General features: G+C 44.3%; 1 protein-coding gene across 2 annotated transcripts; it reads right to left on the reverse strand.

Annotated features, from left to right (window-relative positions):
• Positions 1–2,598: 2,598 nt before the first annotated feature.
• Positions 2,599–45,538, reverse strand: NCOA5 (nuclear receptor coactivator 5). 2 transcript variants are annotated; one of them, XM_078651913.1, is made up of 10 exons: positions 45,306–45,538; positions 31,578–31,761; positions 30,499–30,606; positions 28,963–29,029; positions 25,676–25,984; positions 20,922–21,022; positions 18,253–18,382; positions 9,942–10,156; positions 5,091–5,402; positions 2,599–4,256 (listed from the first exon to the last, which is right to left on the reverse strand). In XM_078651913.1, exons 2-10 carry the CDS (start codon positions 31,735–31,737, stop codon positions 3,568–3,570), a joined length of 2,091 nt encoding a protein of 696 aa, XP_078508039.1. In that variant the 5' UTR covers positions 31,738–31,761; positions 45,306–45,538; the 3' UTR covers positions 2,599–3,567. The 2 variants fall into 2 exon arrangements, with proteins under 2 accessions (XP_078508039.1, XP_078508040.1); XM_078651914.1 differs by lacking the exons at positions 30,499–30,606; positions 31,578–31,761 and having other exon boundaries at positions 45,306–45,442.
• Positions 45,539–72,089: the final 26,551 nt, after the last annotated feature.

Here is a 72,089-nt window from a genome sequence, read left to right on the forward strand (position 1 = left end):
CATGGATCATGGAGGCATCCCTAGAACACAAATAAAAGTGCTTTCTATTTATATTTGCTGTTCTAAGTATTCACAGATAAGTGCAAAAAATACAGCTGGAGGTGACGGTTTATTTCTGGGCCATCAAAATAATGAGCTGGTAACCCTAATCATTAGACTGGAAGTTTGGTGCAGGATCAGCACATTATTTATTTCCTCCACCCTCGAAACCCTGATTAATGCCATTATAGCAATAGTTTAACTTATATCTGAAACCCTACGCTTCAAGTTTCTGGGAATGCACCCTGCTTTCAGACTACTCACTTCTCATTCTCGACTTCACGGCCACCCCGCACTCCCACAGTGATCACCCCGCACTCCCACAGTGATCACCCCGCACTCCCACAGTGATCACCCCGCACTCCCACAGTGATCACCCCGCACTCCCACAGTGATCACCCCGCACTAAAAATGTGCTTGCATTGTTCACTCTGTACTTCACCCTGCAGTCACATGAGCACACTTCTCACCCTGCACTCATGTGACACTTCACTCATCTGTCCCCCCCCTCCCCTTACTGCTCAATCTGTAGCTCACTCAAACAAGGCCATCACTAACCATGCACTAATTCGTCCCACTCTGCACTTATAGCCGAACCAAAATTCATATGATCACCTCACTCACCCTGCAGTCACTCCTTTTACCGTACTCTCACACTGTTGCATTGCTCACCGTGCAGTCACATGGGCACTCGTCACCCACACAGTGCAGAAGGTTAAAGCGCCTGGTACAAAGAAGCTGTACCATGCACATCACAGAACTGAGTGTGAGTAAACTATGAGTAGCGCTATAAAAAAATGAAATGTTTGTCAGACAGGTGCTTTAGAGATGAGGTGTATTGTTGGTGAGTGGTAGTGAGGTAATTCATGGAGAAGGTGGAAGGACTGTTGCACCGTGTGCGACCAGTGCTTGGACGAGCCCTGGCTGGGACTGTTACCACCCCCCCCCCCCCTCCCGAAGTTCGGGTCTAGTGGATCCCCTGCTTCTGCCTATTATTCACATTTGTAGTGCGCTACGGTTACCAAAAGGTGTCCTGGGACTAATAACCATCTGCCTGCAATGTGAGAGGGATCCGGGGTTGGGAGAGGAGAGAAGAAAGGGATGGAAGTAAGGGGGTGAGAGGAAAGGGGCATGGGTAAACTGCTTAACTCTGCACAAGACCGACACGGTTTGAATGCACCCTTGCTGCTCCCGGCCATGGCCAGGTGAGCTTCTAATGTGGCAGCGCGTATTCCGGCGGGTTGGGAGGCCCTTCACAGAGTTGACTAGACATCTTTCTGATGTTAATTGCTGTATTTTGGTTATAAACTGATACTGATGGGATGAAATCTTTCCTCAGTATTACGGTGTTTAAACAAATTCTAAATAATAAAGCAATGCTACCCCAAAATACGCAGCATCACAGAACATGATTTACATTTTCTACTCACACAATTTAGTCAAGCCTGTCGCATAATTTGGTCCTCACCTTCCTCATAACCTAGAGGTTTAGAAATTTGTCAGGAGGGGGTCCTTACGCTTGAAAATGTTGACAGATAGGGGGGTCTCGGCATCCAAAAGTTTGAAGACCTCTGGTCTATGGAAATATTTGCAAAGCACATATGTAATCATTTCCCATTTGCGTTCCGTTTAATAGGTCTGCAAAGTACTTGGCCAGCAGATGCCCCGCATAAGCCATTTATCACAAATAGCACAGTGGCTGACACCTGATGAGTAAGTATTCCCTTGTTCCTTAATATAATACAGAGCAGTCATGTTGACTGTCTTCTCCTGAAAGTTTGTTGAAATCCTAGTGCATAGTACCTTGCCTTTTTTTCCTTTCCTTGGAAAAAGCTTTCAAAATCTTTATATTTTTTTGATTAAAACGGCCATGAAACCATAAACATTTTCAAGTTCACAATCAATAAGGTGCATTTCTTCACAAAAAGCTATACTTTAAGTAGTTCTCCTCCTGGGGAAGAAACCGATCTCACATGTATCTGTATGGTCAACCAGTCAACCATCCACAATATTGCCTTCGTTTATTTATCAGATGGTTGTACAAAATGGGGAAAGCATTTTGATTAACAAAAAAGCGCTGTTTAACAGATTCCGGTTTAAAGGAGTACAAACCTAGACTTTGCCAAGAACATAGTCAGACACTACAGAGGTTCTCAAAACATAAACAAACAGTAGGTCCTCTTGCACATGTTGGGTGGAAGGGAGGGCCCTTATGGTGCACTATTTTCTACCCTTAGATGGGAAACATGGCTAAGTCTTTATTGAAGTGACCTGTTTTAGGTCATCCACAAAAAGGTAAATAGAACGGTTGTCTCAGCAAGCAGTACTGGTACAAGTTTGCAGCTGTCTTTAGAAACCACTTGAGAATCAATTGTTGGGACAGAAAAAGAGTAATCATCACAAATCCACACCATACCAAACTCATGTAGCAAAATTGATTCAGCTTGCATCTTAATTTCCTGACAGGATATCTGGTTAAAGATTTGGAGAGGCTGCTTGCCTTCAGGGTTAATCGAATACAAATGTCACAATTTTGTTACAAAAGTAAACACTACAAGCTTGACAGTTTGTTCTTTTTTTAATTAAAATTACTGTGCCTTCATGGTAACAATAGTATTTCCAGAATACAAAGCCCCACATTGGGAAACACTATACAACACAAATTTTGGAATCAAATCAAACAAATTTAAAAAATATAAAAAGGAGTTCTTTGCTTGGACAACTTGTAGTCTTGCTTTGAAGGCTTCATTCTAAGACCAGTCTGAAGACTCATGGAATCCACCTATGCATTCCAACAAGAATCGGTGGGCAGATAATGCCTCCCCCAGGTTATAAAGTAATCAGGGCAAGTGAGTTACCCCATAAATTAAATTAACTGTAGCCAAAAATGCCCTTTACAAAAGCAAAGATCTTATGTTTGCATCTCTTCATACCCCCAAATCCAAAAGGTAGTGGTGCAGGAAGAGAAGCTTATTTTAGTTACCACTTACAGCATGCAAACTCGCTAGTTCAAGCCCCTTTCCTATGAACAAATATTACACAGCTGATGCGCAACAGTTGCAAACATTCACAACTTTAACAGGTGGGTAACAATAGTGAGTTAAGAAAAGTCTAACTGCCAGCATGTATGGTGAACAGTCACAAAACAGAGGTGTTCCCAAATTTTTGATAGCAAAGCAATCACTGCAAGGTCACGGTTAGCTACTTGCATTGAAGCAAATGCTTATAGCCACATTTTTCAGTGGCAGGCTAGTTCTACATAAGAAGACTGGCAAATACCCAATAGTTTGGTCATGCAGAGATCATTAATCCAAAATTCAGTAGAATAACCCAATCGCTAGTAAACCCTCTTAAATATGAGCATGGGATCTGCTCATTGAATCAAAGTAGGGTATACACATGAATCAGGAAAACTGCTGCATAACAAAATTATTGGGCGGGGTGGATATTCAGTGAGGGTGGGTGGTTGGGTAGACAAAGACTATGTATTAACCAGTACTATGGGAAAGAGAAAAATGAAAAATTAAGTTAGAAGTTTCGCTGGTACCCACCCATCGACTGTTGACCCATAGGAGGCCCTGCACGTCCCACTTGTGTGGTTGTCTGGTTGACCAGGTGGGAGAGTGCAGGTCCGCTTTGGATAAGTGTGTCCAGTGCTTTCTGCACACTGGGGTTGTCAAAGTTGATACCGGAAGATGCAGACGACTGTTGATTACTGGAGGTGCGATTTTGTAGCTGCCCGTACTGTGGCGGATTCTGGGATGTTGACTGGGATGGAACTCCTGGTCTGGGTCCAGCACCCCTAAGACCTCCCTGACCCGCAAGACCCGAAAGTTGATTACTAGGAGCTTGCATTATCTGCTGGGCCTGTCCAAGGCCTGTTGCATTGATTGGGCCAGAGCGTGCCTGGTTTCCGCTACCATAATTTTGATTTTCGGTATTAACTGAGGAACCAGTTGCCAAGTTAGGCGTGCCTTTGGCAGCTGCAGACCCAGCCCCACTATTGAAAAGGCTGAGAATCTTTGCCTGAAGCTCCTGTTGTGGATTACTCTGAGGCGGATTAGCGGGAGGGGGATTAGCCAAAACTTGAGACATTGCATGAGCCATAGCTTGAGACATAGGCTGTGAGCTCTGGAGTGGCTGAGAGGATGCAAGACTAGACTGGCTGTCGAGGGGACGGATTGCAGGTGCTCCAAGAGATGGTCTAGAGAGTTGAGCTGTGGAGACAAAGTTGGGCTCTGTTATACATTGTTAAAGCGGAGAATGCAAGTAACCAACCTATTAGGTGGCCATGTCCATCAAATGCCAGTCTTAACAGTTTTGATTAAATTTGAATATAAACCAGAACATTGCAATACAATGCATGCATGCTCACGAACAATTATTCGAGTTACATTAAAGTACCTTCCTCCGACCCTCCGTACAAACCACCATAACCACATCATAACTGAAGGTTCGGACACCAACCCAAATACAGCCTAAACGTGATCGATATAAAGCATAAAAACATTTGAGTATGTAGGGTTATAAAAACTGTGCAGACAACCATTGACAAAATACTAGTGAAGCATAGCCGCAAAGCCTTACATTTTTGCTGCCAAAATGTGCTGCAGTGAGAACAAAACGAGCAGAAATGGCACTAAGTAAGAGAACAGGAATCAGACTAAGTAAGCATTAACAAAAAAGGGAGTTTACAAAAGTGGATGAAGGTGTAGTGTGTAATCCAGTAGGTTTAAGGGTTCAAAATACTGCAAGGTATAATACCATTAGCAACCATAACATACAGGAAAGAGGACGTAAAGCTGAATGGGAAACTATATACCTGAAAGTGAACAAGTCTCAACTCTCGTCTTGAAAGGCAGTTTTGACCCACCGTAACGTGCACAATGCCACCACATGAAATATACAGCCCCACCATCGACATGCCGCAATGAAAATCTCATATCCATCCCAAAATAAACAGGCCTATCCCATACAAAACACTCAACACTCCTAAATGCAACAGAAACGTTCAACTATGCATTCCAAGTCAAATTAACATTTAAACTTACACTGTAGGGGATCAGAGGGTCCGCGGATCCTTTCCTTCTTCTCCATCAAGTAATTTATAAGTTTATCAAGTTCATCAGTCGTCAGATACCGGTTTTCAACTAAAAGACTAATAAGAGACTGGATTCCTGGAGGATGGGAACCTCGCCCTGCATCAGCTAAGCGATCCCGCTCCTGAAGAATGATCTCATCAGCCATCTTCGCAGCTTGCCTGGCAATATCTTCTCGTTCCTTTTCTCTTATCTCCAATTTGCAACGCTCATAGCTTCTTGCCACCAGAACCACAGCATCTGCCAGAGGCATATTACGATGTTCTGCAACAAACAGAAGTAACATTACAATATTAGCTTTCACTGCAATGCTAAGCTTAGTCTGGCAATAATACTGAAAAACACAATGGATCTTCCACAATCATAAAGAGTAGAATATCTGCTGTATTTTTTTTAAACATTGGAGACTGGAAACTAAAGTTCATGGGACTTTGGATCCTACTGCACCCACAACCACTGCATCAGAGGGTCAGATCTATAGAAAGTGTGCAACATGGTTTCATTTCGGTCTGCGCAAGTCTCACTGGGAAGAACTTGATACTGCAGAACTCTCGTTTTACTTTGTTTAGAGAGTCGAGCACAATCCCATCAAACAACAACATTAGCAATAGAGCCTTTATGCTTTAAGAAAAAGAAAAGGTTTGGGGATGTACCTTGGCAGAAGTAGGCGTAAAGAATCTTTTGTTTTTTTATCATTACAAATTATTTTTACTGCCAGTCAATAGATATTTAGGAACAGGGCACTGACTGGACCTTGAATGTGCCTGTAAGCACTACATGCTGTGTCTGATACTTTCACCTGCCTACAATTAGGTTTAAACTTCGCCACACCTGGAGAGTGAAGTGTAAAGCGAACAACGATAAGTTACTTACTTGTAGTTCTAGTTCTCTTCCAGGGGTATACTGTAAGTTCTAAGCACTGACTAGTCCTGCCCACGTGCGGGGACCCCCGGAGCATATACAAAATACATACTAATATGTAGGTTTAAAAACGTTAAAGTACCCTACAACATGCATACAGGTGTTGTTGGCTGCTTATGGTCCGGATGGTAGTGGGACATGGACTGGTGATATTGTGAAGCCCAGTGAGGGGTGTCTCCCCCCCCTGGACCTGCTGGCTATGCTAGCCCTCTCTCTGAACCTTCGGACTCGGACCCTCACGCTCCCCCGCCATTATCTCTATAGGACGTGCCTCTTCTACCAACGTTTTTCGTCCACCATTTTAGTGACCTCTCACTGTCCTTCTGACTTTCCTACTGTCTCTCTTATTGCCTCTGACCAGTACAGGCCTAGAGTATATCCATTTGTATCTCCCCCTCTTGTGATTCTACCGCTTGTACATTTGCAATTTTTCTCTTTCTATCTGCACCTTTCGTATGGGCCTAGAGTATATCCATTTGTATCTCCTCCTCTTGTGATTCTATCTCTTGTACATTTGCAATTTTTTTCTTTTCCATCTGCACCTTTTGTAACGCGTGTGATCCTAGGTCAGCTGAAATTCCTGGAGCCTAGTCCCGACAGCTCGACGACTTTCGGAGGGCTGGATGAGGTCCCCCGCTACACGGCGGAGGAGGGCACTGGACATCGAATGCTGTCTTATGTCTCTTGTGATTCTATCTCTTGTACATTTGCAATTTTTTTCTTTTCCATCTGCACCTTTTGTAACGCGTGTGATCCTAGGTCAGCTGAAATTCCTGGAGCCTAGTCCCGACAGCTCGACGACTTTCGGAGGGCTGGATGAGGTCCCCCGCTACACGGCGGAGGAGGGCACTGGACATCGAATGCTGTCTTATGTAAACCGCTCTGATAACATAAACGGGTCAAGAGCCTGAAATGTGCAATGTAACTGATTCTATGTAAACTGCTGTGACAATATGTAACGGAACTGGTGCTATGTAAAGCGCTCTGATAACCTTATCGGTTCAAGTTCGCGCTATAGAAAACTCTAAAAATAAAATAAATAAATAAAATAACACCATCTGTGGATATTGGCGAGAGTAGTGGGGGCAGTGTCTGCACCTGAAGTTCTTTGTTTCTCCAGACCCACTGCCTTCAAGATGTTGAGCTCAGATTTCATCATAGGCATGTGTGCCCAACAGTGAGGTTCCACTTAAGGGCAGGTTCAGAATCCTGAGCATGTGCCGTAGCAACTAGAGCAGATACCATTTGAGTATCCATGGGCTGCTGGGCACGAAGCACGAGCTGTGGGCTGATCACCTGATTCTCCACTAATCCATCCTCATGGAGAACCTCCTTGAAATCATGCCCATCTTTCTTTGGCAGTTTTTCTAGACTCTGAGCACCTCAGTCTTGACGTCTGTGCCTGGTTGGCAGCGAGGCCCCCCCCAGCGTTGGCAGGGTTTGACGTCTACCGCACGGTAGCGAGGCATGAAGTGTAACGTCTGTTCAGACTCCGGTGGAGCGGCAGAGATGTTAGATGTCAGCTTACTTGGGACCATCTGCGATGACTATCTTTGGTCTTCAGTCCTTGACACTAGCATAAGCAGTTTAGACGTGGACTGGTGAGGTGCAGAATGACTCAGACGATTTTTCCTTAGATGTCGCCACATGCATTTGACGATCGTGACCCTGAAGGTGAGCAGTCGACAGGTGGGTAGGTGGGGGGGGGGGGGGGCAGAGCTGCATCTTTTTTCCTTTGTGTCCCTATTCTCAGACTGCACTTGAGGAGGGCTCTTTGAAAGGTTGCGGAGACCATTCAAGGCCACTTGCAGATCTCACCTTTCCTCTCTCCAGTATGGCACACAGCTTTATTCTTTCCCGGTTATGCAGGGGCCTTCAGAAAAATTGTTGACCGTAATAACACTGGTCTAGTTGGTAAACACAATGCACACAGTGTGTATCAGATTTTCCCCACATGAAGGACTTTTGTTGAAGGCTGGCATTTCTGACTGAAAAGTATAGCAAACTAGTCTGACAAGCATTGGCATAGCCAATAGGTCTCGCTTTTGGGACCTTATAAGTATTTAGCTATGCAGCACAATATCCTTGGGACCTTATAAGTATTTAGCTATGAAGCACACTATCCTTGGTGCAACAGCATCAACTGTTGCATGGCTAAACCCTTATAAGATCCAGAAGGCGAGACCTATTGACTATGTCAATGCTTGTTTAACCTAACGCTGGCACCTTTTATTTTTTACAATGTATATATGCAACTTGTTAACGTTGAATATATATATATATATATATATATATATATATATATATATATATATATATATATATATATATAAACTTGTTAGCGTATTTAGTCTATCTTGTGTAACTTTTGTAAGTTACCTGGTTCTTTAGTAAAGCACTGACACCTTTGGGTAAAGTTTGAGCTATATAAAACTGCATTAAATAAATACAAAATAAATAGAAATTGTGGGGGAAATCCTGGAGCTGCAAGTATGAGTGTTAGAGATGCTTCAGAAGCCCACACCACTTGACAACATTTCTGGGCACTTTTGTAGCAGAAAGAGGGAACTTTCTATTTACCCGCTAACTTACATTAGAAATAGTAAGGTTTAGAAGAGGTAAAGAGTCACATCTGATAACTTATGACAATTAAACGTGCTAGCCTTCTTCTCAAAGAAGGATACAGAGTATGCCGGAGGGGCGTGGGGTAGACTCATAAATGCAATGTTCAAGTGGGAGGGACTTGGATGAAAGGTTCACTTCCTTCACTGCTTCGGAACCCCGGTTATTAAGAGGCAAAGCTTAGTTCAAACCATCGCCACCACTCTTACCCCTGTTGCCCTGCCGCGGATGGGCTCAGCAAGGCACGCATGTCAGGCTATTGATGTGGAGGAAATGCTGTGGTCCGCAGTTCTCGGGCATTGGGAAAAAGACTGACCGGCACATGAGACTGCCCGCAACAGCAGCACCAAAAAGAATGTGGGGCGCTGGCTCAGGCGAGACATTTAGTGAGTGGGCTTGGACCACAGCTTTTTGGGTGGCATAGAGCGTGCGGTTAAGCGCACACTCACGAGCAGAGGTGCCATCTGGCTTTCCTCTCGTCATGGTGCGCGCACATCGCATAGCTCGCGGCACCCAAAAAAAGCTGTGGTCGGGCTTTTTAAAGCCCACTCACAGAGCGCGAACACTTTCGCGTCCGCTCACTTTCATTTTCTTCCCGCGGCCGGGTCACTTTCATTTTCTTCCCTACCTATTGCACTGGTTTTAAGTGTACTGATTTAGCTCCTCAAAGAATCATGGATTTTAACCTTTGATAAAAATGGGAGGGAAACATTCGGTGGCTGAATCACACAATCACAAAACCTGGGTTAAATTTTAATTCCCAGCTTGACAAAATTAGGTGATCCTGTGCAATTACCTCATTTCCCGGTGTCGCCTTTCCAAGTATTACCACATTTGAGGGCATCTTGAAATACTCATCCCTTTTTAATTAATGTCCGGCTCACAGCTCTATTATTTCACTAGAATATCTCTCCGTATGCTGAGAAATCTCAGAGAATGTGAATCAAACTAATCTTGCGTAGCTCAGCCCAAACAGGATTATTACAGGTTAGGAAAAACATTTGTTTACGCTACCTCCCAACAAACGAGGGCAGATCGTTCAGCCAAGTGAACCGTTGTCTTATAAAGAGCACATGCAAATGTTAATTTGGGAGCCTACAACTGGGTAGCAAATTTCAAAAACTACGTCTTGTCTGCAACTTGTGCTTTAGCACACTGAAGCTTTTGTAGCAACATTTTAATTCAATTTGGCTTGATTAGTGGTTTGATCAATGCAGTACAGCCCCAAACAAATCTTTTTTCAGATTCCTGCAAACTTACCTTGTGGTGTACCAAATAAGATGTTGACTGTACAGGAACGGTGAACTTCATGCTGCTGAGTTATTACAATGGCAAAGGGTGACCCTGCTCTGCTAACATCCTCTAAAGCCTGGGTCAATGATGCTTCAGTGTTCAAGAAGATCAGGTCCACCACCATTCCCAAGTCACGCACTTTCCGACCCACAACCTCTGCATATTCACGAACCACACCAGGACTAGGAAGAGTAAAAGTGGGTGGTAGGAGGGGAGAGAATGAAAGGATAAGGGAAAAACAATTAGGGTTACGGTTTCCATAAATGCAGATTAGTTTAATACAATCAATACATTAAATGCAGGGATATAGAGCACGTTTAATACAATCAATACATTAAATGCAGGGATATAGAGCACGTGGAATGAGTGCTGCATAAGAATCTGTTTATTAATATATTTAGCTGTTCCACAGATATGAAAAGTTGGAGTCATTTTGGTAATGTGCATAAAAAAGGCCCCTGCAAAGAGAATGAATATGCTACTTACCAGTATGCATCTGTTCTTGGCATGTAGGGCTGCTAACATTCATATCTTAGCATTAGATCGCCGCCTAGTGTTGGGCTCGGATGATTGCACATTGTTGTCCTGGAAGAGTCTTCGAAGTATCCTGAGATAGGTGGCTCCTCCCCTGGACTACAGTGCGCATGGGCATCGGCTCCATCCCCAGATTGTTTTTCGCCATTGTGGCAGGAGATGGAGTGAAAGTGTAAAGGATGTCCATGCTAATGAATAAATACAATAGTATATCTGCAGCTGCGACAGGCACCGGGGAGGAGGGCGGGCGATATGAATGTTAGCAGCCCTACATGCCAAGAACAGATGCATACTGGTAAGTAGCATATTCAGTTCGAGGCATGTGGGCTGCTAAATTCATATCTTAGCATAGAATACATAGCAGTCCCTCCATCAGCGGCGGTTGCCCGTGCCAGCTGCAGAAACCTGAAAAAGTGTCTTGAGAACAGCCTGTCCTACAGCTGCTTGCTGCTTGGAATGCACATCAACACAGTAGTGTTTTGTGAAGGTATGTGGTGTGACCCACGTGGCTGCTCTGCAAATATCCTCTAAAGGAATGTTCCCTAGGAAAGCCATGGATGCCCCCAGTTTGCGTGTGGAGTGCGCTCTGGGGGGTATTGTTAAAGTGCGCTTGGCTTTCTGATAACATATCTGGATGCACTTAACAATCCACCTGGCTATCCCTGCTTTAGAAATTGGGTTGCCTTTGTGTTGTGGTGCGAAGGCAACAAAGAGTTGTTTTGTCTTTCTAAAGGGTTGTGTTCTGTCTATGTAGTACATCAACGCCCTCCGTACATCTAAGGTATGGAGCATTCTTTCCGCCACCGTTTGCGGGTTTTGAAAGAATGCTGGCAAGTCAATAGTTTGATTAAGATGAAACTGTGACACCACCTTAGGAAGGAATTTAGGGTTAGTGCGTAGCACCACCCTATTTGGGTGAATTTGAATGAACGGCTCTTGTATGGTGAGCGCTTGCAGCTCACTGACACGCCTCAGAGACGTAATAGCTATCAGAAAGGCCACTTTCCACGTAAGGAATTGGAGCTCACACGAGTGCAGTGGCTCAAATGGTGGCCCCATCAGTCTGGTGAGAACGACGTTGAGGTTCCACACCGGAGCTGGTGGAGTTCTTGGGGGAATGACTCTCTTCAGACCTTCAAGGAAGGCTTTAATGGCGGGCACCCTGAAGACAGAGAGGTGCTGCCTGTTCTGAAGATAAGCCGCTATGGCTGAGAGATGTATCCTAATGGAAGTGTACGCCAGATTGCACTTGTAGAGATGTAACAGATAACAGATGATGTTGGGAATAGATGCATCTAGCGGGTTGATGTCATTGGACGTACAGTAGATGACAAAACGCTTCCACTTAGCAGCATAGCATGCTCTAGTAGTAGGTTTCCTCGCCTCCTTGATGATACTCATGCATTCTGGAGGTAGGTTAAGGTATCCAAACTCTAGGACTTCAGGAGCCAGATCGCCAGGTTGAGCTGTCGTGGATCTGGATGCTGAATGTCTCCATGGTTCTGCGTCAAAAGACTGGGTGTGAGGCGCAGTCTTTGATGCGGCACCACCGAGAGTTCGAGGAACGTGGTGTACCAAGCTTGGCGCGCCCACGTTGGAGCAACCAGGACGAGAGTCATGGAGTGCTGCCTTAGCTTTCGTGCGACCAGCGGTATTAGAGGGGCTGGCGGAAAAGCGTATGCAAATTTGCCTGACCAGTTCATCCATATCGCATTCCCCTGCGACTGTGGGTGAGGGAACCTGGCGGCAAAGAGTCGGCATTTTGCGTTCTCCTTTGTTGCGAACAGGTCTATCTCCGGATGACCCCACTTTTGGAAGAACGGGTTGTCCTTGCCCGGGAGGTGTTCTGCCATGAGGAAGATGTTCCTCTGAATGGCCCACTTCCACATGCTCTGAGCCAGATGAGACAGCTGTGGCGAGTGGGTGCCTCCCTGCTTTTGAATGTAGTACATCGCGGTCATGTTGTCCGTCCGGACTAGCACGACCTTGTTGCTCAGATGTACAATGAAGGACTTGAGCGCCATGAAGATTGCCATCAGTTCCAGATAGTTGATGTGCATCTTCTGTTGCTGCGTCGTCCATAGTCCCTGCACTGTGTAAGTGAGCACATGAGCTCCCCATCCCTGGAGAGATGCGTCCGTTGTCAGGATAATCTGCGGCACAGGCTCTTGGAACAGTCGGCCCTTGCAAAGGTTGTGTGGAGTCCACCAATGCAGAGAGTCGTATGCCCGACTGGTAACCAACACTAGGTCTGTCAATTGCCCACGAGCCTGTGTCCACTGATTCGCTAAGCACTCCTGGAGCGGGCGCATATGCAACCGTGCGTGAGGGACTATGAAGATGCAGGAGGCCATCATGCCTATCAACTGCATGAACACTCTCGCTGGCAGGGAGTGTTGTGGTCTGAATCGTTGGATCAGCGACTGAATGCTGTCGATTCTGACTTGGTTTGGCTGAGCCATGGCTGTCAGGGTGTTGATCGTAGCACCCAGGAACTGCCGGACATGTGCCGGCTGGAGATGCGATTTTGGGTAGTTCAGGGAGAAACCCAGATCGTGAAGCAGGCGAATTGTAGTCGACATGTCTGCGGCGCACTGTTGCTCCGACTTGGCTTGTACGAGCCAGTCGTCTAGGTAGGGGTAGACATGGATATTCTGCCTCCTGAGGTGCGCCGCCACTGTCGCTAGACACTTGGTGAACACCCTCGGGGCTGTTGTGACTCCGAAGGGTAGGACTTTGAACTGGTAGTGCCTGCCTTGAATAGTGAACCTGAGATATTTCCTGTGTGACGGGTGTAGTGGAATATGGAAATAAGCATCCTTGAGATCTAAGGTTGCTAAGAAGTCTCCCTGGTTTAGCAAGGGAAGAATCTGCTGCAGTGTAAGCATGTGGAAATGTTCCGATAGTATGTACAGGTTGAGGGGACGTAGATCGAGAATGGGCCTGAGAGAACCGTCCTTCTTTGGAATAAGGAAGTACAGGGAATATACCCCTGTGCCTTCTTCCCCCACCGGCACGAGCTCGATTGCGCCTTTTTGCAGCATCGCCACTACTTCCTGCTGCAATAAGTGCAAGTGCTCTGCGGACATAGGCCTTTGCCTTGGTGGGATGTTGGGTGGAGTGGACTTCAACTCTAGGCAATAACCATACTGAACTAATTGTCGCACCCACCTGTCTGTGGTGATGTTTCTCCAGACGGGCAGGAACTGCTGCAGTCTCCCCCCGACAGGTGTTAGGTGGTCGGGGGGCAGTGACAGAGAGTCACTGTTTGCTCGGAGTAGAGGTGCGGGAGCTGTTGTTTCCTCTGCCGCGACCTCTGTTGCTGTTGTTCCTATAACCTCCCTTGGTCTGCTTAGTGAACGAGGCTTGCGCCCCACCTTTGGAGAACTGGGATTGTTGACCCATCTGTCCTCTGGTGACTCCACGTGCACCTGAGCGACGAAAATTGCCGCCACGAAACTGTTGGGACTGCAGAGCCCCCATAGATTTAGCAGTTTCCGTGTCCTTCTTTATCTTCTCTAAGGTGGTGTCAACATCCGGACCAAACAGACTATCAGGATTGACCGGCTGATTCAGGATTGTCGTCTGAATATCCTGCTTGAACCCTGAGATGCGGAGCCAGGCTTGTCTTCTCAGCATAACGCTAGTGTTGATAGCCCTAGCAGCTGTGTCCGCAGCGTCAAGTGCACACTTGATGGCTGCGTTTGATATTAGTTTCCCTTCCTCAATAAGCATCTTGGTGCCTTCTTGGAACTGTGGGGGCAGGTGTTGTATAATTTGTTCTAGGGTGTCGTAGTGCGCCCTATCATAACGCGCCAGGAGCGCCTGTGTATTTGCGATGCGCCAAAAGTTTGCCGCCTGTGCAGCCACTCTTTTGCCTCCTGCCTCAAGCACTTTGGACTCCTTGTCCGGGGGAGGAGCTTCACCCGTTGTCTGGGAGTTGGCACGTTTCCTGGCATTGGCAACCACAAGAGAGTCCAGTGGCAACTGTCCCCGGATGTAGACGGGGTCCGCAGGAGCAGGCCTGTACTTCTTTTCAATGCGAGGGTTGACCACTCTAGCCCTCGTAGGCTCCTTAAAAATGTCTCCAGCATGTTTGAGAACACCTTTCAGCATAGGAAGTGTTTTTACTGTCCTCTCAGATATGGCAAAGGTGTCAAAAAGGAAGTCTTCCTCAACCGGGTCGGCATGCATGTCCACATCATGATTGGCCGCCGCCCGTTCAATTAGTGCATGAAATCCTGCTGAGTCCTCAGTCGGGGATGCACGTGCATTAAAGGTCTGCGGGTCTTGGCCCGCCCCCTGGGTGTTTTGGTCACCAGAGTCGTCGTATGAATCTGGTTGTACATCAGGGTCATCGATGGGGAAATTGTACTGTTCATCCTCATCATCTTCCTCACCCACAGAGTGTTCTGGGGAGGGAGTAGGGCTCCGTCTTGGAGGAGGCTGAATCGGCTCCGTGAGGCCTACGGCGTCAAGGGGCACCCTCTTCTTCTTCAACGGGATGACGTAGGGGTCCACCGGCTCCGAAGTGATCTTCCGTTTATAGAGGGTCAGCTTGCCGGTGGCAGCATCGATGAAATGCTCTGAATCGTCCACCGATTCGAGTACACGACGTGGAAGAGGGTCTGGCAGTGAGGAAACCTGCTTCGGAGCCGATTTCGTCGAAAACGCTTTCGGCGCCTCCTTAGGTGGCAAGAGAAAAAGGAGTTTCCCCGAAGGCTTAGCCGGAGCGTCCTTTTGCGGCTGCGGTGATGGCATCGGAGCCGATGGAGCAAGGGCCTTCTCCCTGATTCTCTGCAGTGACTCCGCAATAGGGGACGGTACACTGCCAGTTGGTTTTGTCGCCGACAAGGATGCTTTGAGCGGTCCCTCGGATCCGACGCCCTCGCGGGCCTTGTGCGGTTTGGGCGCGGAAACCTTCTTCGGGTCCTCCGAATCTTGAGGCCGGGGCGCAGACTTCTTGGGCGTAGCCTCTTTGGAGCCGACCTTGGCGGGCTTGGACGGCGCCGGAGCCGTTGATCCGAGCCGACTATCTTTCTTGGGGGCCCCTTCATCGGGCGTCGGCTTCGATTTCGGAGCGTCGGAATCGACCGACTTCCTCGGCTTCTGCGGACCGGAGGTCGACGGAGCCGACGGGGTGACGGGCACCGACTTCTTCACAGGCACGGCAGCCATCTTAGGAACACTCGAGTCCTTTGGTTTCAGTTTCGATTTCGGGTCGGCCATTTTAGGTGTTGACGACCCCGACGGTTTCAGTTTCGGTTTCGAAACATCGTGCCCAGCAAGTGAGTCCGAAGCCGGGCCTGAAGGCGGGGCTGTGGCTTGCGGCAACGGGTCCAGGGTAAGGCCGACAGGCGATCCCGTGTCCCGGTCGTCCTCGAAACTTTCGGGGCAGAGCTCGTCCGCAGAGCTGTCCGCCGCGGCCCCATAAATTTCATCGTCGTCTCCTACCTCTTCGACGTACTCGAGGACCGGACCCGCGACTCCGTCGTCGTCACCCGGATCCGCCTCGACCTCCGACTGTGAGGGGGAGATTTGTAGAAGGTGACCCTGGACCTCTTCTTCCGGGTCGCCGAAGATGTTCTCCGGATCCGGGGCCGCTTGCCTAGCTTCCAAGCGCACCGCGCGCCGAAGCTTGAGAGTTTTCTTGGAGCGGAACTGTGCACAGGCCTTGCACTTGCCGTCGTCGTGGTCCGGTGAAAGGCACTTGTTACACACAGGGTGTAGATCGATGTGTGGGTACTTAGACCCACAGAGCGGGCAGTACTTGAACGGGCTCCGCTCCATGTCCGTAAAGGCTTGCTGTCGTGTCGCGATGAGAAGGCCTCAAAGTTTAGAAAGCGAAGAAAACTCCGCTTATTCCGGCTTCAAGAGACGGAAGACTCGAGACCGAGCGCAGACAATACCGACGCAAGAAAATCGAGGCCTTTTGGCCGGTAAAAGATAGTTTTACTTGGTTCCGACAGTAAGACGTCGAAACCACATCCGAACCCAATGGCGGAAAAAAACAATCTGGGGATGGAGCCGATGCCCATGCGCACTGTAGTCCAGGGGAGGAGCCACCTATCTCAGGATACTTCGAAGACTCTTCCAGGACAACAATGTGCAATCATCCGAGCCCAACACTAGGCGGCGATCTAATGCTAAGATATGAATTTAGCAGCCCACATGCCTCGAACCTAGGAGCTTTATGATCACCGATCAGCCCTTTGGAAGGTTGTCCTAAACAACCGATCAGCCCTTTGGAAGGTTGTCCTAAACAAAGGATCAAATGAGCTTCCAGGCTTGTAGAATTCCTATCAATGGATGCCCAGGACATCTTGTTTGGGGTCAAGGATAATTTTTCATGTTTATTTGGTCTTTAGGACAAGTCAGCCCAACCCCCTGCAGCACAATCTTTTTGGCTCCCAATATACAGTTTCCACAATATTCATCTGTGATATATAGTCTGGAGCTAATGTTCGGTTTGTATCCATATGTCCATGCTGTTCAAGTGTGCAATTATGCTTCAATAAAGCAATGCCTTTATTAGGTTGAGATCTTTAAGGAAGTACCAGGAGCACGGCTTGCACTCACTGTTTCCAGCATAAAATGTGTACATGTTCGCAAAGTTAGTTTTAAGACTACTTACAATGTTCTGATTAGATGCATATACTTGCAGAAGCTTGACCACAAGACTAATTTGCACTCAAAATAAAATTTACAGAAAACAAGTGCATCTAGAATTTTTTTTTCTAAACTACTGAGCAAGTTTAGGTACTTTATGTTGTTTCCAAGCCATTAAAATGATGTGTGTGGGGGATAAATGCGGGAATTCATGTTTTTATAGTTCTTTAGACATCTTTATTTGTCCACAGGAACGAGACCTAGGACACAAGAGCTCTGCTCTAGGAAGCAAAATCTTCTGGTTTTGAGCTTTCAACTACAGCGGTCTTTCTAGCTTGCTAGATCGCAAAAGAAGCAAAATCGAGGGGCGGGACGCTGCATTAATTACTATATTTGGGGGGATACAAATATAGCCGTGGTGTTTTCCGAGGTGAGGTTGCTTTAATTCATAACTATTAAGGCAAAGGACTATAACTAGGCATAATCATTTATTGATATGTATTATCCCCAAATCAAGGATTCTTGCGAACTGAAAAATAAAAAGGCAATTCGGTGTTTTACCCTTATATGCTTCAGCATTTTCTGCCATACAATTCACCCTCAAAGAGCTAGACGGTGTCCGGGCATTCAGAGATCAACTGCTCTCAGGAACTGAATATATACTCAGCTAACAAAAGCTGACAGTCTAATATTATATTCCAACATTGGTAGAGCCAGGGATGGAGATTACGATCTCGGCCCCGCCCCCCCCAAAAAAATCCTCCTACAGTACACAATTTAGAGCATTCTTTGCATGTTAAATAGCACCTGGTGCTTGTTTCCAACACCTCTGGGACTACTTTTAAAAGATTTTGAACTTTGGGTTCGCAAAAATGTTGGAATACATTTGAGAAAGAACATTAACTAATTTCTAGCACGTACACATCCCTGGCTGTTTCTCAATCTTCCTTGCCCTGACCGTGCATCAAAATCAGGAGCACTGATGGCTTTCGATCAATCTATTTAACCTCGCCCCTTACATTGTTAGGTAGATCCTGCATATTTCCTACACAACCACTGTTCAACTGCTACACCAAAGATGGTAATGTGCATTTTGAGCTTTATGCTTTACTGAAGATATGCATGTGGCACCTACTTGGCCTGCTTGTTTACAACAACAACAACTGAGCAGTCAACTGGTCTCTCCGATTCAAAACGCCTCTGAATTTCTTCAAAGTACTTGCGATACAGCTCTTCTCTGCGTCTTTCTTCACGCTTCAGGCGTTCTAAAAGGTTTTAAAAGTAACAATATCAATATAAACTCATTTCACATCTTAGATCATACAGAAAGAGGACGTTTTCCTCAGATCACTAAGAAACATATGCACAATTTAAACCATAGGAAAGAACGTGAGACATTGAAACCCCCACTGAAGGTTAGCTGCCTGCCAGGAATTAGGCACAATGCCTGGTGTGGTTAGGCAGGTGGATAGCCTGATCAAAAAAAAAAAAAAAAAGTACATGTCAAGTGAAGTGCTAAAAAAAAAAAAATAAGTTCACGGTTCATTATCAGATGACAATTTCTTCTTTCAGAACTATTTTTATTTCCACTACAGAATGAGGACACTAGACCGCTGTATTTTGCCTTAAAAGCAGCATCAAGAGAATACCGGTGAGATTTTTTTCTAAACTAATTTAGCCTTGAATGGCATTGAGCTCCCCCAACAACATCAACTTCTGATAGCATAGAAAGATAAATTGCTGTAAGGAATGCGTTCCTTACATGTTCCATGTGACCGTGTACTGACAGGCGGAGGGGTGAATAGGCTTCACAATCTGAATCGTCCGAAGGCTTTAAAAAAAAAAAAAATCTGGAATGTCAAAATCTAATGTTCAATTGCTTACCTTGCACAGACAGATGGTGTTGTCAGTCTTATCAAGAGGAATGGCAGTGCAGTGGCCAAAGCATGACAGGATTGGCACAAGTGCCTCAAGCCGAGAACTCTGGTGGGTCCACAGGACTTACCCTTTATAGGAGGTCATCTGACTAGATGTCTTGGATGGTGGTCTTGGCTACCAACAAAGTCTAAAAGAGTCAATTTTCAAAGGACCAGTACAGGGGTGGGGGTGGAGGCGGGTGCATAGTACCTGGAACGAGATGCATCAAGGCAAACTGAGGAAGAGCAGCAGTGATGTCAAGAACCAGAGGTCGCCTAGAGGAGTTTGAGACTGGGTCCCTTCAGGGAGAAGAGATCACTTCTACCAAAAAATTTAAATTGCAGCGGAGTGCTCCCTGACCTCCACATGGGGGGGCGGCGGTAGATACCCTCCCTGTACCTCAACCTAATGCAGGACATTTGGCAAGCGTCACATCCCCTGGATATAGAAATCAGGAACACAGATCATAAAATACGCAATTGCCATAGGACTCAAGCTACACCCTACTGCAGAGATCTAAATAGGAGAAATCCGGGCTAGAGGATGCTTAGTTTCCGTGCGGTAGGGGATCACACCTGGCAATCCAGGATGGACTGTTCTTCCGAGGGCTAATTTTTCTCCACTCGAGCTAGAAGCCCATATAGTAGCTGGATTTACATCTGCCAAGTGCTCGCCTTCAATAGGTGGTTGAGAAAAAGGATCTGACAAATCTGCATTGCCAGACCAAAAAAATAATTCTGGAGGGAAAAAAAGTGAAAGTAATAGTAATGTAATCCCTGAGCCAGTGGATTCTTCCTTTGGTAATCTTCAGGAACAGACTTCGTTTTGACTAAGTGGTCCTTCCACTTGCGCTTCCCTGGAGATGCTCCACCATGGACATACCTGGAGTGGGTTCCTCCCTAGTGAATCTTTAATCTCCAAACTATTACCACAATCATGTCTGTTATTCCTCCTTACCCTTTTTCTTTGGGCATGGTAGCCCAGTCTCTAGTTCAAAAGGCAGGGGCCGAGGTTGTAAAAGCATCTCTTGGCAGAGACACAAGAGGCAACTGACTGACTTTGCAAGCATGACATTATCATTTTCCGACTGGCAAGCTGCATTCAGACTACAGTTGGGATGTGCATGTCTATTAACAATATAGCCTGTTCAGAAAAGAACTTACATAGGGTATTTTTCCTTCCCAAGAAAGGAAATATGTGTTCACCAATGATTTCCCAATCCAACAGCTGGATAATTCAAGTTTGTAAGACTGGTGAAGTCAGAAAATTTAGAAAACTAGAGCCCAGAACGACCAGAGCAGGACTTCAACCATGCATGCATCTAAGGCTCCATCTGACCCAGCTTGTCTTTGTGTAAATGTCTGCCTTCTAATTGTATTTGCATCATTAAAATCAGGCCCGAAAACAGAACATGAAAAAAATAATCAGGGCAACGGATGAGACCGTTAAATATTATAAGAGCACCATAAATCAAGTTAAGGCCAAAAGGCCTACTGTAGTAAGGCATGAGGGGTATTGTGAGGGAATGAGGAAAGGGATGTCTTAACGACTGGATTTGCTAATATTTCAGAATGCCAAACCGCCAATCTCATGCATGGCAGAAATATTTGTAAGAACCAACTGTAAATCCCTCTCACAAGAACAAGGACACAAAGGATACATCCCAAAAGTAAGCATTAGGCAGCCAAATGAAAACGGGGTTATGAAAAGGGAAAAAAGTAGTGTGAATTCCATGTTTTTATTTCTCAAACGTAGCGGTTTAGCATTCGTACCCCTTGGAAGTGCTCTTGACAAAACAATAGCTTCACACTACACCATGCTTGGAAGTTCTGTCGATATCTGTTCCGAACATTACACCAAAGACTATTCTTACAAGAGGATACCAACCTTCTGCACTTAGTGGTAGATCTCGAAATCGGTCCAAGAGATCTTCTTTCCTCCGATACAAATCTTCATAACGCATCAATCTATCCAAAACCTCATCACGCCTGGAAAACAAAATATGGAAATACTGATGGACTTGGGAAGTCAAAAATCACAGGTTAGGCAAACTCCTCACTGTGCAAAAAAAAATATAAATATATTAATAGCAACTTCAACCAACTTTGTTAATCACCGGTTTTTAAACCACATTTCAATCTTACGCAGCAGTGTGTAGAAACACAAATTAGGCAGTTGACATTTGTTCGGTTTCCACCAACGAGTACAAATTGGCTTTTCAACTGTTTATCTAAAAGAAGTAAACTACAAAAAATGTCAATAGATCCGTAACGACAAATTTGTTTCCAGGCTTTGTTTTTTGCAAAGCAACATGTTTATTAAGTGTCAGACAGCCACCACTGAAGTAGGTCGCTGCAAATGTTTAATGCAAAACTAAAACAGTACTCCTTTCGAGGGGGTAAACTTGCAGCAAATATGCCTAAACAACGCTTTAGAAATAACCATTAACCCGTTCATAGACTTTTGCAAATTTTGTTTTTTCCCCATTGTTTTCAAAGTGAAAGATAAACTGATCGTAACTAAGCAATAAGGTCCGACCTCAAAATGTAAGTGTCCATTTGTAAAGCGCAAACAATTACCCGAAGGTGTCAAGGCGCTGGGGGGCATGGGGAAGATTAAGCAAGCTATTGCCCAGAGTCATATGGTGCTGGGCAGACCACTGCTGCCGCGGATTGAACCGTGATCCCCAGCGTCCATTGTCAGTCGCCCTGGCCGCTGCGCCACACCTCTTCCCTGAACAAAGGTTCTATCAGCTATATGCATCAAACAAAAATACGCTCGCAAAAGGGCAGATTCTCAGAATCTGCCCCTTTGCGACCGGTATTTTTGCATTTGGGATGCATCATCCCAAATGCAAAAATCGCAAATTGAGAAATCGCTAAATTGCGATTATTTGCATTTAAGGAATATGCAATCTCAAATTGAGATTCCTTAAATGCAATGCATAAAAGTTTTAAAAATAGAGAATTCGCTAATAGGGCACGCAAATTACCATGAAGTACAACTTCATGGTAATTTGCAAAAACTAAAATAAACTAAAGTGCATTTTTCAAAGTTTCATGTTGCGCACACACATGCACAACATATGTTCACAGATCAATTTCAGGGGTGCAACAGATTGTCCTTTGGACACCCCTACACCCTTGAAATCACAATCTCAATTTGCGATTCGCTAATTGCGATTTGCAAATTGAGATGGTCTTCCCATTCATTCCTATGGGCCTCTAGGCCCATAGAAATGAATGGGAAGGTATTCCTTTCGACTCGCAATTTGCGAGTCGCAATTAAGGAATTCTAAGAAATCGCTATTTTTTTTTAGTGATTTCTTGATGCATTCCATTTTGCTATTCCTTAATAGCGAATCGGTATTTTTCGCTATTAAGGACTCACAAAATGGGTTGTTGATGCATCTGGGGGTATGTTCTTTCACAAAGATCGTAGAAAAAATATGTAAGTCCTGTATATTATCAAATAAATAAGAGTAGATTTGGGTCTCAGGGATTATTTTTAATGACCACTCAGCACTACACTCCCCGAAGGTAACTGGACAAAATACAAATAATAGTGGAGGGTCAGAAGATATGGAATTCACAAGAGACGACTATGTGATAGAACTAGTAGCAATAGTCCACTAGACAGGGTACATCATTCGTGGTTTTTGAAAAATACCCATCAGTAGCTCTTCCTAGGCGCCCTTTTCATCATGTGGGTTCCTTCTAACCATGAAGGATGGTATATTAGTTTGGTCAAAACTGACAGCATAAGGACCAGTGATGATATATCTGGGTCGCAGGGGGCTACTGAAAAGCAGTGCGAGGGGGTGTGAAAAAGTGCAAAAAGTGCAAGGTAGTGGTATGTAAAATTAGATAGCTCTGGGGAAAAATTATTTATTGCAGACCTCAGAGTTTCTAAGAATTAAAAAGAGCGAAATTGGTAGTTTCAACTAATAGCTACCAACAGGTTGGTCGACATGTTTCAGCAGGATTCCGGATCACACAGGTATCCACTGCATTCCTCAGGACCTGTGTCGCTACTGCTAGTGTTGTGTAAGAAATATAAAAAAGGAAAAGGTATCACCTGGGTATTAGTGAAGGATCATTCTCCCAGCATATTACGCAGGAGAGTACTGCCTCACCTCACCTGGCAAACAGCTCAGGTAATTGAAGCACCGCTCTGTCCGTCGGTACTTCCAGCGTCCCTCTGGCTGTAAGTCTCTTGTGAATTCCATATCTTCTGACCCTCCACTATTATTTGTATTTTGTCCAGTCCTGTATATTAGCCACAATGGCTTTTAACATTTCTGAATTTATTGCATTGACAAATACCTGTTAAAACAAAAGCAAAGCCACCACCATCGTTTCCGTTTGATTTTAACTGCTTCATTTCCAGAGCTACTGATGCCAAAGCAATTTAGTGACCAGTTTTAATCTTATCAAACTAATAATCCCAACCGCATAATAGGCATTAACGGCCTTATAGAGGTCTGCTTGTGCTTTCGCTGGGATATATGCCATGATGTAAAGGCTACCGTAGTGCCTACCACAAAAGGGAGCTCAACTATTCATGTTTACACTACTTAAGTGTCCAGTCGGATGGTATCCTGACTAAACGTGTGCAGAGCAATCCACCATAAGTTGTGAGCTGGTCTGCAAGATCAGCAGGGTTGTAGGTCGTGATGACCTTGCAAATGACTTGGCTAGTTTTGAAGATGCTGCAGGATGGTAAAGGGAGTCAATGAAGGGGCATGATGTGAACATCTCTTCGAGCCCAAGATGTACAGAGCATCAGCGAGTAGGATTTTCTTGAGGAGGATCTATGAGGAGTCTGGGGGGCCATAGAGCAGGGCATTACCACAATACAGGTGCAAGGAAGACAGCTTAACTTCAGTTATGAAGTTGCTTTCAGAAATAAACTACTTCACCTTCTTAAAAAATGTTTTAAAAAATAATGAACAAGAATGAAGCTATGTTTTTAGTTTTTTTTCCTTTGGCAATATGTTTGAGGGTGAGACTGGTGTGCAGTGGAAATTAAAGGGTCATGTAATTAAATAAAATAAGGGGTTGCAAGAAATTAAAGTTCATGAGCCAGGTTCATTTTCTTTCCTGCTCGTGTTTGACTTTCAGGTCTAGAGGAGGCGAGACAGTGTTTGAGGTGTTCCGTGTATTGGAGCAGAAGACTTTGAAGTAAAGTGGTTTCTTTTTGGCTATTGGTGAGTTTTGAAGCTGTTATCTGTGAGTAGAACCCCAAGGCTTTCAATAGAGGGTGAAGATTACAGAGAACAATACAGAACCCTGTGGGACTCTGAAGATGATAGGGATCTGGATGGGCCTATGGGGACAAATTGGTTTTGGCTGGAAAGGAAGGAGGAAAACATGTGAGGGAAACTGCAAGGAAGAGTTGGTAAGTGATGGGTCGGTGACTGCATAAGTAATAAGGCCTAGAGTAGATTTCTTTAAGAGTGGGAGGAGATTCGATGAAAGAAGATGATAAAATATAACCCGCCTTGTCTTACCCTACTACTCTTAGAAAACATTTTTTTCTGAACCCACTCAGTACAGTCCCTACTCCTGCTTTCCTCCTAGAGGGGTAGAACAAATTGAGCCAGAAGCACTGGAAAATTAGTTCACAGCAGCTGGGTCAAGAAAATGTGTCAGTGGAGTGTCAGAAACGTGGAATCTTACTCAACAGGACTTCACTTCGAAACACTGTTAAAAGACTGTACAGAAAACAGTAGGAGAGTGCCCATTGTAGGTTTCAAGGGCCAAGTAATATATCCAACTACTGGACAAGGCTGTGAGATTGTGATTGTCACAAGATGATGCGTTTACGGACATTAATCTGGTTTGAGATCCTTTCTAAACTTTTAACAAGTCCTAGATAGTTGCTCATTAGTAAGGGAATTTCACTGGGAGGTTTTCAAAAGAAACTAACTGTATGAGCCAATCCAGGACAAGAATGCAAACTACCATAATAAGATGCATTGTCCTTTCAGTTTGACGTTGCTGTCTATCTAGCCCCACAGCCCTCAGTAGCTTTTGCGTTTAGTAGGGGTTAAAACTAAATTAGGATTTTTTTTCTTCTTAATATATACTTGTCACATTGTGTACTCAACCTACAGATAAATTGAAATGTGCATAACAGATCTAGAAAAAAATAAAATATGCCTTTGAAGATACCAAACACCAAAAACGAGCCAATTTGTACATTCAATAACACAGTTGTCAGTCTACATTATGGCTCAAACACCCAGCACTGCTCACAAAATACATTACAGTGGCCATGTGCAAAAATATCGCTGTACCAATAGGAGATTGGAAAAGTAATGAGAGAATACAATATCTATGGTACTTCTGATTTACAAAGTGTCGAACTTTGGTATAACATTCGTCACCATTTGATTTTTACAGTTGTGTGCGACCCCGTCACAACATATGCAAGCTTTTAAATACAGCAAATACTAAACAAAGTTGAAATTAATTTCAGCAAATTGTCCTTCTACAACACATCACAAAACTGTAGACCATAACATTTCAGCAAAGAAGCTAGGAGTGAAATGTAAGTGCACAATATGCTCAGTCGCACAACGATAGGGATGATTGGGTTTCAATGCAGCTCCCACAAACGCAGTCTATCAACCATACCTGTAGAGGGGGTCGTGTGCCGCTCTCAGATCACGAAATCTATCAAAAAGTGGGTCTCTCAGATCTTGAGGGCCACGTAGGTCACGCATATCAAGAGGGTTCCGAAGACTTTGCAGACTCCTCATGTCTCTTATATCTCTATGGTCAATTAGGTCTCTGGGATCCCGAAGGTCTCTGCCATCTCTAGGATCATGGAGGTCTCGCATCTCTCTAGCACCACGAATATCCCTAGCGTCTCTTCTTGGGCTGGTACGAAGAGGTGATCGATCCCGTCTATCATCACGGCCATCTCCAAACGCATTTGGAGCTCTGAGAAAGCACCCAAAAAAAGAAGAGAAAAAAAACATTAAATACGGGAAGACAATTTCTACTTTTACTGGCACAGACATCAAAGTGAAACCTACCTTTCCTGCCAGACAAAAGGTTTGAAACAGCAGGAACATACCAAATAGCTGAAACGATGGCCTAACATACAACTCTTAACGGCCATTAGAAAACTTAAGTGTCGTTCATAAAGAAAAATAAAACAGGAAAAATCAAGTGTATATAAAATCGGGACAGTCAAGATAGTGGATTTCTACGGACTTTGCAACGAAACAAACTTTAGATATTCTATGGCCACATGTGTCAATTATGTGGTTCAAATGTATTGTTAGAATGAGGTCTTGATCCATTCAGTGCTTACAAGTCAGAGCGTAAATAAAGAGTGGATAAAAGCCAAAGTACTCCCAAAGCCACACAAAAATAGTGAATGCACAAGCCAGGAGAACATTAATTTCAGGGCACTCAACATGTCGAAGCCGATTAACTGTGCTGGGTTCACAGAATACCCAGTCTACAAGAGCAAGAATGTATGATTCACGACATTAACAGTTTTGAAAATCAGTGGAGCAATTGTACACCCAATAGTCAATGACAGACCTGCCCATGGTAACTCATGCTGCATGTTCACACATGACCAAGACCCGACACGCACATCAAGATGTGTAGGTGTAGGCACACAAGAGTAATTAGCTTGCCCAGAATATCAGATCTAGACTTCAACCTGAAGACTGAACTCATTTTAACTGTCGCCATAAAACGTGGTTTGGTTATCATTTCAGTACATTAATCCTATCAGCAAACCACGGGTCCAGAACATTGGAACAGGCCCTCACCCTAAATCGCCGGGATCCCAAAAAGAGGACACGTCGAAGGTTCGACTGCTTTTGGTCATGTCTCTAATAACATGGTAATGGGAGGTAAATGCAGCAACCGAGACTTATTTCTCGATCACAGTTCTGTGATGACACAAGGCCCTCTTTGTAACCGATATCTACAATCGGACAAAGAAAGTAGGTCATGTGGGGAAAAAAAGCCATGGGGCATGTGATCATTGTTTCTAAAATCATATCAACGATTGTGGGAGGACTGCAGATAGTCACTTAAAAAAATAAACGCATTGCATCAGGTTTTAAGTCTTGAACTTTTAAATCACAACTCCACAATAACCTCTAGTATGGAGTCATGCAACTATAAAAACATCTATATTACACTAAAAGACGGGAACATTAAGCCCTTACCTTAAACTCACGTCTGCTATCAGAGGCGTGCAGCTGGGAAATTAAAAGCGCAACTTGCCACATGTACCACTACAGCAATCACTGACCTAACTGAAACCGAGCATTGTAATGTTTAAATGAGGCCCGACGCAGAGGATTACTGCACGCTGCGATCCTATCCCAGGCCTGACAAGTTAAAGAATCGATGCAGAATATCTCAGCGCATCATTTTTTTCTACAACTCAAAGGTCCTACGCAGTGGATTGACCTAGGGGCATGCAGAAGTTAATGTACATTCATAGCTGGTAAGCGCAGCTCGTCATTCCTAAAACATCCTCGGATATAAAAAAAACGAACTGCAGGTCACCTTTAAACGCTATGCACTGCAGTACACTCGCACAAGTACATAGTAGACCTTAAATTACAGGTGGGAAAGTTAGTGGAATGTACTCACTAAAGTATAGCATGCCATTTCTAAACGGTCAGTCAATTAGGTCTATAGTTTGACCTAATATGTACGCCATGTAATTTTTTTATTTTACGGAGTTTTATATAGCGCGACAATTGTAAATTGTTCCTATACTATAGATCTACAAAAGTAGACATTATGCAGCCTAAACCAGAACAGATTATCCAATGAATTGCAGTATGCAGCCAAGATTCCATAAAGGACATCTGACTAAGTCACATAGTTTGATGTAGACTGAAAATATGGAGAGAAAAAAAATGTGAGCGATACGGCGATATCTCGTGGTACCTAATGGTTTAAATGTAGTTTGATCGTGACCAACGCCACAAGATGGTTTAAGTACTGTGTTCATAATTTAAGATGTTCGTTTTTTAGCTTTAATAATAAATTTTAAAAAAAAAGGTCCGTTCGGTACGACACAAAAGAAGCATGTAAATTGATACAGGACAGCAGTCGAGCGTTGTAGTCCACTAGATGCATCCAAATTCAGAAATAAATAGCACCCAAATGCTCTTTTGGGCGGAGTTACAATTCCAAAAGGAGAAGATTAAAAATGACGGGAGGAAACGTGGGTGGTTCGCGCAATGTGGGGATATCCTGAGAAATTGCTTATTGTGTAAGAACATCAGCTTTGGCAAACTGCATCCATGTGGGACCAGGCATGTGGCATAGAAGGATGCTGGTAAAAACAAAAAGGTACAGCTAAAAACAATGTTCAGATACATACAGGTTTCCTATGTAAACGGAGAATCTTGCAAAGTCATTACTGACACCATTTTTTTGTAAAGGTAAGTCAACCTCTGAAATTAATGTTCAAATGATGACAGCATTTAAAAGACGACGAAGGTTATTAAAATCTAGTAGGTGCATGTCGAAGTTAACACGAGGGGAAAAGTGATTCGCACTGTGGATAAACACAAATGCAGGGAAGATTTTTCAAAATGCGGAAATAATTCAGCTCCCTACTGGAGATGCAATTGACAAGGCGGTTAGAATCCAAAGCCTGAAGTGATAATCTTTCAGCGTTTCTCCGTCAATATTTTGCCGATACTGGCTGCTTAACAGGGATATAAACAGACGAGGAAAAAGGAGTAACATCTGAACATGGTGTTTTAGTCAGGAGATTTTAACCAACCATCCGTCTGTAAATGTTTTCTGCCCTCTAGGAATCCCAATAGCTACTGTCAGGTGGGTTGGGGACGTGGAAAACGTTCTGCAGTCATGGCTAGCTGGTATGCCAATGTCCGGCGGCGACTCAATGCTTCACGGTACTTTACCTTCGCGGTGGGCTGGACCTGGCAGGAGTCTTATTCGTATTTCTTCTTTCTGCTGCCATATTAACATCTGAAAAGAACAATCAACCCATCCAATTCAATGCTACGGAAATAAAACAAGATTGTAAAAACATCATTGGGAAAACAGACTTTAAAGAATGAACAAATAAAACGCAAGAGGCAAATAAACACACTCACGCATGGCTGACTTATAGTTTTAATTCTACTAAGAAAATAAAAACATCCTTAGACATGTTTCTTCAGAAGATTCATTCCGTTTTCGGAAATCACAGCAGGCAGACATCCTTCCACAATAGCTCTTTTTTGTGAGGAGGGGGTGGCAGGTCACAGAGCAATGCACAAGGCGGTAAAAGAACCACCATTCAAAAACCACAATCCTAAATGTAGTATCCGGGTGGAGGAAGTTTCACCCACGGGTTCCAACACATGCAACGAGCCTGTTCTTCTAAGCTTTAAAGCCACGGAATGCAACAGGCATGATACCCAAAAGCAGAAACTTGTATTGGACACCCCTTGCGACGAGTGTAACTGACAAAAAGCTTTGTAGAGAAAAATATATAATAAAAAGGTGGAGGGGGTGATCCGAATTGGATCTAGTTACATAAGTCAGCAGAAAACAGAGGGAAGCCTCAAGTCGTCAGCCTAGAAAAAGCCGATAAAAACGTATTAATCCGGGCCCCAGCTATTTTTTTTTTAGCAGGGATTTTCAGTACCTTTCTAGAGACCTGCTCTGTCTGCAGGCATTGCAAAAAGGGTAACGGTCACCAAGGACCCACAACAAGCATCAATGCAGCCATGAGACAGTAGCAGTTAAGAGGACAGGAAGGCATACCTGCATTGAATTCTACATGGTGTATTGGCAGTGGGCACAATGGCAGACGGCAAATAGAGTGCACAATTAAGTAATGTACAAACTACCTCGGTCACCCTACTGGAGGATAGTTATTGTAAGTGGTAGTTTCATTTGTATACAAAAGAATTTCCTTTAAAAAAAAATCGGTATGGATTTCATGATATGTGAAAATGTGCAAATATGGGTATCCGAGATGTAGAAACATAATGTAGCAATTTATTTCATGTTCAGGGGGGCTACAAAATTTGTGATACTGATAAGAGGAGATGGTACAGTTTGAGATTTTACGTATTCGCTTTAGTACAGAAGAAAAACCGTGAGCACGAGTAAAAAAAAAAATTGACACAGGTAGGGCACAAACGTCCATTAGCAGACGTGTTAGTTGTTTATCAAGCAAAGACAACATCCAATATGTGCAAAAATGATGCTAAAAGCAAAGCGTTGCAACAAAAAACCCACCCAAAGTTGTAAAATTCTTTTTGGAAAATAAACAAGAAAATCCCACCGAGATGTGCCAACCGTTAAAAGCGCACCGCACAAGTGCAATCAGCTTGCACTAAGTGGGACAAGGCCACCAACTATCCATACGGTAGTATTACATGCGTACGCAGACTGCTGTATTTTTTCAGCGCCACAAGTCGGGGGTGTGTACAAGTTAACCTTACCTAATTTATGCCCTTTTAACAGACGACCATTCTCACCGTCCGCGGCAGCCTGGGCATCTTCAGGACGTTCAAACTGCACGAAACCAAAGCCACGGAGCATGTTGTGTGCTGGAAAAGTAACAGCAGGGCAAGAACAGTTATATCTCCAGGACAGCACTGTCCACCCGGCATGTCACAATCTAAAATGGCCCTCAGAGAACTACTATGCTCATCACAACTGTCCCGAATTAAAGTGAGCATACAAGCAGCTCACTTTAAACAGCTGCGTGATCCACTACTTAACAGTAGTGTACCATGGATTTGGTCTATAGCCAAGGTCAGAAGAAAAAGCCAGTCAATGCATTGTGAGAGCGGGTGCGTTGTAGCGTGTGTTGTATGTAGCGTGTGTTAATACTAAAACGTATCTGGTGAGAAATTTGCAAAACGAACTCTACATAGAAGAAACAGAGGTGATTTGCTAGTTCTGGCACACAATGTTTTAATATCAGAATTGTTTTGGGTCAATAAAGAGAAATTTATTCTTATTTTGATGTTAGAGGCTAGCGTCTTTTTTAAGCAGTTCTTGGTGTCTTTCAGTCACTTTGCTACAAATGAGGCACCATGTGAATTTACCTTTTTAATCCATAATAAAAGTGAATAAGAAAACAGTAATTAACATATTTCCTCTAGTGAATTTGGGCCACCGCAGGGTGTCTACGGAAGAAAAGGTATGTGGAGACGTTTGGGTGGACCAGCTGGAAACTGATTTGCTTGCCACAAAAAAAAAAAAACACCCATCAATATAGACGGAGTCAAAACGCACAGACCTAGTGGTAGTAAACTGATCCAGAAAACTGTGAAGAAGACTTTCAAATCAATTTTGTAATGCCCTGAGGAATGTGGTTAATTACCCATGCATTTAAGTAAGAGTGCAGATGAGGGAAAAGGAAGATAAATGCATTACATATTCAGTCAAAAGTGTGAGTGACCCCAAGGTGCCTCATTTGAAGTGACGCAAAACAAACTTTACAAGATCAATCCATAAGCAGAACAATTATATTGCTTCTTGCTCATAAAAGACATAAAATTAAAATACTAACCAACGATCTTGCCATATTTGGAAAACATTTCTTCCAACTCTGTGGGAGTCATTTGGAATGTGGGCAAATTGCCGACAAAAATCCTCCTTTCTAAATCCTTGGGTTTATTGCTGATTAGTTTGTCCTGGCCACCTGCCCCCTTGCTTCTTGCAGCAGCCATGATGCTGTTCCGGTCCAAACGTAACTTCGCAAAAAAGAAAAACGGCCAAGTATATCATTTCATGTGCATAAAGAAACGCAGGTAAATTTAAGTGAAAGTTAACGCAACTGCAGGCTCAATTAACACGGATTTTGAGCGCCAGAGAGCAATCAGCCCAGCGTTACTGATGCGCATGCGCAAGTCGTATCTGCATAAGGAATCAAGGAGTAAACGAGACGTTTGAGCAAACAGTGGAACCCGTAATATTATGCACTTGTTGGGCTCAAGCCATAGGATGACTTTAGCCAAGTGAAAAGGACGCACCAGGAAAATTGTTTTCCTATTGAAAAATTGCTTTGAAAAAGCACAAACTAGTTCCTAAACGTACCTGAACCATTGAGCAATTAATACCACACAGTAGTGCTAAATATTTTTTTGTAAAACAGCGCATTGTAAATAAGACAATTATCCGTATGTTCGTAGAAATCTTAGTGAAAGATTCCCACGCGAAATCCGGAGGAAAAAGATACAAGATCCTTAAAAAAAAAAAAGTTATCACAGTAAACACCCTCTTCCCCCCCCCCCCCCCCCCAAAAAAAAAAAACCGTTGAGGCAAAGCGAACACTTTAACATTAATGCATTGCAGTACAACTTTACCTTCTGCAAGTCACCCCCTTTATCTCAGGAGATCTCTCACGTGAACAGAAATGCCGATTTAACGTTTTATCGGGAGTTACTCCGTTGTAGATTACTCCAATATTTAAAGTTTCAAACGAATGTTTTTAAAGAAAAACTTTACTCACCTGTAAAATTCAGATTACATCTTGTGATGCATTAGATACACGAAATAGACTACAGCCACCAGGTTTTGGGTTCAGAATATTGCAAATGGTTTATCTTTGTTTCTTTTCGGATAAGCATTTGAGTGACCCTGGAACACGTTCCCTGAATAGCTACATGTATTTTCCCCCATTGGAATAGTGGTCTGTGTTGTGACCTCAATGTGCAAGTTGTTCTATTGTTCTTGCCCAGGACGGGTCACATGTGATTCTACAACACAAGCCGAGGACGAACTGTTAAAAACAAATAACCCTAAAGTGTGCGTGATCTCTAAATTATATATTTTAAAGTGGATAACAGAAAGGAGCTAAATATGAAGTTTTTTTTAACCGTCTGCCGGACGTGGGCTACTTGTGGATGAGAGTCAGCAAATGGTATATTCCTCAAGTGCAGCACTGTTGCTCCCCCTGGCAGAGAACTACGGACATGGCGTATTCTTAAAAGTGTTACCTTCATCCTTGAAAACCAAACCTGAACGCATCTAACCTCAGAAATACAATCTTTACACTGCGTTGGCTCAATTGGGTTGTGCAAGGGCAACAAAAAGCGTTTTTTTTTTTTAAATGGAAAAAACCCATCTTTAAGCTATTAAGTATTGTTCTTCCACCGAAAGCCAATATCTTACCGACTATGCGCAGTGATGTTACAACCACTTAATATCACTTTCCATATCAACTTCTGGAGTATGCACGAGTGCAATAGTTCGAAAGATGTTCTGAAGTTCTAATATGGTACTGGTTGCATTTTGGTGGGATAATTCTAAGAACTTCAATGAATACCTTTATAGTCCTCATCATAAAATAGATGCATGTTGACCATTCTTCATTAAGCAGATAGATTTGGCTGTCAATTCAACTTACTATCAATATTGGGCTTGTGTAACGCATAGAAGGATACTTAATGTCAGTCTTAAACCGAAGCTTGTAAATCAAGTAGGATAACGATTACAATAGTTTGCAAAATGTCCACTTTACTGCTTAGAAAGCGCTTGCTGTCAGACGTTGCATTTTTTTTTTTGTTTTTACACGTTTGGGAAGGAGGAGGATTATTCCCCTTATTGGATGGTTATGGGAGCTGCAGTAATGGAATAACTGTTAAACTTCTTCAGTAACACTAGCCGATTATTTAAAGAAAACCCACTGATCAGAGTAGATCTCCCCACACTTGTGGAAAAAGCTACAGGCATTTGAGGATATGTGGTTTAGAATAACAAGGGTGTGGGCCCACTACTTTAGGAGCCTCTTGCTCTGGATCTAACATGTCCCCGAAAATGTTCCCGTTACCTGCAGAGCTGGTCTAAATTGCTGTTGCCAGCTAGTTGGCACGACTGGTGCCGTTATCTTTAGCCTGTGACATAAGCATGTTCTATTATACTACCGGCAAAGTTGAATTTGGAGTCACTTATTTTACAGTTTATCTTCTTTTGTTTCAGCATCTCAAACACCTCCAGGCTGAAAAGATGGTTTCAACAAAATAAATACTTACAAGATCATGTTGAACTGCTGGTCTACTAAAACGGAATTCAATTGGTATTTTCTCCATCAGTACTGGGGTCAATCTAGACTAGAGTACAGAGCATTCGGGCATGGACAACAGTTTTGAGTTCCTCAAACTTCGGAGCGGTTGAATGTTTGAGGAACATATTACGTAATCTCCTCCATTTATGCCACTGATGCCCAACAGAAAATTAATACCTGTGAATTGTCAATTCATGAAATAATTGTGGCACCAGCTATTCAGTCTACAGTGAAATCTCGCACGAGTTGGGCATGAACTCTCTCTCAAAATAGAATCCTGTGGTGAAGCCTTTTAATTTCACTAAATTCTCAGACCAATTTATCTGGTTTAGACAGTTTTTTCATTTTCAATCAGTCATGAAATGTTTTAACTTGCATGCATGCACAGAAAAAAAAGACTTCAGTACTAGGTAGTTGGTGCCTTCAGTAAATTCGCTCGCTCTACGTCCACTTGCAGGTTAAGGCGATGATAGATTGCTGTCCTCGGAACGCTGCCTGATGGGAACGTGTTTAAGCTAGAGGCTATGCCTTTGTGGGCTGCTCAAATAATTCCTCAGTCATGCACCTTATTTTTTAAACACATCACTTTGCACTGCAACTCGTTTGATCCTCCTGCTGAATTTTCATCTTTTTATTAATTATGTAGGAGGAAGGGACAGAAATTGAGGGGGGGATTTAAATTGTTGACAGTTGCTCCAAACAAAATCTTAATTTTCTTTTGGGATGCAATTGTGACGATCGAGTAAAAGGTGTTTGTGTTTGCATGTTTGACGAGTTTGCAATTTTACGAATTACTTCTCATTTAATGTGAACCCTAATCAGCCTTACGTCCTATTTGCATTGTTGGAAACCCTGAACAAAAGTAGTTTGGTTGGACTTGCGTTAGTGCTTTGGAGCTTGATTATGCAGAGGGACTTTGGTTCTTCTCTTGGAGCAATACCCCGAAAGGTGAGCGCCCTTATCCCGCTAAATTAATTAAAGACAGTGTGGTGGTTATCAATTTAGTAAATACTTAAACGGGTTGTTTCCCCACGTTCAATGCTTCGCAAACCTCTCTAACCACCTGGAGCCTTGGCCGGGAAAAGATTGCAAGCCATTGCAAGAATATAGCTATGCTTCAACTGCTTTCTCCATTTCATGGTCTTGACTGAGACAGAAACAAAGACTTTGAAGGAAAAGAAACTTCAGAATGGTCAACCCATCAATGGAAGGGGTAGGATGCAAAGCATATGTATATACAACACAAGCTGTAAACTAGTTGCAAACTCAATGTGGTACATTTCCGTTGCCAGTCCTCTTACACAGAGGATCTAAAAATAACAAACACAACTTACCTGGCAATCAATGATATAACCTCAAACCAGGCCAGTGGAAACATTGATTGTTTCCAACCGGAGATTTTTCTTAAATAATATGAATTTGCAGCACCTGTCATACACCCCATTCTAACTCCATAACTTGTATTAACCAAAACATATTTTCTGGTGCAGTTGTAAGTCACGGAGCAACGCCACAACAGACAGAAAATGTTATCTTACCAGCCTTTTACTGCTGACAGAATGACTGGAGGTATTTAAATGCGTCACAAATTTGATTGTGCAATAATAACCACCAGTTCCTAGGCTGTAAGGTAGCCTATCTGCAGCTGGAAATCAAAAACATTAAACACCTTCCAAGTAATTTAATTATGGTGGCAAGAAGGATGTATTCTAGGTTATCCAAGTTGGACTGAGACAGTTCCAGAGGCGTTATTTAGTGAAGGCACAATTTCAAAACTGAATGCAGATTTAGAACTTGACTAACGAGCAGAATAAATGAGATGCACATTTTATTACAAGTGGTGTAATAACGTGCAGCCGCATTATCGGACTAATTTAGTTTTGCACGTTTCACACAATCAGTTTTACTGTAGAAAATGGCAAAAGGCACCCAGCTCCAAAGTAAAACAAAACTGCGAACAACATTTAGAAAGGAAGAAGCTCAACGCGTTAGGTTTCACTCAAACACCATTTTGGAGGCACTTGAGACTGGTGCACAAGTGGTGGAATAGCGTATTGAATCATGTGCCTTTAATTATACGATGGGCATCAATACCTAACTTTAACCGCTTGGTCAACACTTCTTTCCATCCCAATTTCCCCATACTAATGTGTTTCCTATTAAAGATGTCCATGTATTCCCTCAATTATCAACTGATGTTGTATTGGCTTTATTCTATCACAGACCATAAGTTCTCAAAATCCTAAAATGTATTAAAATAATTTCAGATATTGATACCAACACCACAGATCATTCTATGCACAAGTGCCAAAATTCCCAAACGGTGTCCGTTATCTACAGCTGATTGTACAGGCTTTCCCTTTCAAATAGGTAGCCATATAGCCTAAAGCTGCATGCCCCTGCTGCAATTGACACCGTTGCACTCGTATTGTGAATGTATGTAAAAGACATACAAAGCTCAATAATGCCCGTTGGATAATAAGCAGGGAAACTTGTTGGAAACAACTGCCTACTTATAAAACAACATATATACAAATGCAAAACAAAGAGAAAAGCACTCTTATAAACACATTAGGAAAAAGAACATCTTTAGAGACTTAAAATTAGAACATGACATCCCAAGTAAGAGTCAGAAGTCAAAGTTGCATCAAATTCAAATCAATATATGTAGACATCATAATACAAGCACCTTTTGAAGACAACAGTTCTTTATTTGCTTCAACGTTAAAAGTAAAGGAGAAGGGCACAGCCAACACGTTTCGTTCCGAAAGATTAGAACTTCTTCAGGGCTGTTAAAAACGCAAAATGTAGGAGCACATACAATACAAAATCAAACATTATGTACACATTAGACCAACACATACAGAAACATGGTTAAAAACACCCACATACCAAACATTCCAATATAAATCACTAGTTTCCACATTTCAATTTCTGAAAGCTTTCTAAAGAAGACATTGTGGTGCAAGCAAACATTAATACAAACATAAAACTGTGTGCAAGATAAAAATCAGTAGGCACCAAAATCATAAAAAACAGTGATATCTTATTTAATATGCAAAGTAAATACAACTGAATACAGACGCAATTTTTCGGGACGAAACAGGTTAGTGTCCTTAACCGTAACTATTAAAGCTGAAGCAAAGAAATACAAAACTACCATCTTCAAAACATACTTTTATTGTGAGGTCTACATATAGAGATTTGAATTTGATGTAACTGATTTCTGACTTGGCATTTCATGTTCAAATGTAAGTCTCTACTGGACTATCTTTTTCCTAATGTGTCTATAGGAGAGCTTCTCTTTTGTGTTAGTCTTGTGCAATTATTGGGGCATTTTGGACGGTTGGTGCTGGGAGTGAGCACCCTTTTAATTGGAAATGGTACAGAGTGTGGTAATTGTCACTGTTAGAAAGTTAACCTTTTTGGTCTGTTCGCCCCCATTTTAGGTCTCGCCTGGTGTTGGCAGCGCGCATGCGCTGCTCTAGCCATGGGAAGGACCTAGAAATCGATACAATTCCAGAGTGCACGCAGAGGGACAAAGATGTGCACGCACGGACTGGATGCTTTACTCGCGGCATGACACTGGGGACTTTTCTTTCTCGCCGTCAGTAAAGCATCCAGTCCCTGCGTGCAAATCGATGAAGCCATTATAAATATCACGCATTGTGAGCATGGGCCGCGCTGGTTTGTCTTGGAGTCGGCCGACATTAGAGACTGCCTTGACTTTCAGTTCTCCATGCCTCTAATACACCGGAAACATCATAACACCAGTTTGACTCAGCCACAAATACATTATAACTGGAGGGCTTTGGGTAAGTGTTTGTAATGTGCGTGTGTGCTGCGCAGTGCAAATGCACCCGTGACACCGAGCCAGGAGGGGCCACGCCAACGAGCCCTCAACTAACAAATGCAGTTGCGTATTTTTGCCATTCGCTCTCACTTAAAGTGAAAGCGCGATGCAATTATAAACAAGCATCTACAATGCAATGGTCTCGGCATTATTTTGCACTAATGCTGACGGAGGCGGGCACTGATACTGTACATGTTCTTTGTGCATGAGGTACACTTGCACGACTGCAGAGGGAACCATTCATTAATATTGCCCATGCTGCAGCTGCATGATTCTTCCTCACTCACCCCATAACAAACACACAGTCTCTGGTGTGGGCAGTGGAGGGTCAGGTCCAGTTATGAATACTGCGTGCCAGCAGCTCTTTGCCAAGTGTGTGCCACTGCAGGGAAGCAGCCGCCACCCTCAATATAGTGCCACCTGGGGCGGACCGCCCCCCTAGCCACGCCGGTGGGGTGGTGAGACCGAGAGAAGGAGGAGGAGGTGCAGAGGAGGGGTGTCCTGGAAAAGGACGTCCAAATCAGGGGAGGGGGATGAGTTGTGGAGGAGGGAAGTGCGGGCCGGGAGAAGGAGGAGGAGCGGAGACCTCCGGGGTCTGAGAGAGGGATCGGGGAGTGTGCGAGCCGAGGGAGGCCGAGGTCAGTGGCAGAGAGCAGAGGGCTGCAGCCGCAGAGAGGAGCCCGGAGCGCGGCAGAGAACTCAGGACCAACAGGGGGTCGGGGCGGCCCCAAGGACTCCCAGATCAAGCAGCAACGAGGAGTTCGGGGCTGCCCAGCGAAGCCGGAGGTAGCAGACACACATTAGAATTAACACCACCAGTGCGGATGTCATTTCATACTAAGATTGGCACTGTTTCCAAAAAGACTACTTTGACCTTCCCTGGAGGCTATGAAAAGCTTTCCAAATACAGGTTATCCCCATGAAGCATTTGGAAAGGTGGGACATCTTCAAGAGACATACTGTGTACCGTTTATCTTCCATCAAGGCAGAATTATTTGTTGTTTGTGTGGAAACCCGACAGATCCAAACTATCACATGCATTCTCAACCTTTAAAAAGACACAAGGGGGCGTGGCCAAGATGGAGGCGAGGAGGGACACTTAGATCCGGGCTCCTCGTCGCCGTGCACCAAACACAGCCGCAGCTAGCTTCCACGGGGGCCTGACCGACACCTCATGGCTTCGAGGAGCTCCTGAATTTGCATGCTCACACTCTGGTGGCAGAGAATTGCGGATTGCCCGGGGGGCGACGGACAGTGGAGGGCGCGGCCTGCCAGTCGTGCGCCGCGCTGCGGCAGCGGCCTCACGTAAAGGGCGGCCCCGGCTCGAGGTCGTCAAGGCTGGCTACAACTGGGAAGGCCCGCGCTACGCGGCCCGGGTGACGAGCGGGCAGCGCACCAACACCTCGCCAGCAGACCACGTCTCCTGCGCCTGAGAGGACCAGCATCGGAGGTGCTCCTCCGCTGCAGCACTGGGAGGCATGGGACATTGTCGCACCCCCGGTGGTCCGCAGACTGATGCGGCACCGATTAACCTGACGCCGCTGCCGAGGATCCTCGCCCTCATCACGAACTGTAGCTCCAACTCACGGCTACAGGTAACAACGGTTGCCGCCTGGATTGGGAAGCGGCCATACCCAGCGGGCCCCTTGATCGGAGTCGAGGACTGAGAACGGTAGGGGCAGACACTGGGGGGAGTGTCTGTCTGCGCTTGTGTGTGTGTGGCCGCATGCGTGCAGGGGGAGGTGTGCCTGGGTATGTTTGTGCTTCCCAGGAGACAGCCTGGCCGAGCACGGCGCGTGCCAGTTTCAAATCGCCTCAAAGGCGATGCGCGCGGCCAGGATTGTCTCCTGTGAAGCACACATGCCGACAAAAGAGCTTCGGCGGAGACGCGCTGCCGCGCGTTCAGCCGAGCCCTAAAAAGCAGCCTTTACGCAATGCTGAGAGCTTGTTCATATGTGCTGCAGTTGGTTAACTGCAGATCCGCCTCGGACGCACTTAATTAATTTGCCACGCGGAGCAAAACGTAGCGTTTTCGCAGAACTATAGCAGTGTTCTTTCATTTTCTGCACGGTCCGTCTCTAACGCGCATGTTTAGTTATTTAATTACTTTCGGGCAACACCGTTAGGGGTGTATGTAAACCAGCCCGTAGCTCTAAAACTGCAAGCCTTTGTCACCGCCTCTGTAGTTCAGGAGCCCGATTTGATATCGGGGGAGCGGGGTTAACATTCGCCCTTGTGTAAACTTTGTGGGGTATTTTTGGAGTGCACCCTATTGAAGCAGGGCACAAGTAGCCAGTCGCTTCAACCCCCCAGTGTGTGTCACCGCGGGCTGAGACAGCTTCCCGGGCGCACACACACACACACAGCCGCACCCCAGTACTTTACAGATCTTTGAAATACCATTTGCATGTTAATGAGGCATAGTTTTTTCACCCCTTCTAAGAGCCCCTGCATCTCCACTCTGCCTACTGGTGGAAGATTTAGCACACCCCCAATACTGCCCCTGAATCAGGCTGGCGGTGTGTGTTGCAGCACATTAGTTGTGTGCACACGTTGTGCCCTGTTTTTCTACTCTGTTTTACTCATTGTACCTGCTGCCCATGCCCCTCCGACTACAAGCGCCACTGACCGGAAGCTGCACCTCTCATAAGCCGGAAACATAACACCAGACTGACTCAGCCACAAATACATCGACTGGCACAAACGCACCACACAAGGCAAAGGAAAGAGACTCACCAAGCATACTACACAAATAAACGCACTGGAAGGCAGTGACGTGGCACCCACCGTCAGATGCAACACACGCAGGCCTACAATACTTACAACACAAACACATAAAAACACACTAGGACACAGCTTAACCAAGCACATGCCACTACACAGGCACACAGTTATACGGAGTATTACACCTACACACAGAAGCAAAACACACATGCCTGCTACTCACTCTAAAACATGCATTGGCATAGCCAACAGGTCTCGCTTTTGTGTTCTTATCAGTATTTAGTTATGCAGCACAATATCCTTGGTGCAACAGCAACCGTTGCATGGCTATACACTTATATGGTCCCAAAGACGAGACCCATTGGCTATGCCAATGCTTGTTCATGCTGAATGGAACCGGTGGTAGCTGACTGTGTCCTGGGCAATGTTAGTCAGGCCCAGTGCCATGTTCCACACAAAAACACACATTGAGGTACACTTAACTGGCATGACCTACCCTACAAGTCCATGGTAGATAATAGGGCAAGGGGATAAAGACTACCTACAAGATCCTAGTATGATAGGGACAGGCAGTTAAGAGACCAGCTGCCTTTGTTGCACTTGCATGTGTGCAATACTGAGAGCCTGAGGTCATTTTAAAAGCAGCCCTGCTTTTAAAAGTAAACTTTCACTGCAAACTCGACTTTGTGGTGTTGTGGGCACTTTACACGGGATAATCCCCCTTATTTTTATACTGCAAGTACCTCCAGTGGATTACTGCCTTTGACAGAGCTATCCTTTTGTTACTTACAATTCTTAGTTCCTTTTCCTTTAAAAAAATATATATATATATATTCCAGCAGTAGCCTAAATAATAAAATAAAATCCACGAAGCAAGAAGAGGATGCCACACCACAGGCTGTTAAGAAGTGTCCCTGTGGAGGTGAATAGGGACCTCTGTTGGTCACAAGGTTCTGCACCCTTACGCAACTGCTAGGCTATTTGGGAAAAAACGGAAAAATAACCAACAAACATTATTTGCAACGCCATTAGCTCAAACCTTCAGTAATGCGAGACCGTTGCATTGCAAATGCAAGCACTGGCATAGCCAATAGGTCTTGCTTTTGGGACCTTATATGTATTTAGTTACGCAGCGCAATATCCTTGGTGCAACAACATCAACTGTTGCATGGCTAAACACTTATATGGTCCCTAAGACGAGACCTATTGCAATGCTTGTTACATCTCTTATAAGGAGCAAACATAATAGCCCGCCTAAGTAAATTTCTGCTATTATGTATCTGCCCAGTACCTTGCAATGACATTCCAGGTGTATGTCACAGGTGTGCACATGTGTAGTTTAACAAGATCATGAAGTAGGTGTGTGTGTCCCCAAGTATTGGAGGACACGGTGTTCTTGTATCACCTGCATTCTAGTAGCTAGCGGGAGAAGAGACAGACAAAGTGAGGAGCAAGACAGATACCTTTAGAAATTCCACAAGGCCGTTAGAGAGAGAATCGGCTCATTGGTCTTTGGGACCAGTGGCATTTGGTTGATGGTAGGGAGTGAGGCGTGAATTACAGTCTTGGTCGAGAGAGACTAGTCAGTTTCTAGGAGGCTGGCTCTTTTTTCAGGTCAATGATTACTCTTTCTGTTGGGCTGGCAGCCAACTTGAAAGAACCATCCGGTTTCACAGTTTGAGACAGTAGAGCAACATCTAAAAACAGTGCATAAAAAGTTGGACTAAAACCACCCCACTTTGTTCCAGTTCAAAACCCTTTATGATCGGAGATGGGAGTGCTCCGCAGACTACTCAAAAGGACTAGTGTACTAAAAGGGATGGTGCCTGCCTAACAGCCAGTCTTCCCAGAGGTGAGGGGACATGAAGCACTCTTTGCGCTGGAGGAGTTGTGGATCAGCCCAGCAGCATCTAGAAACGTAACGGCCGAGAGTGGGACACATTTTAGACCAAGGCAAATTGTAAACTATGTTAATTGTTAGGAATTGCGAGTAATGTTTGTTTCTCAAAATAAAAATAAAAAACTATCGAGTGGAGCCAAGAGCCTTGGTTACGGCAGACAGTTTACTGGAACATTTACTTAACAGACCTCCCAATAAATCTCAAAATCAATAAGACTACAAAGGCTCCAAAATAGGGAAACTGGTTTACATAATCTGCACAAGCATGAGAATATAAAATGCTCCAATGGCTCCAGGAATACTTTGTTCACACAATAGGCCAACTGAGACAAAGGGTCTGAATTGAAGAAACTATGCTAAGCTACTATAATCCTGATCATCCAAACAGCATCTTGAGAAAGCCACGCCAAGGGCTCAGGGCTAAACGCTGTTGAATGATACGAGCCACAAATTCACAGCACGTTCTACAGGAAAAGCCTCAAAACTGAAGTTCCTACATATCAACTGAACAATGACTATTGGAATGGGACCCTTCCAGACCGGGCTTTTGGACACATTACAACATACTAGCAACTAAAGTGAGAAAAGTTAAAACACGCAGGCAGGTTTACAAGCACCATGCATAATTTTAGTGTTGTGGCTGCGCCACTTTTTGTGACACAGCAGCAGCGCAAAAAATGCAGCCCATTTATAATGTGACGCACCTAGGGAGATGTGTCACATTGTAAAGCCTTGCGTCACATTATACCTGTGTCAGGTATAATGTATGCAGGGTGGGCGTTCCCACGCAAAAAAAAAAAAAGAAAGCTACAAGATTTCACTGCGCCACTTCTAGGACGCCAGTGTGTCAAAAACTTATAACGCAGCACGCGAGGATAGACCTCTCCATGCATTGCTGGAGTTGTGTCGTGCTTGCGGCGACGACTCCAGGAACGCGTGTGATAGAATCAAATCCCTGATTTAGGCCCTAATTATTCTGTTACCGGTCACTTGCCCACAAACTGAACTATTATGTAAAAAAAGAAAAACACTATAATGTTGTTTAAATGTGTTAAACGTACATATTAAGTTGCACATTTGTATATAGAAATAACCTACAGCCAACTTTCAAAAAAGGTCTAAAAGCAGTCTGCCTTAAGTGTTTTTTCTTCCAGTTGTATGCTTGCTGAGAAACTTATCTTGAATATGTAACAGGATATTTGGAGCAGCAAGAATGTTTTAATTGTAGTCTGCAAGTGTGGTGTGAAAAGTCAAACACAGGGAAAAGCTGCAGAAAATGTATAAATTCTGGGTGGGACATAACGGAAAAGCAGGAAGCTTTTTCTATTGTTCATATTGTATTAGTGATGGAAGTTAGCCAAAATTAGTATTACAAGACTAGACTCGAAGTGTGCGTAAGTTGAGACTGACTTCTGCTTTTTTTTTTATAGCGTATCGCTCTCCTTTTGTTGCAGATGTGGTGAATTAATGATTTTCATGGATAAAGGGCAATTATGCCGACCAAAGGGGGCTGACTAGCTTCAGTACATAGGAAGGAGTTTGCAGGTACATGGGCATGCATTGGCATTGCCGTCACCCCACTCTGGTGCATGTGCTTGGACTTTGGAATGGGTCCAATATCAATAAAAGTCAAACGCAGTTTTGTGTCCTTTACTGCCCGCAATAAATAAATTGTAAAATAAAGCATTCAATATAGCGACAAAAAGGGATGGTGCAAATATACTGCAAGCAAGACGACAGCAGTGTCCTTCTCCAAACGGGCACAGTTGCTAAAGTGGGCTAATCTTGCCCCTTGATAGCTAGGCTCGAAAAAAACCACAGGAGGAATGTGTATGCTATTAAAGTCTTAAACAAGACAAATGCCAACGCGAATGACATTTAAATCAAAAGGTACTATACTCTCAACACCAAAATGTTACGTTGTTAAACGTCAACACCTTTAACCAATAATACTTTAACAGTAAGGAGTACCATTATGCATTCAAATAGCCATTGTCAAGCCAAATTGTAACTAAAGATCCTATGAGGTGGATCCTTAAACCCCCTTTTGCTTTAACTTTTCTTGAAAATATCTATAACACCATAGCATTAAGTGTTAATGTCTAACCAATCATCAGTATCTCAAAACATCTGCTATTCTTTGCACGATTCTCTACGAAATTCCTCAAAATGCCTTAGTGGGAAGGCCCAAGCCCTCGTGTAAGAGTTTTTATATCCTATCCAGCTACAATCGGGGTTTCCAATATAATGCGCATTTAAGTAGCCAGATCAATACAGAGTTAAACCGGAGAAGCCTAATTGTACCCCACCCCACGTGTAAAATGGATGTCGAACACTAACCTAACCATAAGGCAGCGAAGGTCTGTTCGTGGTCATGGGCGATCAATAGGACAAAAGCCTAGTTGGGGACCGTTGATTATTGCCTTTGTGCGCTTAACAGTTAGGAGGCAAAGGGTACCTTAAACATACGGAGAGCCAGCAACCTACAGCCGCCAGAAAAGAAGACCTGCCTGGACGTTATGAAATCTTGTCCTCAGAGACTATCCCTGTAATAACCCCGAAAACCCCATCAGCAGAGATCCGTCGCTCTGCAGAAGTAGGTCTCCACAACGCTGCGCAGTGCGTATGCATTATAAAGCCGGCTGAAAAGAGGGCAGGCCCAGTACAAGATAAGCAGGCCCGCTGCAATACATCATGGACACAGCCTGCCTTTCTCCTATTTCAGGCACACAAACGAAGAAAACGGAGGGCTTACCAATTACGGGGCAGATTAGAATTCCGGATACGGGCTTAACGGCAGCTTCTAACTCCCCGTCCCTGTCCGCGGGCGCGCAAGCTTTTGCTGCGAATGGCGGGTGATGGCTGCCGACGAGCACAATGACGCCAGATCCTCGTTCCGGCCGCTTGGCGACACTTTCACGACCCTCCCAGAGGACGCTCTTTACGACACCGAAACGTAGACTTCTGCAGCTCTCTATCGTGGACCCTGAGTGGCGGTTGGAAACGCAGCAAAAAACTGCGCCGTAGCTCCGCCCCCGCCGCCATTTTAGGACGTTTGTTGCAATAAAACAAGAACCTATCTAAACAGGAGGTGCTATAACATGGTGGAAGCTTTGCTTTACGTTTTCTCGCTTAATTGAGGAGCACGCAGATACGAACGTCAGAGGTCACCGTCTTCCTTCATTTTTAACGAAATTAAGCATTGCGGATATACTGGGTAACTAGTCAAATTGAAGACGTTATTTTGCGCTTTCCCTATCTCAAAAATCACCTTCTTTCAAGAACAATTGGTGAACGTCATGTTGACGTTTCTTACAAATATTGCTAATCGTTCTAAAGCATTGGAGATTAAGGGTTAGCCTTACGTGTCACTTTGCGTGGAGACATCAGATTTTTGTTGTTGCAGTTTTGTTTATATAGAGCGGACTCGATCCGCTCTATATAAATTACACGAGCCTCTGTTTCGTTTACCCCGTAAGTTTTACGGTTGCCACCTGACTGGTTTTATACCTGCACCAACCGGTATTTTGATGTCCTAGCCCTACAATGTTAAGCAAAATCACTTAAAAAGACGGATATTTTTTATCTTCATCTTTACATACTTGCATCTGGAAATATAAATGGCAATTTTAATTGTTTTCTAGAGCTGCTTTAAGGATCCGTGTCTAATATTTAAAGTAAACAAATACAGAAAAGTGATTATACAAATTATTAAATACATTTTGTTTACAGGTCTATTTTGTATCATGCCTAGGCCTTTGCAAACTCTTAGAACGATTGCAAATGGCTGGTATTTTTCTTTCACAAATATGGGAACCCAAGTTACATTACAAAGGACACATTCATTTTTTGTAGGTACAGGGAAATTAATTGATTTGCCCAGAATCACAGCATGTTAACGCAACACTGAGATTCAAACCTGGTTTCCCAGTTTCAAAGATAGCAGCTATGGCCATTACTCCATATCCTCTCTCTGCTTGTTTGGGATTGAGGGATTTGGTACTAAGAGTTTCTATTGATACCTTAAAAGAGACAGGTTTGATAAATGAGCAACTGTGTTAGGGGAAGCCCAAACTCCAAAATTAAGGACATCTAAAATGCGCCAAATGTACCTCTGGTGTTTCAGCTTCGGGGTTGATCTTTTGATAAAAGGCACCCTCCTCAACACCAGACCCAACCTACATTTTGCTGGGTAGCTAATAAGTAACTGGGTCCTCTCAGTACCTTAGTTCTAGATCTGGGACAAGTTTTTATCAGAAAATCAAGAGGTACAGAAGTAAAGGTTAAATTCTAGGTTTAAATGGAGAGTACATAATACAAATCCAAAATAGTTTAAGCCCCAAATGATCAGCAAAAATTATAAAAGAAACAGGCAGCATCCTTAGCGTAAAGATGTTCAGGAAAATCTCTGTCCCACTCCCTAAACAAAGGGTTCCCATACACAATGCTATGTCCGGACCGGAGGCGAGGATTATACTTCACTTTCTCCACTTTTATTAAACCAGCTGTTTTCATCAACAAGCAACTCTCTTGAACAACAGTGATAAAACAGAAAAAAAAAATCAACCAATAACAGTAATTGTCAACAGTTATATTCCATTATCTCTATCTACGCCCCTCTTTTTTTGCTGCTCCAGCAGCCTGTAAGTTAATTGGCTCCGCTTCTCCTTTTTCTGTGAGGGATGAAAAATGTTAAACCTTACGCGTCAAGAATTTACAATTCCACTAAGGACATAGAGGCGAGGCTTATGCTACTCTTTTCTTTAATACCTGTAGGAAGTTCTTTTGAGAGATAAATTAGGAAGCAACTCCAAAGTTGAATTTCACAAAAGTAGATTTATTTCCTTAGAATGGACCCACGACTAATCCAGTCAATTATCAGGTAGAAAATGAAAAGATGCACATATAACATTCTAGAACACAGAATACCAAGTAACCAACATTCTTTTAAAGGTGTATTCCATTGTAATTATTAATAACTAGAAACCCACTCTCTACACCCCCCCTTCCTATAACCCAAAAAAACAATAATATACAAAATCATCAGAACGAAAGGGAGTTCTGATGCGAGAACTACACCTGATTGGTGCATTATCACCCGATCCACAGTCATTATTTCGGACATTTTCCATAGAATTTTGAACCCTGGGAACAACATTTTCAGAATCACCATTCCCAACACTCTCACAAGAATGTGAAGTGTGATTATTACTGTCATCCTTATGAACAAGGTCACCAAAATCAAACCAACTAACTAGCATCAGTTTGAGTTTTAAATCTCCCACAAATCATCTTCGCTTGTTCCTGAGTAATTTTAACCACAGCATTTCTATTCCACCATCCACAATATTGTAACATTACTGCCATCTTTGAAACCTGACAATTTTTGCAGGTTCTGAAAATCTTGATTCTCATTTACTTACTTTAATAGGTTTCTTTATAAGCACCCAGTCAGGAGGAGACAAAGATGTCACTTTTACATGTTTCCTCAAATCAAAATTTATTTTGTATGTTGTTTGTTTTTGTTTAACATGTTCCCTGACCTTGCTTAAATCAATGTTAGTATCGATGTCTTTTAATCTACTTCTCAAACACGATGGACTAATCATAGAACTAGGTTTTCTGCCTGTTGGAACTGGCCCTTCTTGCAGGGTTATCCCCAAACTTTGTGCTTCTTCCTCCCTTATTTTTCCTGACCTGTGGCTGTTGGCAATAGGACTCTGCGCACTTTACCACTGCTGATCAGTGCTAAAGTGCATATGCTCTCTGTGTAAATTGTTATTGTAATTGGTTATCCCTGATTGGCATATTTGTGTTACCAAGGAGTCCCTAGTAAAGTGCACTGAGTGTGCCAGGGCTGGGGATTCAAATGCTACTAGTGGGCCTGCAGCACTGATTGTGCCACCCACACGAGTAGCCCTAAAATGGTGTCTCAGGCCTGCCACCGCAGTGCCTGTGTGCAGTCTGTGAACTGCCACGTCGTCCTGGTCAGTGTCCCCACTGACCAGGCCTAACCCTTCCCTTTTTGTGCACATTGGTCACCCCTGTGGAAGGCCCAAGGTACCCCCAGGGCAAGGTGCAGTGTATGCGAAAGGTAGAGCATGTACTTGTGCAGGTGACATGCTCTGGTAGTGAATTACAGCCATTTTCGATTTTCACTGCTGCAAGGCTATCTTGCTCCATAAGCTATCACAGGGGATGCTGGCTACAGTGGCTACCAGCATATCTTCTCATAGAACAAGATAGTGTGAGAAGTTGGCCAGGTATATGATGTTTCACTATTCTAGTGAGCACTTTGCACCAGTCAAAACAACCCTTATGGTGATGGTTGTAAAGTCAACATTATAGACCAGCTATCCTAGTGGTAGCATGGACAAAGCAGTCTTAGGCTAAAACTTCAGAGAGCATGTGAAGCAAGCTGTTTTACCATATGTAACCCCTTGAATACCACATGAAAGGACACCACACAGGTTATATATAAAATATATATGTATTTATTATAAACACAACCCCTCTGAACTCTTTATGAGGTCAGAGGACAAAGCACAGAACAAGTTAATTAATTATCATACAATAAGTTGCACAATATACGGTAGAGCCCTAGGGGCACGTAAAACCATATACTAAAATAGTGGTATAGGAACCACGTCACAGACAAGGAATAGGCCTAGGGCCAGGGGAATCGCTGGGACTACGCTGTACTAACAAGAGTTAGGGAGCAGGAGGCCCACGGGATGCGTGTGTAGTGTCTATTCACACACGCGAGTTACCATAGGGAAACAATGGGAACGTAAGAGTTAGAAACTAGTTCTTTTAGGACACTTCCGGATGTACTAGGAGAAAGCCACTGAAAACTAGGACACTAGGATAGTCAATACCTACAGGAGCACCGGCAGTGCCCGCGTTACCTCACCCACAGGAGTCGGGTGCATAGGTGTCGAGTTGTGTCGGGTTTCGGCGCTGATTCCTATGGAGACCTGTAAAGAGATGCTGCAGGCGACCAGGAGAGAAGTGTCCCGTTGGATCCAAGGGCGGATCGAGGATGAAGAGTACATGAAAGCAGCGGGGACAGAGTCTGGGTCACTAGCCAGTGACCAGGAAGGAACCAGGTGATGTCGGGTGCAGTCAAGTAAAGATGCGAAGCTTGTCTCTGCAGCCACATGGACCAGGAGGCGTCGACGACAACCAGGAGCTGGATATGGACTGTCCCACAAAGGATCTCGCTGTTGGCGGCGTCGGCTTCCGGATTGGAGTCAACAGGCCTTGGCAAATGCAACCCACGCAGGAATCAAAGATGGGCTTCTGTTCAGACCAGCAAGGTCTGGGCGGCTTCTCCTTTGTAGGGAAGCAGGGGCTAACCTAGAGCAACCAGGCAGGCAATTCAAAATCATAGGTTCGTCGTCACAGAGGCTACTAGCCAACGGGCAAGCAACCAGACAGACTCGTCGAGCAGGAAAATACAGAAGGGCTCCACGCAGAACTCGTGGAGGGCTGATCTTCAGTGCAGATGATGCTCGGGGCTGGGGCTTCTTAATCCCCAATGCACAACTTCGAGGGTGCCTCAGAAGCTGCACAAGTAGCAAGGAGCAGGTTTTTCAAGATGGCCGGTCCCACGTCTCTCGTCGCCTCCACGGGTCTCAGCTTTGCAGGGACTGTGGATCGGGGCCAAAGATGTCTGGAAGTCTGGCTCTTGTCGGACTCTGTGCTCGGGCTCCGGCAGGAGCGTCGACAAAGTAAACCACAGATCGCTGGATGGTGCCTGTTTGCACAGGGGGGTCACTCCTTGACCACAAGGGAGATTCTTCAGTCTTCTAGTTGCAGTAGAATGTCGAAGGTCCAGAGTTTCGTTAGAAGTTTCAGTTCGGGATAAATCTAAAGTCTCTAGGCTTAGCTCCTATATAGTAATCTGGTGGCCTGGATTACCTGCTAGGTCCCTCCTATGGGTGGGACCAGGGAAGGGGGTGGTTACACCCCTTTCCCTTTGTCCAGTTTCTCCCCAGAGCTGGGGCTGGAGTGCCCCAGCAACTGGTTTGAACCGGGCTATGCATGGGACACCTTGTGTGCCCCAGGCAGTGTCTCATTTCATTCAGCCCTCTTTGCCCCAATACACTATGGCCTGTCTGGGGTGGTGCTAGCACCTCCCAAGAAAGGAAACCTATTGTCCAAGCCTCCCTCACTGGAAGGACTCCCAGCAGCAGGAGGTCAGACTTGTGTCTGTTGCAGCAGTATCCATTTTGTGATGCTGAGGCTCTGGTTAACTTTAACCGGGATTAACAGGAACAACATGTCTTCTCCCTCTAGAAGGGTGGAATGCTACCCCCGTCGCCAGAACTGGCGAGGGGGTAGTATTCCAAAGCGTATGACACCTTACATGACATGTTTTGATAAAGCCAAACCAAAGTTAGCAATAACCGCGAGGATTATAATGCACTTAAGAGTATATGGTATGGCTGTATCATAGAACAGCTATAAGGACAGGGTTCCGAAAGCTGCAGACAGGCTCAGCTCATGATAGAGCACCATCTCACATAAAACCAAGCACTCTGCCTTCAGGATTGTTAAGGCCTGCCATAGGAGTGACTTATAGGTGCATATGTGTCTATATATAACAGCAGGTATAGGAATACTATACCTAAGCAAGGGGTGATTACACAGCCTTGCCCCAGCTGAGTGATCAGCCAGTTGTGTCAGTTTGGATGGCCAGCCAGGGGTGGCAAAAGATATGCTGCATCCCCTGGTAGGCCTTGGGTGCACCTATGCCCTGGGTACCAATGGTACACTGTACAGGGACTCACAAGAGTGACCCATTTCCCAATTGGTGATGTACCTAAAGTACATGGTATGAATTTAGAGAGAGAACAGCAGGGCTGTGGGTCTGATTAGCAGGCCCACAGCCACATTAAAGTCGAAAACCAGTGAAGCAAAAAGTGGGGTGACCATAGGAAAGCAGACCCTACTCTCCTACATAACCCCCCCCCCCAAACGCAGGGACATTAGACTAACCTTAACCAGTTGTGTCTTCATGTTCTAAGTGGAAGTACCTGGAGAGACCATCTGCATTGCCATGGTCAGTCCATGTTCTGTTCTCCACTGTAAAGTCCATCCCCTGTAGGGAAATGGACCACCTGAGCAGTTTGGGATTTTCACCCTTCATCTGATTTAGCCACAAGAGGGGCTTATGGTCTGTCTGAATTTTGAAGTGAGTGCCAAACAAGTATGGCCTCAGCTTCTTCAGGGCCCAAACCACAGCAAAGGCCTCCCTCTCAATAGCTGACCAACGTTTCTCTCTAGGGGTCAGCCTTCTTCTAATAAAAGTAATTGTCTGGTCTTGACCATCTACATTCAGTTGTGAAATTACAGCTCCCACCCCCAACTCAGAAGCATCTGTTTGGACAATGAACTCTTTGGTCTAATCAGGACTCTACAGAATAGGTGCGTAGCACATGGCCTTCTTCAGGTCATCAAATGCCTTTTGACAGCTTACTGTCCACTGAACTTTCTTTGGCATCTTCTTTGAAGTCAAGTCATTAAGTGGTGTCACAATGGACCCATAATTCTTAACAAACTTTCTGTAGTAACCAGACAGACCCAAGAAGGCTCTGACCTGTGTCTGGGTGGTTGGAGGAGCTCAGTCCTTGATGGTCTGGATCTTACTCTCCAGTGGTTGAACCTGACCCCCACCTACAAGGTGGCCCAGGTACACAACCTTACGCTGCCCTATCTGGCACTTTGTGGCCTTGATTGTTAGGCCTGCCTTCTGCATGGCCTCTAAAACCTTCTTCAGGTGGATCAGGTGATCCTCCCAGGTGGAGCTGAAGACAGCAATATCATCTAGATAAGCTGCACAAAAGTCATCCAACCCAGTGAGGACTTGCTTCACCAACCTTTGGAAAGTGTCAGGTGCATTCCTCAAGCCAAAGGGCATCACCACAAATTGGTAATGACCTCCTGGGGTTGAGAAAGCAGTTTTGGCCTTGGCATCCTCAGCTAACCTGATTTGCCAATAGCCAGCTGCCAGGTCAAATGTGCTCAGAAATTTGGCAGAAGCCAATCTATCAATGAGCTCATCTGCTCTTGGAATTGGGTGAGCATCTGTCCTAGTGACAGCATTGAGACCTCTGTAGTCCACACAGAACCTCCTCTCTGTCTTACCATCTTGGGTGTGAGGTTTTGGCACAAGGACTACTTGGCTGGCCCAGGGGCTCTCTGAGGGCTCAATTACTCCCAGCTCCAACATTTTCTATACCTCAGTCTTTATACAGTCCCTGACATGGTCAGGTTGCCTGTAGATCTTACTCTTCACAGGCAGACTATCACCAGTGTCCACCTCATGGGTGCACCAGTTATTCTGGCTAGGTGTCAAGGTAAACATATGTCTGAAGGACTGTTGAACTTGTCTGCAGTCCTGTTGCTGCTGGCCAGTGAGGCTGCCAGCTAAGGCCACACCATCAACTGAACCATCATCAGGGTTCTGAGTCAACAGGTCTGGGAGAGGGTCACTCTCTTCCTCCTGACCCTCATCTGTAGCCATGAGGAAGCCCATGTCTGCCCTGTCAACATATGCTTTGAGTCTGTTCACCTGGAGCACCCTGTGGGGGCTCCTGTGAGTTCCAAGGTCCACCAGGTAGGTGACCTCTCCCTTTTGCTCAACAATTATGTGTGGTCCAGACCATTTGTCCTGGAGTGCTGCTGGGGCCACTGGCTCCAACACCCACACCTTCTGTCCTGGCTGGTACACAGTCAGCACAGCCTTTTGGTCATGCCAAGCTTTTTGACCTTGGCTAGCCTCAAGGTTTTTAGAAGCCTTCTTCATATACTCAGCCATCCTGGAGCGGAGACCAAGTACATAGTCCACTATGTCTTGTTTAGGCTTTTTGAGAGGTAACTCCCATCCTTCCTTCACCAGACATAGGGGTCCCCTTACAGGATGCCCAAACAAAAGTTCAAAAGGGCTGTAGCCAACCCCCTTTTGTGGGACCTCTCTGTAAGCAAACAGAAGGCAGGGTAGAAGGATGTCCCATCTTTGCCTAAGCGTTTCAGATAAACCCTTGATCATACCCTTCAAGGTCTTGTTAAATCTTTCAATAAGGCTATTGCACTGTGGATGGTAGGGTGTAGTGAATTTGTAATTTACACCACACTCCTTCCACATTGCAGTTAGATACCCAGACATGAAGTTTGCACCTCTATCTGAGACAACCTCCTTTGGAAGCCCACTCTTAAGAAAACTCATAGGAGGGCTCTTGCCACAACAGGTGCTGTTGTGGTCCTTAGGGGAATAGCTTCTGGATACCTGGTGGCATGATCCACTACCACCAGTATAAATCTGTGCCCAGAGGCTGTTTGGGGATCCATTGGTCCAACAATGTCAATCCCTACTCTTCGAAAGGGTACCCCCACCACAGGTAGTGATATAAGGGGGGCCTTGATTTGCCACTGGCTTGGCAGGTCACACAGGTGCGACAAAACTCCTTGGTATCTTCTGACATATGGGGCCATTGAAAGTGAGGGACAAGCCTGTCCCAAGTCGTGTTCTGGCCTAGATGTCCTGCTAAGGGAATATCATGGGCTAAGGTAAGAAGGAAACCCCTAAATGTCAGAGGTATGACCAACCTCCTGGAAGCACCAGGCTTGGGGTCTCTAGCCTCTGAATAAAGAAGTCCTTCATCCCAGTAAATTCTGTGGGTACCTGTAGCATTCCCAGCAGCCTCAGAAGCAGCTTGCGGTCTGAAGGGTTCAAGAGAGGGGCAGTCTAACTGTGCCTGCCTCAAGTCTGCCTTTGAAGGTCCCCCTGTCCCAAGAAACTCAACCTGGTCAGGTTCAAGTTCTTCTAGGACAGTTCCTTCAGGGGTCTCACAATCAGCTTCCTGAGAAGGCTGATCTTCACCTGAGGGCAGGGGGGAGGCACTGCCTTAACCCTACTGCTCTTTCTCTTGGGTGGCACTTGGTCCATAGTTACAGGATCCAAGACCTGTTCAGTTTGGCACTTTTTGGCCTGTGACCTGGTCACAGCAAGGACATGAGCTGATATGCCTAACATCTCTGCATGAGTCCTATACTCCACTTCTGACCATACTGAGGATTCAAGATCATTGCCCAACAAACACTCCACAGGGAGATCTGCACTTACCACAACTCTTTTGAGGCCAGTTACCCCTCCCCAGGAGAAGTTAACAACTGCCACACTATGTGTAGTAGTGACATTGCTTGCATTGGTCACCAGGTAATTATCACCCAGTACAATTTGTCCAGGGTCCACAAAGTTAGGTGTCACCATAGTGACACTGGCACATGTGTCCCTGTACCATTACATGTAATGGGGTAACCCTCAGAACCTGGGTGGGTAATGAAACTATTAGTAATGGTTCTGTAGGAACGAAATACACAATGATATAGTATTTCTTATTGCGTTACTTAAAAGAATCCGTCCCTGCACGGGTACCAGGATAGTGGTATCAAAACACAAACAGCACACTAACCACAAGAGGGAAATGAAGTTTTAGTCATATATTTCCATCATATCTGAATCATGTTAAAAACATTAATTTTGCTGTCCAACAAAAACATATAAGACATATACACTGCATAGACTTTGTGCAGAATTGATATACATTTAAAAACTAACATACATTGATGTCAAATCACACGGTTCTTTAACAAGGTCAACTATAATTGCAATAAACCAATAGGTACATCAATTAATTCTTGGGTCCTAGAGGGTTTTTGTATAGCTGATTCATGGAAAGAAGAAAAGCGTCTAGGCCTGAGCCACTTTGTCATTAATCAAAGGTGTTTGCCTGTACTTGCCCAGAGTACTGGGACTCACAGTAGAGGACATAGCTATGTCCACATTACAGACAAGAACAGCCTGAGTTGGAATCCTGACTAGGCCAGAATCCACCTCAGTACCCATGGTTAACCCCACTATAGCCTTGGTTTGGGAACTACCACTGTTAACTGTACTAGGTGGTGCAGGTGCCTTAGGGGCTACAGTGGTAGGGGCTGTCCCTTTCTTGGTGCACTCACTGAACCAGTGAGAGGCAGATTTACAAAAGTTACACCAAGGTTTCTTTTGGCCATCTTTCTTCTTTTTCTTGGAATTTTGGGACCACCCCTCATTAGAAGTTTGTTGGGGGCCTGAAGAAAACTTCTGGTCTTTTTGTTTCTGATCCCCACCTTTTTGGTCTGCCTTTTTCTGATCACTACCTTGGTTCTGGGTTTTCTGCTTTACCCTGGTTCTGACCCACTTGTCTGCCTTCTTTCCCAATTCTTGGGGAGAGGTCGGATCTGAGTCAATCAGGTGTTGGTGCAACAACTGGTTCTGACAATTGTTAAGTATTTGTTCTCTCATGATCAAATTATACAATCCTGTATAGTCCTTAACTTTACTTCCCAGCAACCAGCCTTCCAGAGCCTTAGTGGCACAATCAACAAAATCAGTCCAGTCCTGAGTCTAAGTCTTCTGGGTATCTTTGAACATCAACCTGTACTGTTCAGTGGTTAGGCCAAACCCATCAATCAGAGCACTCTTCAGGACAAGGTAATTGTTAGCATCATCACTAACTGTGAGGAGCTCGTCTCTTTCTTTTTCTGAAAAGGAGAGGCACAAGATTGCTGCCCACTGACTTTGGGGTACCTGCTGTACTTTGCAGGCCCTCTCCAAAGCAGTTATCCATTTGTGGATATCATCCCCAACTTTGTAGGGGGGCACAATCTTACTCAGGTGTCTATTGTCATAGGACCTGTCTTTATCCTTAGGGATATTGCTGCCACCAGTGGACTCTAGTCCACTTAACTTTTGCTCTCTTGCAAGAGCAAGTTTTGCTTGGGCTAGGGCAAGTTCTTCCCTCTCAATCCTGATTTTGACGTCCCTCATCCTAGCCTGGTGTTCTTTCCTCTGAGGTGAAGTCATTCCCCTCTGAGAACCCCTTGAAGCCTTGGAGTGGAGAGATTCCCTGGAGTGGGATCTTTCCCTCCTATACCTCTGGCTAAGTCCACTTGTAGGCCTGAATGGGGCTGTCCCATTCTCAGCCCCAAATAGGCTTAGGTTAGCCTGACTAAGTCTCATAACTTGAACCTGGCTGTCTACCTCTTCCCTAGAATCTTCCTCTTCCTCAACCTCATCTTCACCTATGACAGTAGGGTCCGGGGCATCTTCTGTTGAGGGTAGGACCTCATCTCCATTAACTGACAGACCTTTAGAGGCCTTAAGAGCATCATGTCCTCCATGAGCTCAATCAGGTGTCTGAGGGTAGGGTGAGAACCCTGTTTTAATCTTCTACCAGTGCACAAGTGCCTTAGTTCTTAGAAGGTTAGGGTATCATATCTAGAAGGTATCCTTAAAGGATCTACCTCCACTGGGAGAGATCCACTTGGTTCTGCTCTCAGAGACATGATCTAGTGAGGTGTGGTGTGTGCACCTACCTACACTAAGTGTTTCCTACTAAACCTCTCTAGGAGTTGTAGTCAGGGTGTGCTAGGCCCTTTGGTCTACAACAACTAAGTTCAGTAGAACTTAAGTATTATAAGTCTTGTTTTATATGTACCTATAGGGACCTAATGTGATCTTTCAAATGATATCTCAAGATTACAATTGGTAAAACAACAGCAAGCTCTTATCCCAACCGCTGCAAACCAATGTGAGAAGTTGGCCTGGTATATGATGTTCACTATTCTAGTGAGCACCTTGCACCTGTCCAAACAACCCTTATGGTGATGGTTGTAAAGTCATCCTTATAGATCAGCTATCCTAGTGGTAGCATGGACAAAGCAGTCTTAGGCTAAAACTTCAGAGAGCATGTGAAGCAAGCTGTTTTACCATATGTAACCCCTTTAATACCACATGAAAGGACACCACACAGGTTATATATAAAATATATATGTATTTATTAGAAACACAACCTCTCTGAACTCTTTATGAAGTCAGAAGACAAAGCACAGAACAAGTTACTTAATTAGCATACAATAAGTTGCACAATATATGGTAGAGCCCTAGGGGCACGTAAAACCATATACTAAAATAGTGGTATAGGAACCACGTCACAGACAAGGAATAGGCCTAGGGCCAAGGGAATCGCTGGGACTACGCTGTACTAACAAGAGTTAGGGAGCAGGAGGCCCACGGGATGCGTGTGCAGTGTCTATTCACACACGCGAGTTACCACAGGGAAACAATGGGAACGTAAGAGTTAGAAACTAGCTCTTTTAGGACACCTCCGGATGTACTAGGAGAAAGCCACTGAAAACTAGGACACTAGGATAGTCAATACCTACAGGAGCACCGGAGTGCCCGCGTTACCTCACCCACAGGAGTCGGGTGCATAGGTGTCGAGTTGTGTCGGGTTTCGTCGCTGATTCCTATGGAGACCTGTAAAAAGATGCTGCAGGCGACCAGGAGAAAAGTGTCCCGTTGGATCCAAGGGCGGATCGAGGATGAAGAGTACCTGAAAGCAGAGGGGACAGAGTCTGGGTCACTAGCCAGTGACCAGGAAGGAACCAGGCGATGTCGGGTGCAGTCAGGTAAAGATGCAAAGCTGGTCTCTGCAGCCACGTGGACCAGGAGGCGTCGACTGTCCCACAAAGGATCTCGCTATTGGCGGCGTCGGCTTCCGGATTGGAGTCAACAGGCCTTGGCAAATGCAACCCACGCAGGAATCAAAGATGGGCTTCTGTTCAGACCAGCAAGGTCTGGGCGGCTTCTCCTTTGTAGGGAAGCAGGGGCCAACCTAGAGCAACCAGGCAGGCAGTTCAAAATCAAAGGTTTGTCGTCACAGAGGCTACTAGCCAACGGGCAAGCAACCGGACAGACGCGTCAAGCAGGAAAATGCAGAAGGGCCCCACGCAGAACTCAGGGAGTGTGGAGGGCTGATCTTCAGTGTAGATGATGCTCGGGGCTGGGGCTTCTCAATCCCCAATGCACAACTTCGAGGGTGCCTCAGAAGCTGCACAAGTAGCAAGGAGCAGGTTTTTCAAGATGGCCGGTCTCTCGTCGCCTCCACGGGTCTCAGCTTTGCAGGGACTGTGGATCGGGGTCAAAGAAGTCTGGAAGTCTGGCTCTTGTCGGACTCTGTGCTCGGGCTCCGGCAGGAGCGTCGACAAAGTAAACCGCAGATCGCTGGATGGCGCCTGTTTGCACAGGGTGGTCACTCCTTGACCACAAGGGAGATTCTTCAGTCTTCTAGTTGCAGTAGAATGTCGAAGGTCCAGAGTTTCGTTACAAGTTTCAGTTCAGGATTAATGTAAGTCTCTAGACTCCGCTCCTACCTATATACTAATCTGGTGGGCTGGATTACCTGCTAGGTCCCTCCTATGGGTGGGACCAGGGAAGGGGGTGGTTACACCCCTTTCCCTTTGTCCAGTTTCACGCCAGAGCTTGGGCTGGAGTGCCCCAGCAACTGGTCTGAACCGGGCTATGCATGGGACACCTTGTGTGCCCCAGGCAGTGTCTCGTTTCATTCAGCCCTCCCTGCCCCAATACACTATGGCCTGTCTGGGATGGTGCTAGCACCTCCCAAGACAGGAAACCTATTGTCCAAGCCTCCCTCGCTGGAAGGACTCCCAGCAGCAGGAGGTCAGACTTGTGTCTGTGGCAGCAGCATCCATTTTGTGATGCTGAGGCTCTGGTTAATTTTAACCGGGATTAACAGGAACAACATGTCTTCTCCCTCTAGAAGGGTGGAATGCTATCCCCGTCGCCAGAACTGGTGAGGGGGTAGTATTCCAAAGCGTATATAACACCTTACACAACATGTTTTGATAAAGCCAAACCAAAGTTAGCAATAACCGCGAGGATTATAATGCACTTAAGAGTATATGGTATGGCTATATCATAGAACAGCTATAAGGACATGGTTCCGAAAGCTGCAGACAGGCTCAGCTCATGCTAGAGCACCATCTCACATAAAACCAAGCACTCTGCCTTCAGGATTGTTAAGGCCTGCCATGGAAGTGACTTATAGGTGCATATGTGTCTATGTATAATGGCAGGTATAGGAATACTATACCTAAGCAAGGGGTGATTACACGACCTTGCCCCAGGTGGTGATCAGCCAGTTGTGTCAGTTTGGATTGTAGTGTAGTTCCTATTATCCCAATAGGCTCTGCGCATTGGAATAATATCTTCAATAGTATAGACCTAGGGCAGAGGTTAACTAGGTCTTCTACCGACGATATTAGACTTAAAGTTTTGTGTTTGCCAGCTAGCTCAGAGTTCACTAGAAACTTTCTCGAATAGGCAAGGAGGATTTTAACCTCCCTGGATAGACAAGAAGGGATTTAGTTTCTGACAACCATAGAACATGACAACTTAGCTCTCCCCTAATCAAGAGTGTATCTCTAGAGTCGTGTGAAAACAATAGACAACTTATTTTACTCAGTCAGTACGTGCATTCTTAGTTTCACCAGTTTGTAGAGAAATAAGAGATGGGCGTGGTTCAATAAAAGATGTTATTTATTGATCAGTCTCTTTTCTCATACAAGAGAAATGAATCGCTATTATTGCAATACTTGTAGTTAAGTAAAGTTCATACAGTAGAGACAGAATTATAAAATAATACTGTAAAAGCATTGATATGGTTTCTGAGCCATATAATACTTTAAAATGGATAAAATAGATACATACATATATACATTTGACCAATCGTACTCAACTGGTGCTTCTAACCACGCCTACCCCAATGTACCTGACCTAAGCCTAATACGTTGGCGGGAGTAGATAAGTAGCAGTTTAAGTTAAGTTTGTTTTGCCAAGGGACTGATTCGAGAATTCTCTGCAAGGGGTTATTCAGTTCTGTACCTGAGATCTAGAATGATGGAGGGCTGGTATCTCTGATCCCAGGTCTTGATATTCCAGCTTGCCTGCGAGGGCTGCTTGGAAGCGCCGGAGCTGGATTTCTCGGCAGGAGAAAGGCAGCGTCTCGTTCTCAGCGCGTCAGCGTCTGTGGGCTTAGCTCTCTGCTGGGCTCCTCAGCACGTCTCGCTGCTCCGATCTCGTCACCACCGCATGTGTTTGCTTAAGGCAATGTCGGTAATATTTATACCTGAAAGGTGCCGAGATTGACGTAAGGATGGACATATATACGTCAATAAGGATGTCATATGAACGGGCTTGTTCGCACATTCTTTTGCTGAAGTTCTCGGTGAAATCAAAACAATGGTTATGGGAATTTCCCAGGTCGCTGTAGGTTTGATTTGTTTTGAGAACTCCGTATGCCTTATCAGGGGCTGGAGGAATATCGCTTGTCTAATTAGATGGCATGCGTTATGACCTAATCAGATAACGCGCTTCTGTGCCGTGGTGTGGCTTAATCAGATAACGGTTTTTGCACCGTTGGATGGCTGCTAGTTAATTATTAACCAAACCAGGGTCAGGAATAGGGGAATCGATACAGTACCTATAGGAATACATCACACCCACTCCACGTAGACTATGTCCATATTTACAAATCTAGGCATAGTGAATATCATTAGCGTTTGTGTATACCGTACCACCCCAAAATACATTTATATGCATTACGAAAATTGGATTATATAAAATATACGAAACACAATCACATGTACTGTCATGTATACTATATGCACAAGCAGTCTAATAATGCTACTCATATGTTAAAAATTCAGTATAATCTAAATGCGAAAACCACACATGAAATGGCTCTTAATACAGAAAAAAAGTGCGAGACCATTTCATCACAATCATAAATTTATGTATAACAGTGCTAGCATAGCGAATGTCTTGTGACTACCTAAAAATAGAAATTTAGTTCTCTAAGAATAACGTCTACTTTAAGCAGAAGATAAGTGTCCCAAAAATCGTAAATATTTTGGAATTGGGGAAAAAGTTCTTGCAGTCTGAAAAAAATTATGAGAACATTTTTTCATATTGCTTTTCTTTAAAAAGTTGAAGGCCAAATTCAGCATGTAGGGAACTCCGAGTGCTAGTTTTCTCAAAGTTATTCCTGCTGCTCTGGTGAAAACATCATATCATTTAGACTGTTGAAAAAACTGTCAACAGCTTCTTGCGTAAGTTCCACTAATTCGGAAAAGGTTGTTACCATGCATTCATGAGCCTGAGCATGATTGCCTCCATTGATGTTTGGATCAGCATAGCTGACTGAAGGTCGTACCTGATCGATGCTGCTTTCATCTTGTACTTCACTACCCCTCAATCGTAGTGGTGAAGACTCCACGAATGCCGTCATCAGGATTGGTAGCCGCTGGGGACAGCACAATGCATGAGCCGTTACCGGACCCAACAAGGTATCTGCGTCCATTGGCACATCCGATTGTAGTGCCAGACAGGTGTCCAACACGCATTCTTCGCCGCATAGCAAGCACCTTAATACAGGCATAACACAACTTTGCCACATTGGTCTAAATGAAAGAAACCAAGTCATGTTCAGGTCTCTAAGCCGGGATAGTCCAAGGATTTTAGTTACCCGGTCCCGGTAGCCAATGGCTAGGATCATTTCTTCCCTTGTCGCAGGTGTTTTGTCTGTGACATGGTTTGCCATAGCGAAATAACAGGATCAAAAATAGAATACCCGCTACTAGTCCTAAAAGGAGAGGAAGTCCGCCAAAAATGGAATGGACAAAGTGTGGAAAAATACCCAGGATGGCTTTGAATGGAGTTAAAGCACCCGAAAACACTGCTTTAAATACACTGGAGATACCAGTGGTATCAGAAATATTTAAGATTTCGTTCAGTATTTCTGCGAAATGTATGGGGGAATTAGTTGATAATAATGAATGAATCTCTTCTGTTGTCCTTGCAACTTGGAGATCATACGTTTCTTTTGATGACGTGAGCCTGGTCGGCGTCTGTAGGAGCACAGTCTTCATTCTGCTTAAAGTATCTATTCGAATAGAAGCAATTTTCAAATCGGGCCATAACCTTGCCTCCCTGTCTGGAGAATTGCTGGGGAACAATACATGTTCACAGCACATGACCTTCCTAGTCACAGTTATGAGATAAGGTTTTCCGGGCAGCAAACTACAACATCTGCGATCTACTATTAGAATGTAACTCCCGTTCGAGAGTCTCCTAAAGAATGGTTCTATTCGTGTTGCAGGTGTGCCTAGCTGGTAACATGAAAGGTTATTTGAAGTCCCTTCACAGGCTCCGTGCAAACTAATACCCTGACACAGAAGTGTACCGCTCAGTGATCTTGCACAATTATCGCCACTGAGAAACACTTTCTGGCCTTTATTGCTGACACATTCGTGTGTATAGGGCAAGTCCCATATTGACTTAATGTATCCTTTACCCAACCTTTCATACTGGCCTGCCTGTATATATTTTTGGCAGAATTGAAACTGGAAAGTAGTTATCGGAATATTTATTATTCCATGTATTATCCATTCAATGACAGGTCGTTCTGACATTGTCAATGGTAATCTCTCAAGTTTTTCAATGCTCAGAATTGTATAGTCAGCACCCTTCTGTGCCAAACTGATTTGTTTATCAGTGAGGTTAAAGATATTAAATAATGACGTTGTGTTGATTAAACGCCAAGGCACATAGCCAGAACGCACATTTTGTAACGTCCAGCCAAGCTGTACAATAGAACGCAATTGGGACTGACCGTGTTGTAACATCAGTAAGTCTTGCGATATTATATCGATTGCTGAAGACACAATGCTGTCCAGAGAATATATTCTGGAGGACAGAGTCATTAACCCATTGTCCACCACAGAAAGTGATTTTTCCAAATTAATACAGTCAATTTCCCGTATTTTTTCTGCTGTCTCAATTTGAGTTACTTTCCAGACTTCGTTATAAGCTGCATATATAGAGGCCACTATGAAACGTTTTTGACGCTGTTTGCGTGGTCCCAATATGAAATCACGCAAGTCAGCACCTTCTGTAAGTAAAGTTAGGTGTTGCTTAATTTCAGCCAGTGTGGACGTTTGTAGCCATTGAAGGCAGAGCTTGCCCACGCTGTAGGTGGTTACTATCCCTGGATGTTGTCTTTGGGAATATCTAGGGTCTGGCCTAGTCAATGTGAACCCCTGTACTTTGTTCAGGAATCTGTCTTGACAGTTATTTGTATCTGTGGGCCAGATCAACCATTTTTTCCATTCAGGATGTGTTCTGTTTTTGTTTAATATATGGTTTACGTCTATCTCAACATCTATAGAGCTATTACTGTTCACTGTTGGCTTTGGAATAGACGGTTTGTTCAAATCTTTGATTTTGGCTAAGCCAAGACAGGTAGTTTGTTGAATAGTGTCGTTCAAAAATATAATTTGTTCTGGGATCATGCAGGCTCTAAACAATGATTCTATACCTTGTACTTGCCAATCTCTTGTACCCCAAACAGTTTTTGTTTCAATATTATTGTTCCAGAAATCAAACCCAAATGTATTCATTTGTTCAAAGAATGAATCGGAATATATCAATTGTGTGTTTGTAAGCATGGTCTTCATACCTGTCTTATTTGACAATTTGAAATAAAATGTTTCTGCATTACTTGTGTTAAACCCTGAAAAGTATGAATATTTATCATAAAATGTTTTCGAGCTATCTTTTGGAGGAGTAGCACAATATTCCCATTGGTTATAATTTAAAACATTTCTAGGTTGAGCAGATTTATGTAGATAATGGTTACCATAATGGTTGTAGCAGAACATCTGATCATAATTAGACGAACCCTGCAAATAATCATGTTCTGTAAATTTAGCAGACATCACAAGATCAGACATCATATCATTAATACTTTCAAAGTCCCAATCATCCGCAAATGAGCTTGGTTTTACAAAGTCACTCAATGAGATCTTGAATTGGTGTGGATACTTCAGGATTTCAACCGGACCATAGATTTCATAATCAGTTTTGTCCCATGCTACACCGCCTGGTATAGGATTGGCTGTGAAGTTTACTGAAGAAAGTTCTCTTTTCTCGATGTGTGAAGATGTGTGTGGTTTAAGGACCAAGTTGATTTTCTGGCTTGCTGTGTCCATTTTAGCATATTTCCCTTCAATGAAATGTCCCAAACATAGTACTAAGATGAGCCAAAGAATGAGGATAAATGCACCGAAGGCCACCCAAAATTCAATCCATGGAGAGATCAGATAGGTTTCTTTCAGCTGTTGAAAAAGTTCCTTAGCTTTGTCTTTAAAAGTTTTTGTTGATGGCTGTTTCTTTGCTTCACTCAGGGCTTCAGATGAATCATCGAAGTTGATGAAGTAGCCGGATGCTGTTCTGTCAATTGTTCCAATTGCTTTTGGATTTTGCTTTGTTTCATTAGCAAAGTCTGCAGTTACATCATCATAGGTTGTTGTTTCTTGATGAAAAGTTTTAATTTGGGTTTTAAGAGGTTCAAGTTCCATTGCTTTGTTGCATAGTCCTTGTTGATTCTCTGTAGATTTTCCAAATGTGATCAGTCTTCCAGTTTGAGCCTCTGTATTTGTAGCAAACATTGGTGTTCTGCTATTTCTCAGGAGTCCACTTGGCCTACTGTTTGTTATCGGCCACATGATTGTGGTTTTACCAGGTCGATGGATATGACTCGGTTATCCTTTTTACCAGCAAGGGGCGGTAGTACTACTGATCTTGTCCCGTTGATAGACAAGACAGGAACTGCTTTTCTGTAAGAAGGCCCAAATTCCTTCTTTACCGCGATCTTTTCTCTGACTAGATCCCTGACTTTTGGAATCCAGACAGGCCTTGCTGGGACAGGTGGTTTCTCTTCAGTGGTTGTTGGCTGTTGTCACGTGTTTGTAATTTTGTTTTAACTAACATATCCGTTTGTAAAGATCTCAAAATTTCTGTGTGTTTTTGAGTCCAATTGATTCTTTTAAAATCTGGTTTTATTAGATCATAGAGAGGTTTAATTCTCTCTGCATAATTTATAATGTAAGTTCTTCCGAAATTTAGGAAGCCTAGAATTGATTGTAAGTTTTTTAGTGTTCTAGGTGCTTGGATTACAGCACATTTCTCTAGGAAATTGTCAGCCAGGCTTTTGCCTTCACTTGATAGTTCATATCCTAAAAACAGGACTGTTAGATGGGCAATTCTTGACTTTTTAAAGTTAGATTTGTAACCCTCTGCTGCGAACCCAAGTATTATGGTGTTCACTCTTTTCAAGTGAGTATCCAAGTCATCATCTGTTAGATAGATGTCGTCGACATTAGATAATGCCTCGTCATCATATGTTTGTAGTAATTCTGTTACTCTCGCTGAGAATAATCCTGGGCTGTTCTTGAACCCCTGGGGCAAACGACAGAATATTTTTTGCGTGCCATTTATTGAGAACGCCGTCAAACATCTGCTCTCTGGTGCTATATTTTGACAAAAGAAACCATTAGAAATGTCTAAGGTTGTTTTGTATTTTTTGCGCACTATGTTATTCATTAGTGCAGCACTGTGCGAGTTTTGTACTGCAAATGTTTTGCAACATGAGTTAAGGTGTCTGCAGTCCAAAACAAGACGATATGAATTTTCTGGCTTGGAGACAGGAAACAAAGGGTTGATCATTTGTGAGGTGCAGGTTTAAATCACCCCCTGGTATTCAAGTTGATCTAGGATCTCTTTTACCTGTTTTTTAGCTTCTTGCTTAATCGGGTACTGCCTCTGTGCTGTAGGTTGTGATTTTAACTGGATTTTGTGAGGAGGAGAGTCCTCATCCCATCCCACATGATTTTTATATAAGGCAGGGGCTTGAGCTACTGCCCACTTTCTTGCAAGTGTATATTTTTTATGAATTGGAATATGGTTTGAGAAGGCAGGCATAATTATTTCTTCGCCATGTGGGCACTCCCTGACAAACTCTGGAGGCCAGTCTCGTTCAGCTAGAAGGATGTCATAGCCCTTGGACAGATTATCCCAAAATAGTCCCCTTATTTTTCTAGTCTTATCCCCCTCTATACGCAATGTTATTTCATATATTTTATGAGGTTTGCTAACTCTGGTATCTGCAGTTTCCACCTGAATGTATTCATTTGTGTCCACTGTCTCCAGATGATTCATAAGGACTTTGCGAGCTATGCTCACTTCTGCTGCGCTGTCTAGCATTGTCTGAGCCCATTCTCCGTTTTTCAGCTGTGTCCTCAGTATTCTCGGCATTGTTGATTACTTTAATACTGGCTACCTTCTTTTTTGGAAATTGTAATTTTTTATTCAGATGAGCAGGTTCTTTGTCTTTGGACTTGACGTGCTCTTCCCTTTGTTCTGATCGTCCTCTTCTTTCCGATTTCTGCGAGGAAGTCTGAAAAGATTGAGAGGAACGTGTATCAATATCTTGATATCTATCAGGTTTCTTTACATTATCCCTATTTCTAAGGTTGTATTTTTTCACAGAGGGCTCCCTTTGGGGAGACTTGCGTCCTTGGTCGGGAGATCTTTCTCTTCGCCAAGGAGACCTTCCTCTGGACTGGAATCTTTTTTCTTTAGGATTGGATTGTTTATTTCCATCCCAGCTCTTTTTTTGAGTGTTTAAATTATTTTTTATAAATACCTTTTCAGGACTTTCAACTAGTTGGGGTTTCACTGGTATTCCACCCAAACTATCTCTTCCTAGTTCTTCATAGGATTTTTCTATGATTCTGGCAATTTCCGATGGTTGGTCTGCTATATTTGTCTCTTTTAACCTCTGGCGAATCGCCACATTTGCTGCTTCTCCCTTTATGTTGGCTAATAATATTGCAGAGACCTGCTTGAAGTCTTTCAGTAGTTTCATACCGAGAGTTAAAGCGGGTTCTGGACCGTATTCATCTTGAATCTGTTTTAGCACATCTGGTATTACTGATGTAAATGGAAGCAAAGACTGTTCCCCAAGTGTCACAATCCTCCACATGTGGTGCGATTCCCATTGGAAGACAGATAGTCAGAATCCTATGTTTCTCAACAGGGGTGGTATCTGGAAACACCGCCTCTATTGGAGTTATTTTTTGTGCTAGCCAGAAAGGAATTTGTTCCCGTTTTGCGGGTACCTTACCTAGACAGGACTGTATGTTCTGTGGTGTAATTTTATTTGTGTTCCCCTGATGACTGGTCGGCTGTGGCATTTTAATTGCTGGTTGGATTGTTGAAGTCCGCATTACATATTGGACTAATTGTCTATGTATTTTTATTAATTGTTTTAGCTGTGCTAAAAGTTCTGGTGCAGGCATTTCTTCAATGTCTGGATGTGGTGTGTATCCGGCTAGGACCGGCCACGTTGCTCCTGGTCTACCTAGTGGACCGAGCCTGGTGATGTGATTATTATGTTTTAGGGCGCCATTGAACAAGAGCAGATGCTCTTGGAATTTGAGTGGTATTTCCACCTCCTCGAAAGGAGTGTACTCATTAGGAGGTTCCTCTATTTTGTAATAGTGGAAGTCCTTTGTTACAGCGTTTGCTGCTGGAAAGTTTATCCATGAATAGAATACCTCTGTCTGCCGATATTCGTGTGCCTCAATTACGAATATGACTGTACCACCTCTTGGTGTCAGTCCATTTTCTATAAGCTTTAAAGTTATAGATTTTCTTATGTTGACCGGGATGAGTATTATATCCGGGTCATTTTGTAGCAGAGTATTATCAGCTGCTATTAGTTCAGCTGCTAGTCTAGCTGTCTCTCTTTCTTCTTCAGTGTCTGACATTTTACTGACATGAAGGTTATTCTGTTTGTTTGCAGATCAAGTTTCCACGGAATATAAAGATTAGATGCACAATATTTTGGAACAGTGTATCCTTCAACGTTGAATAAACCAAGAACCATACATAGGAGTCTCCTCCTGCGAGGTTTGGCGGATATGACCTTTCACCCACTCCAGACGTCTTTGGAGTATTATGGGAAAAAAGGGGTTCTGTGTGAAAAAGCACGACTGAGTTACTCTAATGTCTTGCGTTAGTTTTATCGCCTATCCAAACGTTGGGCGCCATGTAGTGTAGTTCCTATTATCCCAATAGGCTCTGCGCATTGGAATAATATCTTCAATAGTATAGACCTAGGGCAGAGGTTAACTAGGTCTTCTACCGACGATATATATATATATATATATATTTTATTTTTTTAAACCTTTATTTGTACAGAAAGGATAGACAAGGCTGGGCCTACAACCGATCTGGCCGGCCACGACATGTTAAAGCAGTCAAAAATTCCAAAATAATAGTCACAGAATCAGAGTAAAATTGTACATTCAATATAGTCGCTAAAAGAGTGGGGGAAATATGAGGATCTATACGGCCAGCAATCAGGAGTAATATAGGTTAATTTTATAATATAACGATAGGGCGTATGGCAGGCTCAGCGAGAACAAAACAATATCCGGATACCCCGCACAAATCATTAATAGCCAAAGGATGAAGGGCAGCAATGTAGAAATGGCAGTACCATACACATCGGTAGAAGGACAGACGTAGGAAGCACAAATCAATATGCAATCAATAATAACTTGGCGTACCCACCACCCAATAGCACTTGGATACAGAACAGGGGGGCCGGAATAGTAATGTCATTAAAACTAGCCCGCCATACTGACCTGGGGAGAAAAGGAAAAGGGGAGGGGAGGAAGAGGGAAAAGGAAAGAAAAGAAGGAAAGAAAACACAGATTAAAAGAAGAGGAATGCCGCGTCGAAACAAGCTCCCCATAGCAAGGAACACACATAGGAACAGGGGAATTGCAACGATGAGGGCATGGGAGTTGCATCGGAAGCAACAGAACTTTAAGAAGAGGAACAGCGACGTCACATATCCCACCCAATCATACCACGGGAGGCAAAGGATAGACGCGGCACCCCCATAAAGATATACAAAAGGGCCATAGAACTGAAGAAAATAAAACAACAAAAAAGACCCAACCCATCCATCCCACCCAGCACCCCTGCAGAAGGCTACGGCCTATCCTCCAAACAGAGCGCCTGTCGCCCTAAACCAGAACCCGAAATATAGTGGAGATAAGAGAGAAAAGAAACAGAAGACAAAAAAAGATACGGAAACAAAATAGTAAATAGGAGGGAGGAGCATGAGATCAGTAATATATACGGTCGGCTACAGCCCTCCACCCAACCATACACTACAATACATGTGTACCAGAACGATATATACTCGAGCACGACAAAACTTTCAGAGAGGTTTCTCAGAACACTATAAATATGGGCAACTCCGCCATGAATTCGTACACCAATAATCTTTCGGGGGCCATGCATCTCACCCCAATCCCTTCTTCACTGCATTTACCACCCACCAAATAACAGCCTGAAGCGTGCAATACGATGCGAGGCAAGCACACAAATGAAAAAGAATATGATACAGATGCTGGTCAGAAAGGTCAATGAAAAAGCAAGTGAATAAAAATTCAAATAAGCAGTCCAAATATATCAGCAACAGCAACAGGGGCAATAAAAAACAGGAGTGCAGTCTCGTCGTTCGAAAAGGCGGGAGTATACTGGCAAAATAGAAACAAGACCTCATCAAGGTAAAAACAAGCAACAGTCCGCCATCTTTCTCAGGCACCCGGGGATGACCGGGCCCTCGCACAGTGTCTAAGTCTCCAGTTTCCGAACATCGAACAGGAGGTTCTGAAGCCGCCGATGTACAAATCCGTTGGTGGATAGCAGCACCATATTTCGGAGCCATCGAGGGGGGTGAGGCAATGGTATCACCGAGGCAAGAGGGGACCTTGAAGGAGCGTTCACCCAAGATGGCGGTGGATCGGGACAAGTCCTCAGGAGCACCGGGGGCCAAGGTCGCGTGTAAAGATCTCAAAGCAGCAAGAACGTCGCCGATCGTAGGCTCACGTCCACATGGCCATATTTCCGCGCAATCTAGCAACCGGAGATCGCCACCAGGAGGAAATCCACAGCTCCAAGCTGCGGCAGCCATTTTGTAAATTCAACCCCTTCTTCACTCTCCGCCACCCCCGGAACAGTCCACAGACGTAGGCCTTTACAGATGTCTGGGGGGGTCCCGGCAATGACCACCGCGGTGCAGAAAAGAGAGCCCCACCAAGCGGAAGGTCGCCTATGTTCGAGCCGGCGCTCCTCAAAAGTATAGCTCGAGCGCGAGGGTCCAGGGTCGATGGACGGAGCAGCGGCGGGGAAACCCCTTTACACGGTTAGTCCATGGAGCACCGCGCCCCGCACCAGCCTCACGGCCGTCAAGGCAGGCCCGGTTCAGGATCACCGGGGATTTCTCACAGTGGCTCTCTCTCGTGGTGCAGTCTCTCGGCCGGGGCCAACAGTCACCACAACGCCAGGCCGGATCCAATAGGCGAAGCCCCGGTCTCAGCTTCACAAAAGGCCCCGGTTTCCGCGAGAGGGCACAACTCCGGATCCACCGCAAGTCGGAGCCTCCAGGTCAGACGGTGAGTGGGAGCGAAGTGTTGCGTTTCTCTTTCTTCGAAAATGTATCGTCTCTGGGCAGGATAGGTAGCAGGATATGCGAGTCAGGCCGGAGGGCTGACGGAGCCGAGCTACAAGGCGACCATTTCGCTCGCGAGCTTTTTTCTCTACCGACGATATTAGACTTAAAGTTTTGTGTTTGCCAGCTAGCTCAGAGTTCACTAGAAACTTTCTCGAATAGGCAAGGAGGATTTTAACCTCCCTGGATAGACAAGAAGGGATTTAGTTTCTGACAACCATAGAACATGACAACTTTGCTCTCCCCTAATCAAGAGTGTATCTCTAGAGTCGTGTGAAAACAATAGACAACTTATTTTACTCAGTCAGTACGTGCATTCTTAGTTTCACCAGTTTGTAGAGAAATAAGAGATGGGCGTGGTTCAATAAAAGATGTTATTTATTGATCAGTCTCTTTTCTCATACAAGAGAAATGAATCGCTATTATTGCAATACTTGTAGTTAAGTAAAGTGCATACAGTAGAGACAGAATTATAAAATAATACTGTAAAAGCATTGATATGGTTTCTGAGCCATTTGATACTTTAAAATGGATAAAATAGATACATACATATATACATTTGACTAATCGTACTCAACTGGTGCTTCTAACCACGCCTACCCCAATGTACCTGACCCAAGCCTAATACGTGGGCGGGAGTAGATAAGTAGCAGTTTAAGTTAAGTTTGTTTTGCCAAGGGACTGATTCGAGAATTCTCTGCAAGGGGTTATTCAGTTCTGTACCTGAGATCTAGAATGATGGAGGGCTGGTATCTCTTATCCCAGGTCTTGATATTCCAGCTGCCTGCGAGGGCTGCTTGGAAGCGCCGGAGCTGGATTTCTCGGCAGGAGAAAGGCAGCGTCTCGTTCTCAGCGCGTCAGGAAGGCGGGGCAGCGTCTGTGGGCTTCGCTCTCTGCTGGGCTCCTCAGCACGTCTCGCTGCTCCGATCTCGTCACCACCGCATGTGTTTGCTTAAGGCAATGTCGGTAATATTTATACCTGAAAGGTGCCGAGATTGACGTAAGGATGGACATATATACGTCAATAAGGATGTCATATGAACGGGCTCGTTCGCACATTCTTTTGCTGAAGTTCTCGGTTTATTTATTTATTATTTATTTATTTAAAGGATTTCTAAAGCGCGTAGTCACCCAAAGGGTATCCCAGCGCTGAACCTATTACTCACCAAGGGTAGAAAGTCGAGAGCGAGAAATGA

This window comes from Lissotriton helveticus, chromosome 7, assembly GCF_964261635.1.
Source record: "Lissotriton helveticus chromosome 7, aLisHel1.1, whole genome shotgun sequence".
In the NCBI taxonomy this organism is placed as follows: Eukaryota; Metazoa; Chordata; class Amphibia; order Caudata; family Salamandridae; genus Lissotriton; species Lissotriton helveticus.

Bases quoted from the DNA above. Each gene is read 5' to 3' on its own strand.
- NCOA5 (XM_078651913.1), bottom strand. From the start codon at position 31,737: ATGGCTGCTGCAAGAAGCAAGGGGGCAGGTGGCCAGGACAAACTAATC. The intron at 21,023-25,675 runs GTATGGTTGATA...TTTGTTTTCCAG, and splicing joins GCACACGACCCCCTCTACAG to GCGTGATGAGGTTTTGGATA. The intron at 5,403-9,941 runs GTAAGTTTGCAG...TGTTTGTTGCAG, and splicing joins CTTATTTGGTACACCACAAG to AACATCGTAATATGCCTCTG.